The following is a 72,089-nucleotide window of genomic DNA, read 5'->3' as shown; positions in this document are numbered from 1 at the left end:
GCCTGATGCGGGACTCGATCCCAGGACTCCAGGATCATGACCTGAGCCGAAGGCAGTTGCTTAACCAACTGAGCCACCCAGGCACCCCTCTCTCAGGATCTTATTTTAGTGTTGTTTTTTTTTTTTTAATTTCCCTTCATAATTCTAAGCATCTTGCCTAGGAACACCTGCACCCAGCTCTGATATTTGTGATCTATGTGAATAATATCAGCTGCTAAGTGGAAACTTCTGGTTTCAAGTGATAGTCCAGCTCGTCTGACACTTTCAAATGATGAAGTGTGTGAGCTCTTCTGCTGTGGCTGGCTAGATGCAGGGCCTGCCTGAAAGCAGGAGTTGGGGGTCTGATAGAAATTAATTCCTCTGTAGCATCATGCTAAGGCAAGATGACTTTATCAGTTTTCCAAATGACAGCTAAAGGAGAATAAAGCATTTAAATAATTATATTCCAAGAAATATGCAGGAGGGTCTGAAGATAGAAGAATAGAAAGGCAAAATGTTGAAAGAAGTTGGGAGATGAATTAGTCTACCTATCTCACTTAGAACCATCCTTTTCATATACCACCTTGTTAATTACAGTGTACTCAATCAGAGATAGCAGAAAAACAGAGAGGAGCTAAGGATCATTTCATCAGAGTTGCATCTAAACTGATGTTTTGATAGTGACGACTTTAAAGTTAATGGGATATCATGAAAAAACTCCGGTTTTGTACTGATTTGTTAGTACATGAATCATAAAGACTTATAATCCAACACATGATATGAAAAGCAATCTGAACATCTGTCCTATGTAGGGGCCAAGGGCAGGCCACCCCAAAAGGCACCACTTTGGCATACTGATTATTTAAAATAAAAGTTACTTAACATATAACCTGTGGAAGGATCCCCCTAAAACTCGGAAATAAATAGAAAGGTACCCTTTGTGTACCAGGAGGTAAAGGGGTATTCTATCACCAGGGAAAGGAAATTGAGAGCCAAGAAGGCTATATATAAACAACTCTTGTAACTTTTTATTACTTTACTTCCACAGTCCAAACTCTGTTTAAAACTCCTTACTAACTGAAGCTCCCAAAGTTAAGTTTTCTTTGTCCTGTCAATTCCTCACAGAATTACTGTCTCTTTGTTTAAAAAGTATAAAAACCGCACACCTTTGTCATTTCTTTAGGTCTCAATTTCATGATTGGGCCTCCGAATGCACGTAATAAAACTTCGTTTTTTTCCTCCTCTTAATCTGTCTCATGTAAATTTACTACTTCGTACAGGTGGAAGACCTTGAGAGTAGAGAAGAATTTTTCCTCCCCTTCACCTATGTATGTAAAAATACATTTGTGGAGATAATCTTACCAAAAATGGAGGAAAATGTGAGTCCAAGAACTGTTCTCCCAATTCCAGCTCAAATGGAAAAATCTAGTTCTCCAGCCAATCTTGATAATTGCTTATCTGTCTTGCATTTAACTTTCTCCCAAATTGGCTCCTGTAAATATTCCTGACCTAAAACATAAATACTAATTGGAAAGAACCATTCAAGTTATCTACAATGCATGGCTAATATCTGAAATATTAGCTTGGTCCGGGAGAGCAAAGCATGTTCTTCTCCTCAGCAAATCTTCATGAGACTTATTATAAAAGGCTAGCCCCTAATCATGAAACATCTAATGTGGTTGGAGATTTTATATATATATATATATATATATATATATATATATATATATATATATACACACACATATACACACACACATACATATATATGTGTATATATGTATATATACACACACATACATATACATTATTAAAATTATCACATACATATATCACTATAATAATTATTATATTGATTATATGTTAATATACATAATTCCTTGAAATTCTTGCCCTAACCTGATCAGATAGGTACTATGATTCCTCATCACGGGGAGGAAACCTAGACCAAGTTAATTGCCCAACATCATTCATTGGAGTGGGAGAACTGGTATTTGAAGCTCACACTCTTTCCTCCATTCAAGCCCCTTGGAATCTTGTAATTTCAAATATGACAAAAATGTTCATCTGAGTAATAAACAGCACCTAGAGCACCCCAGGTTTTCTCATCTGAGTCCCTTTTCATAACAGAAAACCCCAGGCACCTGGGAAAGGAAAACATTCCAAAATAACCTCAAGGGCTTGATGCTTATTTAAATAGCAAGATGTTGCAAGAAAAGAAGCTAATGCTGCCAAGAAGAGTCAGATTTTCTCCAAAGCTACAAGGTGAAGACAAATAAAGCTCTCAGCGGCATTACAGATAATGAAAATCATCAACAATTTCCTGCCTTTGCTGTTTCTTGTTAATACTTTTGTTATACAGATTGTCCTAATTTGATTGCAGGATTATTTTTTTCCCTGTTGTTGCCAAGAACTATAAACACAATGGGGTGTAATAAAGTGGTGTTCTGGGTTTTTATTGTCATTATTATTCTCATTTGGTTTTGGAAATTAGATTTGACTACTGTCTAAGAGTGGGGCTCTCCATCTTCTTACAGAACGTATGCCAGTCAGAAATCTCCTACCATGTCACCTCCTATCCATCAGTTTTGCCAAATCGCCCTGGAGGAAGAGCCTCTGAAAGCAGAAAAACACTGGTAAAATGCATTAAAATCTCTGAGAACGACATTTCTCTGGGACCAAGCCACATTTATTAGGTGACAAACGCACCCTTCTGGCCATACTTTACTGGTAATGTATGCTCACTAGTCTCCCACAACCCTCAATAACTGCCACCCTCCCTTTTTATTTTATTTTTTTAAAATCTTTTTATTTTAAACAACATCAGAATTAGCTGAGTGGTCCCTGTGCTAAGGAAAGGGCCAATGTTGGGTACCTGAAAAGCAGTAAGGCATCCTCAAGAGATACAGAGCCTACTTTCAAGCCAGGGAACCTAAATTAAATTAGAGCTCTGTCTTGACTATTAGTTAAATATTTCATATAAATTATTAAGGCTGCTTAATTCCCTCCTATCAAATGGAGCTTATAATACCTCATAGGGTGATTTTAAGTATAAAATGAGATAATGTCTCTAAAGTACTTAGTATAATAATTGTTACTTAGTACAAATGTAGAATGTGGTTGGTTGGTAAGTATATGTTTGTATCTGTATTTAAAATCCAGCAACATTGGCAAAATGAAAAAGGCTGCCTTTGCCACCAAAACGAATAATTTTATGGCTAAGTTTGAGAAATAAAGGTTTAAACAAAGTTAAACAGATTTTTTACTGACGATTTCTCAAAACTTGTATTATGCTAATATGTATTAGGAACCTACTAGAGAAAGCTGTAATAAAAATTAAAAAATATGGAGCTTCACAGATGCCAATCAGTCAGCAGAAAAGAGACACTCAAATGTTAAAACAACACTCAGAAAAACTGTCACACAGAGGGCTTCAAGGAAGATCAGGCCAATTTTCACCTTAATCTGAAAGAAAAACACACCCAAAGTAAGCAGAACAAACTCTTGAGAAAGAGGACTCTAAAACGTGTTCTAGAGCTAATTACCTCAATTGAAGTTGACACCTAGCCCCGCACACGCCCTCAATCCTTTTGGAAAACATCTGGTACAGATTTATGTGACAGAAAAATCAAGATTGAGGATTGTCTGGGGTATGCCACTGTGCACTGGGGCTCACTTCTCTCAGCATGGAAACCAACTTTTCAGATCTACTGGTGATGATGCAGTGAGGATTAAGTAAGATAGTCTTTTTTAAGATACCAAATTATTGGACAACGTTATAGTAAACAAAAGCTGTGACCACTTAGGTAAGAAACAGGTGAAGACTCAGTCAAAATTTACTAAAAAAACCCTACTGAAATAATAAAATGAGACCTTCTACTCAACATGTGGTTAACGGACCAGAGGTATCAGCATATTAGCATTATCTGAGAATCTGTTAGAGAGTTATCTAGACCTATTGAAAAATGATCTGCATTTTAACAAGATATCTAGGTGATCTGGATACAAGTTATAAAACTCTGGAAAGTACTGGCATAGTAACTTTATAGAAGGAAGCATTGGGGGGGCACCTGGGTGGCTCAGTCAGTTAAGCTTCTGCCTTCAGCTCGGGTCATGATCCCCAGGTCAGGTTCTCTGCTCAGCAGGGAGTCTGCTTCTCCCTTTCCCTCTGCCTGCTGCCCCCCTGCTTGGGCTCTCACTTTCTCTCTCTCAAATAAATAAATAAAAACCGTTAAAAAAAAAAAAGGAAGCCCTGAAAACCTGGCATAAGCTAAGCATAAGGAAATAAAGTTAAAAGTAAAGTAAAACATGGAAACTAAAAAACCCATCCACAGAATTTTAAAAACTGTCTCTCTTAAATTCCTCTCTCAATAAAAGAGGAAATACAAATACAAATTACAGAATATTTAGAAAATGATTAGCACCATCTGAAATACAGGAAAAGTGCTCAAAAAAAAAAAAAGCCAACATGCTTAAAGCCAATAAAGATAAATATGAATCTCAAGTCTGTAAAAAAATTCTAGGTGGTCTTCAGATTCTGTTTGGTTAAAGAACTATAACCTTAGGGATGGAAGATAACTCCACAGATCTATTCAAGTTAAGATTAAAAGGGTGTCACCCAGATGACTCTGGGACCAGAGATATATCCTTTGTAAAATGTTAAATGAAAAATAAACTCTATCCTCAGAAAAGAACAAGGAAAATTTCTTCTATCAGTCTTGATATTGGATGAAACAACAACAAAATAAATAAAAATGTAAAATAAATACAAAGTAGAAAGAACTCAAAATATATCAGTAATCATTTTGAATATAAATGGACTACCTGCTCATCTAAAATGCAAAGAATGTTGGACTGGTTTGTTTATAAAATATCAAAATACATGAGTGTGATTTAAAAATTACATGGCTAAAACTAAGACCACAAAATAAGTATCTTAACAACAGGTACCCTCTCACAGAGACTGAGATGGGGTGCTGTCTCTCCTGATGATTATGTTTTAAAGGGATTGTTCCCAGGTCCTTGAAAAAGACATTTTTGGGTTGTAAAACTGGCAAGAAGCTTAAAAAAATTTATGTCTCAAAGGGGCAGAGAAAGAAATTACAATGACAATATTTCTAAACTAAATGTTCTAGGCAAAGAGATGTCAGGGTCCCAGAGTTAGGAAGAATCCTGTCTAAGGTTTAGGCATGCATTAAGGCCTTCTTAGTCAATGGTAAGAAAGTGAGAGCTAGAGTAATAAAAAAGTCATTAAAAACATAGAATACTTAAATGATAGGATTTACAAGTTTAATTTAATGATTATATATAAAATATTGCATGGGCCGATTAGAGAATAAACCTTTTCAAGCATTCTTAACACACTACTAAAGTTAGATTTTTTTTTTTCTAGGCCATAATGCAAGTCTCAAAACATATCAAAGGAATGGTACAGATACAGCAGATTCTCTGGCCACACATAATTAACTTAGATTTCAACAACAAAATGACAACTAGAAGAACCCAAACACTAAAAATTTTTAAAACACATTTCTAACTCATGAATTAGAAAGAAGTCGTAATAGGAAGTAAAAAGTGTTTAGAATGAGATCATAATGATTTTATATTGTGGGAAAGAGCTAAACAATATTTAGAGGGAAACATATGTTTGAATGTTTACGTGATTAAGGAATAAAGGCTTAACATGAATAAAAGCATTATTTAACTTAAGAAATTAGAAATAAATAAAAAATAAAGCAAATAAAGCAGAAGAAAAAAGGTAATAGAGTAAAACACAGATTTAATAAAATAGAAAACCAACAAGACACAGAAGATAAACAAAGGATAAATGTTGCTTTTTAAAAAAGGCAAATAAAATATATAAAAATCTAGCCAGATTAATAAAAGAAGAGAGAGAGAGAAATCACAAAGAAACAATGAAAAAGAGACATGACCACAGATGCTGCAGAGGGCAGACAGATGTAAAGAAATATTATGACCAACTTTATTCCATTTCAGACATATCATATTGTCAAAAATTAAAATTCTGTATAATAGTGTGTTCAAACATATGAAGCAGCAGAAACTCTTAATACCTGTGGAAATGTAAACTTATTCAGCCATGTTGTCAAATGGTTTTTGTATTAAGCATATCAAAACTGAACATGTATTCCATGCAAAAATTCCCTCACTGAATATAAAATAAAAATAAAAAATGAAGACATTTGAACTTGTATAAAGATACATGTAAAAGAATGATTATGGGAACATTGTTCCAAATAGCAAAAAAAAAAAAAAAAAAGGGATTTAATCCATATGTTCATTTAGGGTAGAATGGACACATTTTGGTATATTTGTCAAAAAATATTTCTTTTTGTCCATTAGGAATGGTATTCCTAGTAGCTAAAAGTGGGAAAGAATGTCACTTCATCCACAGTTAAACGTGTCAGGGTGGAAAAATTTTTTTTATACCCTCCTAGGTTCTTCTGCTGGCATAATAATTAAATTGATTTAAGACAGATTTAATTAAGAGAAAAATTAATTTAATTTCATAAGCACAGAAGTCCCATAAAAATATGGGACCCAAAGGCAATCAGGCAACTGAGGCTTGTAAGCCATGCTGAGTTAAGAAATGACACAGGGGCCTGGGGCTCAAAGGGGAAGAGGGCAAACCACAGGAACATAAGTGGAGCAGACATTTGGTAATCAGATGTTTGGCCTGCCATGCAAGTTATGTCTTTCAGATGAAAAAAACTATCTCTGGTAACAAAGTTCTTTCTGGTCTAGGCCCCCTACCTAAAATATTTCAGGTAGTTAAGAGATGGGTGGAAGTTTTTCAGTCTGCTGGGTTTTGACTGCCTTCAGCTCAAAATAATCCACATGTAAAAGTAGCATATTTTGGGGTGGCTTATTCTGCTCTTATTCAAATGAATACATTCTGGTATACTCATTCTTTGGAAAATATACAGTTGTAAAAACAATGAACCTCAAAAATATAATACTAAACAAGAGAGGCAAGTCTTAGAAAAATACAGCATGATTTCATCCCTATTATGTATAAATGCAGGCAAAATTTACCAGTATATTGCTTAAGGATAAATATATAGGTAGTAAAACTATCAAGCAGAGGAGCCTGGGTGGCTCAGTGGGTTCAAGTGACTGACTACTGATTTTGGCTCAGGTCATGATCTCCGGGTCACGAGATCGAACCTCAAGTTGGGCTCTGCACTGAATGTGGAGTCTGCTTGTGATTCTCTCTCCCTTTCTCTCTGCCCCTCCCCCCAGCACGTGCATTCTCTCTGAAAAAATAAAATAAAATAAAATAAAATAAAATAAAATAAAATAAAAAACAAAAAACAACTGTCAAGCAAATCTAGGAAATGAGTAACATAAACTTTAGGACTGTGGATTTTGTTGGGGGAAACGAAGGAGAAAAGCACCAGAGAGGTTTATTCAGTGCCTTTCTACAATACTAGTAAAATTCTATTTCTTAACCTGTGTGGTAAGTACATGTGTGTTTATTATTATTACTTAAATTTTACATGTACATTAATACTATATATATATATATATATGTTTAGCATACAAAAAGAAAAAGTTTTACATACAAAGAAGAAAAATAAAGATGTATGAATACTCTTTAGAGAAAAAAGATTTATGAATCTAAGAAAAGCAGAAAAGATAAAAGATAGAAGTTGAAAATATTTAGAAAGAATAAAATAATATAACCTTATATCTTATAAATAAATATGTTACAACCTAATCCAGATGAAAAAGGGGGAAAGATCAAGTACACAAATTTTTAAAAAGAGAGCAGGAAAATTACTAAAGAGAAGGAAAATTACTAAATAGTTAAGGGTTTTCCTGGATGTCACCAAAACTCAAGCACAGTTAAAATCCCCACCCTCATCCTTATATATGAGATTCAAAGTATAGACATATTGGAAGGTAATGGAGCTAGTCAAAAAGTAGTGAGCAGGATGGGTAGAAGACTTCATCTGGATATTCCTCTTAATTCTCATTTGTATCTGCTCACTTGACATAAACAAGACAGCTTTTATCTTCAGCACAGAAAGAGAAGAAAAGCATTCCTTACATGTCAATGGCCCCCAATTCAACAGAAACAATATATAGTGCTGGATATGATGGAGGTAACTTGACAATGGATTGCTCTTTCTCACCTCAACAAGGACAATATTTTTTTTTCTTGTTTAAAGTTTTATAGTATCTACAGAACCAGAAAACTGACACTCAAAGTAGTACCTGTATTTTTTTTTTGTAATAATGGTGGACACATGTCATTATGTATTTGTCAAGACACATGTAATGCACAACACAAAAGTGAACACTGATGTAAACTATGGACTTTAGTAATAATAATGTCTCAGCATTGTCTCATCAATGTAACAAACTTGCTGCACTAATGCAGATGGCAATAAAAGGGAAAACTGAGGAGAGTGGTGAGACAGTATATAGGAACCCTCTCTCCTTTTGCTCATGATTTTGTAAATTTCAAACTGCTCCAAAAAGTCCATTTATTATTTTTTAAATTGTATGGAATAAATTAACCAGGGTGGGAGGTGGGGAGAAAAAATGGGAAAGGATTCTCAGAAAAAGATGCTGATATAATGATAGAGTTGGAGACTTAAATGACAGGCTGATTTAGAAGGTCATCATTGGGTTTGTTCCCTTTATTTGATATTTATGAAGAAAGAAGTATTTCATTAATATTGCCACAGAAAGACAATTATTTGAACCCAATGTAAATATGTATACTTTGTAGTTATAGTCCAAAGAGTAAAGATTGAAATTTACTTCATAATTTGTTCTGATTCAAGCAGTCACAGCAGTGATGGCAAGCAGATAACTAAACAAAGTCCTTTCCAACACTGTTAGCTCATGGAACTAGCCAAAGATGCCAACAGAAGAAAAGCTTACTTAAAAATATATGTTAAAAAAACCAAGGCACTTCCTCCTGGGACTCAAGATACACGGTGCTGGAGGCAATCTGAGAATCCTAACCCAGCTAGGACCTGGGATGTTCTATATATCTTTACAATCCTGGGAGGCAGAAAAAGGGGACATCAAAATCATGGTGGTGGTTCTTTACTTGCTAAGCAAATTCTGAAATGCAGTATTTTTATGAGCCTTGTCTTCCCAAGTTGACTGACATCATGCTGTCTCTAATGTGATCTCTAAGCATAACAAATGTTAGCATTTAGGTACTTAGATTCATTAGTCTAATTTTATTTTTTATTCATATTATAATACTATTGCTTTCCAGATGGTTTGAGGTGCTATGTACATGAACTCCTCCTGGATGAAGGAGTACAGGGAAACCACAGGGACAGGTTGGCAAAGAACTTTACCTGCTCCAAATTGCATTACATTTAGTCCAGAGTAACCGACCTGTTTACTCCATAGGTTACTACGGAGGCACAGTTCTTTGTCTCTGCTAATGCGCCGCAAACTGGGAAAGAAACAGAGTGAGTTGTTAAAAGCTCTCCAATAACAAAAGGGGACTTGTTTCTAAAGATTTTGTTCTGCTCCATTAGCTCTCTTTGGTGCAGCTTAATATCTGACTACAAATATAATGTATTATCAGACGCCCTGCTTTGGGAAGAGCTGTATCTTTTTCCCTTCACAAAGAAGGGCTGTGTCAAAGGATCACTTGGGTTGCTGTTTTTCTAATGAGAGGATTACAATGTACTCAGGCCAGCAACTTTTTTCAAGATTCTAACAATGAATGGATGTGAAACATGCGTCCTAAAATGTCCTCACGTGTTTTAACACAGATAACTACAGATTGAAAAATCCTTGCAATATTAGAAACAAACAGCCTACTGCTTTGCCATTAATTGATTCCCTCAAATTCTTGTGCTGACAATGTGGAATCATTCCTAATCATTTTTTCCCCTTACCTTTCAAAGACTTTTCTGAGCAGTTGCTGTCATACTGCACTGCACTTTGGGGCACTAGATTTTGGAAGATTTTTGCCACTTCTTGGCAAGAAAAGGAATTGGAAAGAAAGAAGAACAGACATTCACATATAAACTATATATGCCTGGCCATGCCATTTGCTAGCTTTTCTCATGAGCAATCTCATAACAGATGGAGAAGATTCTTTTCAACTCCATGTTGTTATTGTAAATTTCTAAAATAAAACATTATATTCATTCTGACTAATCTAAATATACCATTTCTACCAATTAATTACAGAGATTTGTTTAATTTTGTATCTTCAGAAAATCACAGCCCTAAAGGAGATATAAAGGTCAGAGGAAATTGGATTCCTTTGAACTCCTTAATTCCTTAATGGAAAAATTGTTTTCCTTTAATACACAAAATGAATTAAAAATCAAAATAAGTGAATATTTCTTTTTGTAAAATATATAATTAACTGCTAATCTTCCAATGGATTCTGAGTAGAAGAGCACAGATTAAATGGGACCTACTTAGAAAAACTAAACAAAACAAAACAAAACCAACACTTACTGTAAAAGTGAGAGGATGTGGTACCAAATGTTTTGAATGTTTCTTCTGAAGCACATAATTCTTTTTTCTTTATCAGTGCTAAGAATATGTGTCCATATCCAACCTTTCCAACATCCATCTTAGATTTGCCTCAAGTGCTAATTAGAAAATTATTAAGACATTTATTTTGTTCCCTTCAATAACAATGACTTATTGTGAGTGAAAAAAGCCAGGTGAGACCACTGGAAATATAATTAGAGGAATGACGATGTCAATCTCTGATAAAAGAAGAACCAGTTGCATAAAGTTACTAGTTTCATATTTAATAAATAGAAAATATTGCTATAGTATTTGAAAATCTTCTAGTCAATAGCCATAGGCAAAACACTGTAAAACTAAGCAATAAGGAAATGGTCTTAAAAAACTAGGTCAAGAATAGCTCTTCTCATTTCTTTAGAATAACGGACTAGACAGGGGCACACAGGATAATAACATAGGTCAGATATTTTCCCAAATGATCCAAATTGATATGGTTTGAAGTGGTGGGGTGCAGAGCTGATGGCCAAGAAAAAATTCTTGAGATGTCTTCGGGGCAAAAAGGTGGTTTTATTATAGCACGGAGACAGGACCTGTGGGCAGAAGAGCTGCACTGCAGTTTTGAGGAGTGACTGATTGTATAAGATTTTCTATCCCATGGAGGGGACAGAGTGTTATCAGGGTCCCAGGAAACTGAGTCTATAGGTTTCTGGGTGGGGGGCAGTTTGCAGGGTGTTAGCTTGTGCTTTGCCCTCAGCTTGTCTTTTTGCTACCTCATCACCAGTTATTGTGATAGTTTTCTTTAGAAACCTGGCTAGATATTTTGATGGCCTAAGGAAAGGTTTTGAAAGAGGTCATCCTTAGCTTTTGATTGCTGTGGAACAAATTACTGCAAAGAAAGTGCTTTAAAACAATACAAATTTACTATCTCAGTTTCCTTGAGTCAGGAGTCTGGGCATGGCCTAACTGGGTCTCCTAATTAGGGTATCTCAAGCCTACAATCAAGGTGTTGGCTAGGATGCATTCTCATCTGGAGCTCAGAGTCCTCAAGTTTATTCAGATTGTTGGTAGAATTCAGTTCTTTGTGACTATAGGACTGAAGCCCTCTGTTCTTAGAGACTTCCCACTTCCTTAGGTGGTTCATGACATGGCTGTTACTTCTTTAAGGTCAACAGGAAAGCTTCTTGCTTTTAAAGAGATAACCAATAAAGCCAGCATCATTTGCAAAATCCCTCCACCTTTTCCATACACTAGATAGAACATAACATATTACAGGAGTGATATCCCATCATATACACAGGCTCCATCCATAGTCAAAGGGAGGGGGTCCCTACTTACAGGATATGGTCATTTGGGGTTATCTTACTTAGGTCTACGACAGGCCCCTTCCAATGAACTTGCTACTGATTTCTATGCCCTTCCTTAAACACAAGACTTCAACATACTGTAGCCCTACTTTTTTCTAAGGCCCCCATCCAACTTTTCAGCCAGGTAAATCTGTCACAGAGTGACTTCAAATCTTTCTCCTACCCTCCTACTTTCTCTGGTTCCCTACTCAGGTCCTTTAAAAGTTACTGACTCTGGACTTTATCATACAATTCTCTGTTGTTCCATTCACCTCCTGAAATAATAACCCATCTCTCTTTAACCGCTATCCATTCCAGATAACCAACACCTGCCACTTTCCTACATTAGTATTGCTATGTCTAGGCCTGAAGGGTTCATGCAGAGTGGAATTTGCTAGGTTTGGATGGAGAGAGATGCACATTCATACTCCATAGTGTTTTATCAGGGCACAGTAACTCCAGGAAACCAGAATCAACATTCCTTGAACCACTTCATAATCTAGATGTGATTACCAATTAGTGACAGTAGGATTTCATGTCATTTCAGATATTTTTACAGAACAATGAGGTGATTTTTTTTCCCTAAGTTACAAATGATAAACCTTAAGGCTACTTTCTGTGAATATTCTTGTGTTTATTGGTGTTTTTTCAAGGAAGAGCTAAATTCCTTTTATTTATGAAACATGCTCACTGTCTTAGTATTTATCTTATTGCATACCTGAAGGAATCATGTTTCCTGTTTCATAATACATACATATGTGATAAATTATAAAAATATGATAGAGATGTAGAACTCTAAATTCAAGATAATGGTTACTTATGGAGAAAGAGTGGAAAACGGGATAGAAGAATACAGGACATAGAATACAGAGGGCTATGATTCCCTCTATAATGTTTTATTTCTTAGGTTTTTCACCAAATACATAGGATTTAATATATAATTGAAGTCATTTTTTAAAACCATTTATGGTCTCTGGAAATGATCCTAGAGATATACAGCAAATGAAAAGACACTTCTTTAAGAAAATCTACTAAAATTAAGAACAGCAATAATCTGTGCCATTTGAACCACAACCCATTCCCTTCTCCCTGCTTCCTTGGTTAATGTGACAGAAAGTGCAATCCAGGCAAAGAACACAGGGCTCCCTTTTGCTCAAGCTCCTGATCAAAGGCTACACTGTCTTCTGAAGAGAGATAGAACATCAGTATTTCTCATTGCACCCCATACTACTTGTTGCATAGCTAAATTCCTAGTAAGTGCCACCAAGAGTTTGTGGGGTCCCTTTTTCTGCCCAGCCCCCATGTGTGGAAAGAAACTTTATATTTATGTGTGTATGACTCTAAGAATACTGGGGCACTAGTTCTAGCTCATTCATAGGTCTGAGGTTCCAGACTAGGAGAGGTAAGCAAAGAAGACTAAAGGGTACCACTTGCATCCATTGCCCAGTAATTAAAGCAGGAGTCACTCAGAGAAAAGCATACCACTATTCCCAGCCCCAGCTCTAGACCCTTGCCTCAGAGATTTTGCCCAGAGGAAGAGGCAGCCATAAATGAGAACGCTGAGAGAGAAGAGAATTGACTTTATTTGAAACAAAATGTAAGCAAGTTCAGGACTAAGGATACTCAAAAACAATGGAGGTTTTGGTGGAAACCAATTAAGAGTAGGATAGTAGCTTCATTACAGACATAAATTAATCCAGAGACCAGCTAGTTTATCAGAAGGAACCAAGAAAAAGGAAAGCTAGGAAGAGCCATTGTGGGGTCAGACCAAACCTCAGAAACTGGCCTCAAACACTATCTCTGCAAGGGAACCTGAATTTAACTAGATCAGTCTATGGCACAGTTTATACCACAGAACGTTACTGAAAACAATGGAGCACCACCCAGCAATTATTGGAGCTTAACAGATGGATGCAGTCAGGGAAAGAAACAGTGAAAGAAAGAGCACTGCCAAAACTACTTACTGTAAGCATGCCCAATGCTATACAGTCTGAGGAGCAATACCTGAGACTTGGTATTGTTGGGAGGGGGTGGGTAGCAGGGAGGAATAGATGAAAATAATCTAACCAGTCACTAAACAAATAAACTAACAAACAAACAAGAGTAACAATATCCAAAGGAGGATGAGAGGGACAAATACCCAGAGTCCCTAAAGTATCCCATTTTTAACCAAAATTATGAGACTTACAAAGTACAAGAAAATGTAATCTATACATGGGTGGGGCCGGGGGGAAGCAAGCAATGCAAACTGCCTGCAAGAGCAATCCAAAGTCAGATTTAAATGACAAGCATGTCAAATTAGTCATTATAAATATGTTCAGAGAACTAAAGTAAACCATGATTAAAGAAGAGTATGAAGACAGTGTCTCATCAAATAGGGAATATCAATACAGGGCTAGGAATTATAAGAAAGAACTGAATGGAAAATTTGGAGTTGAAAAGAACAATAACAATAGTGAAATGAAAAGTTCACTAGAGGTGCTCAACAGTAGATCTGAACTGGCAGAAGAATGAATTAGCGAATTTTAAGATGAATTGACAGAGATTATGCAATACAAAGAACGGAGAGAAAAGAGAATGAAGAGAAAGAAGAGTCTCAGAGAAATGTGGGACATCATTAAACTCAACAACATATACAAAATCCAGTATTAGAAATAGAGAAGAAAGAAAAAAGAAGAAAAATATTTGAAGAAATAATGACTATAAATGTCCCAAATTTAACGAAAATCTACAAATCTGAGAAGCTCGATGAAATTCAAGTAGAATAAACATAGAGCATAAACAGAGACAATTCCTAATAAAAATGCAGAAAGCCGAAGACACAAAAAAAATCTTGAAATCAGTAAGGGAAAAATGTCTTATCTCTTACAAAGGAACTTCAGTGATATTAATTGTTGATTTCTCATCAGAAACAATGGAGGCCAAAATAAGAGTAATATAGCCAAAGTGAGATAATATAGCCAAAGTGCTCAAAGAAAAACTGTCAACCAAGAATCATAAATCCAGAAAAATCTTATTTCAAAAATAAGAGAAAATGAAAGCATTTCAGATAACTAAAAACTGAATCTGTGGGCAGACCCGTGTTACAAGAAATACTAAAGAAGTTTTTCAGCCTGAAAGCAAATAACCCTATAGAGTAATTCAAACATACAAGAAAAACAAAAACTCACTGGTGAAGGTAATTACATAATTATAAAAGACAGTTTAGATGCATATTTCTTCTCCTTTCTTCCCTTAATTGACTTACAGAGTGGTTGTATAAAACAGTATGTATAGGGGGGTGGAGCAAGATGGCGGAGGAGTAGGAGACCTGGATTTTGTCTGGTCTCAGGAATTCAGCTGGATAGGGATCAGACCATTCTGAACACCTACGAACTCAACAGGAGATCGAAGAAAAGAATAGCAACAACTCTCTGAACAGAAAAGCGACCACTTTCTGGAAGGTAGGACGTGTGGAGAAGTGAATCCGAGGTGATAGTCGGGAGGATAGACGGCGGGGGAGGGGGCCTCCATCGGCCGCTTCTGGCAAGTAATAGAGCCGCGGAGCACAAAAATCGGAACTTTTAGAAGTCGGCTCTGCGGAGGGACGTTGCTCCAGTGGCTAAGCGGGGGGTGGAACCCTCACGGGACAGTGTGGTCTCAGGACCCTCGGGGTCACAGAAAGACCAGGGGTGCCTGAGTGTGGCAGAGCTCCCAGGTATCAGAGCAGGGAAGCCGGCTGCAGAGACGGAAACAAAGTGCGGGCTCTCAGCTCGGGGTTGCCATAAACTGTGATCTGTGGGACAGTCGGGCCACTGCTCCTCCAGCAGGGACCCAACAAGCGGCAGAGCTGGGGAGACTCCCCATCCTCCCCTCGGAGGAGTGGCACGGGAGCGCACCGCAGGGATCTGCTGGGTTTGGAGACTCCACACGGGGTCGGGTGCCAGAGATAGAAATGCTCGGACACAGGCCGGGTGAGCACGGAGTGCAGCCGGAGACCGGGGAGATGGGAGTGACTGACTGCTTTTCTCTGGGGGCGCACTGAGGAGCGGGGCCCCGAGTTCTCGGCTCCTCCGGGTGGAGATTGGGAGGCCGCCATTTTCACTCTCATTCTCCAAAGCTGTACCAAAAGCTTGCAGGGAACAAAAGCTCCCGAGAGCAAACCCGAGCAGATTGCTTAGCCCGGATGGACAAGGGCGGGGCAATTCCGCCTCCGACAAAGACATTTGGGAACCACGGCAACAGGCCACTCCCCCAGAAGATCAGCACGAACAGCCAGCCAAGACCAAGTTTACTGATCAATGAGAATGGCAGAACTCCAGCGCTAGGGGAATACTGCACACAGAATTCATGGCTTTTTTACCATGATTCTTTAGTCTTTCAAAGTTAATTTTTTTAACTGTATTTTTTTTGAAATTTTCTTTTTCCCTTTTTCAACTAACATCTTATCAATCCCTTTTTTAAAAAAACATTTTTATTTTTCATTTTTAGAGCCATATTTTATCCCTTCATAGTAGTTACCCTTATTTTTGGCATATATATATATAAGTTGTTCTCTCTTTAAAATTTTGAGATACAGTTTCTTCTAACAGATCAAAATATACCCTAAATCGCTAGTGTATGGCTTTGTTCTAGTCTCCTGCCTGATCACATTCTATCCCCGCCCCCCTTTTTTTAAATCATCTTCTTTCTTTTTTCAAACAACTTCTTATCAATTCCTTTTATAAAATTTTTTATAATTTTCATCTTTAAGTCATATTCCATCCCTTCATCGTATCAAACCTTATTTTGTACATATATAAGTCTTTCTTTCTTTAAAATTTTGGGAGGCGCTTTTTTCTAACAGACCAAAATACACCCAAAATCTAGTGTGTGGTACTGATCTATGCACCAGCCTGATCATATTTAATCATATTCTGCTTTTTTTTGTTTTCTTCTGTTTTTGTTTGTTTTTATCTTTTCTTTTTTTTTTCTCTTTCTTTTTTCTTTCTTTCCCTTTCTTTTCCCCTGGTTTCAGGTCTTTTCTGAGTTGTTTAGAGTATATTTTCTGGGGACAGAGTATATTTTCTGGGGATGTTATTAACCTGTTAGCATTTTGTTCTCTCATTCATCTATTCTCCTCTGGACAAAATGACAAGACAGAAAAAATCACCTCAACAAAAAGAACAAGAGGTAGTACCGTCTGCCAGGCACCTACTCAATACGGACATTACTACGATGTTGGACCTAGAGTTCAGAAGCATGATTTTAAAGATACGAGCTGGGCTTGAAAAAGCATGGAAGTTATTAGAGAAACCCTTTCTGGAGAAATAAAAGAACTAAAATCTAACCAAGTTGAAATCAAAAAGGCTATTAATGAGGTGCAATAAAAAATGGGGGCACTAACTGCTAGGATAAATGAGGCAGAAGAGAGAATCAGCGATATAGAAGACCAAATGATGGAAAATAAAGAAGCTGAGAAAAAAAGAGAAAAACAACTACAGGATCACGAGGGCAGAATTCGAGAGATAAGCGATACCATAAGACAAAACAACATTAGAATAATTGGGATCCCAGAAGAAGAAGAGAGGGGCAGAAGGTATATTGGAGCAAATTATAGCAGAGAACTTCCCTAATGTGGGGAAGGAAACAGGCATCAAAATCCAGGAGGCACAGAGAACCCCTCTCAAAATCAATAAAAATAGGTCAACACCCCGACATCTAATAGTAAAACTTACGAGGCTCAGAGACAAAGAGAAAATCCTGAAAGCAGCTCAGGAGAAGAGATATGTAACCTATAATGGTAGAAACATTAGATTGGCAACAGACTTATCCACAGAGACCTGGCAGGCCAGAAAGGACTGGCATGGTATATTCAGAGCACTAAATGAGAAAAATATGCAGCCAAGGAAACTATATCCAGCTATCTCTCATTGAAAATAGAAGGAGAGAAAAAAAGCTTCCAGGACAAACAAAAACTAAAGGAATTTGCAAACATGAAACCAGCCCTCCAAGAAATCTTGAAAGGGGTCCTCTAAGCAAAGAGAGAGCCTAAAAGCAGCATAGACCAGAAAGGAACACAGACAATAAACAGTAACAGTCACCTTACAGGCAATACAATGGCACTAAATTCATACCTTTCAATAGTTACCCTGAATGTAAATGGGCTAAATGCCCCAATCAAAAGACACAGGCTATCAGATTGGATTAACAAACAAGATCCATCAATATGCTGTCTGCAAGAGACTCATTTTAGACCCAAAGACACCCCGAGATTGAAAGTGAGGGGGTGGAAAACCATTTACCATGCCAATGGACACCAAAAGAAAGCTGGGGTGGCAAGCCTTATATCAGACAAATTAGATTTTAAACCAAAGATTGTAATAAGAGATGAGGAAGGACACTATATCCTACTTAAAGGGTCTATCCAACAAGATCTAACAATTGTAAATATCTATGCCCCTAACATGGGAGCAGCCAATTATATAAGCCAATTAATAACAAAAGCAAAGAAACACATTGACAACAATACAACAATAGTGGGGGACTTTAACACCCCCCTCACTGAAATGGACAGATCATCTAAGCAAAAGATCAACAAGGAAATAAAGACTTTAAATGACACACTGGACCAAATGGACTTCACAGACATATGCAGAACATTCCATCCCAAAGCAATGGAATACACATTCTTCTCTAGTGCCCATGGACATTCTCCAGAATAGATCACATCCTAGGTCGCAAATCAGGTCTCAACCGGTACCAAAAGATTGGGATTATTCCCTGCATATTTTCAGACCACAATGCTTTGAAACTAGAACTCAATCACAAGAGGAAAGTCAGAAAGAACTCAAATACATGGAAGCTAAAGAGCATCCTACTAAAGAATGAATGGGTCAACCAGGAAATTAAAGAAGAATTAAAAAAATTCATGGAAAAAAAATGAAAATGAAAACACAACTGTTCAAAATCTTTGGGATGCAGCAAATGCAGTCCTCAGAGGAAAGTATTTAGCCATACAAGCCTTTTTCAAGAAACAAGAAAGGTCTCAAATACACAACCTAATCCTACACCTAAAGGAGCTAGAGAAAAAAAAAAAAAAACAGCAAATAAAGCCTAAACCCAGCAGGAGAAGAGAAATAATCAAGATCAGAGCAGAAATCAATGAAATAGAAACCAAAAGAACAGTAGAGCAGATCAATGAAACTAGGAGCTGGTTCTTTGAAAGAATTAACAAGATTGATAAACCCCTGGCCAGACTTATCAAAAAGAAAAGAGAAATGACCTAAATCAACAAAATCATGAATGAAAGAGGAGAGATCACAACCAACACCAAAGAAATACAAACAATTATAAGAACATATTATTAGCAACTCTAAGCCAGCAAATTAGATAACCTGGGAGAAATGGGTGCAATCCTAGAGATGTATCAACTACCAGAATTGAACCAGGAAGAAATAGAAAACCTGAACAGACCTACAACCACTAAGGAAATTGAAGCAGTCATCAAAAATCTCCCAACAAACAAGAGCCCAGGGCCAGATGGCTTCCCAGGGGAATTCTACCAAACATTTAAAGAAGAATTAATACCTATTCTCCTGAAACTGTTCCAAAAATAGAAATGGAAGGAAAACTTCCAAACTCGTTTTATGAGGCCACCATTACCTTGATCCCCAAACCAGACAAAGACCCCATCAAAAAGGAGAATTACAGACCAATATCTTTGATGAACACGGATGCAAAAATTCTCATCAAAATACTAATCAATAGGATCCAACAGTACATGAAAAGGATTATTCACCACGACCAAGTGGGATTTATCCCTGGGCTTCAAGGTTGGTTCAACATCCGCAAATCAATCAACGTGATACAATACATTAACAAAAGGAAGAACAAGAACCATATGATCCTCTCAATAGATGCAGAAAAAGCATTTCACAAAGTACAGCATCCTTTCTTGATCAAAACTCTTCAGAGTATAGGGATAGAGGGTACATACCTCAATATCATAAAAGCCATCTATGAAAAACCCATGGCAAATATCATTCTCAATGGGGAAAAACTGAGAGCTTTCCCCCTGAGGTCAGGAATGTGGCAGGGATGTCCACTATCACCACTGCTATTCAACACAGTATTAGAAGTCCTAGCCACAGCAATCAGAGAACAAAAAGAAATAAAAGGCATCTAAATCAGCAAAGAGGAAGTCAAACTCTCACTCTTTGCAGATGATATGATACTATATGTGGAAAACCCAAAAGACTCCACCCCAAAACTGCTAGAACTCATACAGGAATTCAGTAAAGTGGGAGGATATAAAATCAATGCACAGAAATCAGTGGCATTCCTATACACCAACAACAAGACAGAAGAGAGACAAATTAAGGAGTCGATCCCATTTACAATAGCACCCAGAACCATAAGATACCTAGGAATAAATCTAACCAAAGAGGCAAGGGATCTGTACTCAGAAAACTATAAAATACTCATGGAAGAAATTGAGGAAGACACAAAGAAATGGAAAAACGTTCCATGCTCATGGATTGGAAGAACAAACATTGTGAAGATGTCAATGCTACCTAGAGCAATGTACAAATTCAATGCAATACCCATCAAAATACCATCCACTTTTTTCAAAGAAATGGAACAAATAATCCTAAAATTTGTATGGAACCAGAGGAGACCCCGGATAGCTGGAGGAATGTTGAAAAAGAAAAGCAAAGCTGGCGGCATCATAATTCCGGACTTCCAGCTCTATTACAAAGCTGTCATCCTCAAGACAGTATGGTACTGGCACAAAAACAGACACATAGATCAATGGAACAGAATAGAGAGCCCAGAAATGGACCCTCAACTCTATGGTCAACTCATCTTTGACAAAGCAGGAAAGAATGTCCACTGGAAAAAAGACAGTCTCTTCAACAAATGGTGCTGGGAAGATTGGACAGCCACATGCAGAAGAATGAACCTGGACCATTTCCTTACACCACATACAAAAATAGACTCCAAATGGTTGAAAGACCTAAAGGTGAGACAGGAGTCCACCAAAATCTTAATGGAGAACACAGGCAGCAACCTCTTCGACGTCAGCTGCAGCAACTTTTTCCTAGAAACATCGCCGAAGGCCAGGGAAAGAAAGGCAAAAATGAACTATTGAGATTTCATCAAGATAAAAAGCTTTTGCACAGCAAAAGAAACAGTCCACAAAACCAAAAGACTACCGACAGAATGGGAGAAGATATTTGCAAATGACATATCAGATAAAGGGCTAGTATCCAAAATCTATAAAGAACTTCTCAAACTCAACATCCAAAGAACGAATGATCCAATCAAGAAATGGGCAGAAGACATGAACAGACATTTTTCCAAAGAAGACATCCAATGGCCAACAGACACATGGAAAATTGCTCCACATTGCTTGGCATCAGTGAAATCCAAATCAAAACGTCAATGAGATACCACCTCACACCAGTCAGAATGGCTAAAATTAATAAGTCGGGAAACGAGAGACGTTGGCGGGGATGGGGAGAAAGGGGAACCCTCCTCCCCTGTTGGTGGGAATGCAAGCTGGTGCAGCCACTCTGGAAAACAGTATAGAGGTTTCTCAAAAAGTTGAAAATAGAGCTACTGTATGATCCAGCTATTGCACTACTGGGTATTTACCCTGAAGATACAAATGTAGGGATTCGAAGGGGTATGTGCACCCCGATGTTTGTAGCAGCAATGTCCACAATAGCCAAACTGTGGAAGGAGACAAGATATCCATCGACAGATGAATGGATAAAGAATATGTGGTATATATATACAATGGAATATTATGTAGCCATCAAAAGGAATGAGATCTTGCCATTTGCAATGACGTGGATAGAACTGGAGGGTGTTATGCTCAGTGAAATAAGTCAATCAGAGAAAGACACGTACCATATGACCTCACTGATATGAGGAATTCCTAATCTCAGGAAACAAACTGAGCGTTGCTGGAGTGGGGTGGGAGGGATGGGGTGGCTGGATGATAGACATTGGGGAGGGTATGTGCTATGGTGAGTGCTGTGAATTGTGCAAGACTGTTGAATCACAGATCTGTACCTCTGAACCAAATAATGCAATATATGTTAAGAAAAAAGAAAAAGAAGATAGTAGGAGGGGAAGAATGAAGAGGGGGAAATCAGAGGGGGAGACGAACAATGCAAGATGAAGGACTCTGAAAAACAAACTGAGGGTTCTAGAGGGGAGGGAGGTAGGGGGATGGGTTAGCCTGGTGATGGGTATTAAACAGGGCACGTTCTGCATGGAGCATTGGGTGTTATGCACAAACAATGAATCATGGAACACTATATGAAAAACCAATGATGTATGGTGATTAACATAACAATAAAAAATTTAAAGGAAAAAAACCAATATGTATATAATAAGATAAATAAGTTATAGAGATGAAAAGTATGGCACAGGGAATATTGTAAATAATACTGTAATGATGTTGTGTGGTGATGAATGGTGACTATACTTATGGTGGGCATGAGTAATGTATAAAATTATGGATTCACTATGTTGTACACCTGAAACTAATGTATCACTGCATGTTAACCATACTTCAGTGAAGAAGTTTTTAAAAAAAGGACACAAAAATGAAAAAAAAATAAAGTTGTTGTAAGGTAAATATTTCTTAATGAAAAGAAATTTTCAAGTATAAACACCACTTAATTTACATGATTTTAACTGATTAATCAAATCATAAAGTTATAGGATTAAAAAATTAAGAGTTAAAAAACAACCCCCCCCCCAGAATGTATATAATCATATTGCTGGGCCTATCATATATAGAAATGTAATATATTTGCCAAAAGCAGCAAAAGGGAGAAGATGAAAATAAAACTGTATTGGACTAAGGAAATGACACTAGATGGTAACTTGAATCCACAGGAGCAAATACAAAGAACCAGAAATGATAAATAAGATAGTTATTGATAAATAAGATATAATGAATACTATAAATATACACTTGCATTCCTTTCTCTCTTAGCTTCCTGAAAAGATACAAAATTGTATACAATAATCATTATAACAACACACTGTTGAGTTTGTGACACATAGATGTAGTTATACATACTGCATACAATAGGACAAAAACAGAGGAAAATGGAGTAGAGCTACATAGGATGAACATTTCTATCTCACACTGGAATTAAGTTAATATAAATCTGATGTAGATTCTGATAAGTTAAGATGTCTATGATAAGCCCTACAGCAAAAAGTAAGAAAAAGACTCAACAAAAATTTTTGAAAAATCATTAAAGGAATTAAAATGTTACATTAGAAAATGATTAAGTAGAAGAAAGCATTAAAGGAAGAATATAGAGATAAAAATTACACAAGACACATATAAGACAAAAAGTAACACAACAAATGTAAATCCAACTATATCAATAATAATATTAAATGTGTGTGGATTAAACGAACCAAGCAAAAAACCAAGATTGTCAATTGGATAAAAATAAGTTCCAGGCACCTGGATTAGAGAGAGATTAGAGAGAGAACCTCAAGCAGACTCTGCGCTGAGCATGGAGCCTGATGTGGGGCTCGATCCCACAACCCTGAGATCATGACCTGAGTTGAAATGAAGAGTCAGTCACAGCCAACTGAGCCACCCAGGCACCCCATCAGTATCTCACTTTATTTTTTTAATTTTTTTTAAAGATTTTATTTATTTATTTGACAAAGAGAGACACAGAGAGGGAACACAAGCAGGGGGAGTGGGAGAGGGAGAAGCAGGCCCCCCACGGAGCAGGGAGCCCTATGTGGGGCTCAATCCCAGGACCCTGGCATCATGACCTGAGCCCAAGGCAAATGCTTAACGACTGAGCTACCCAGGCGCCCCATCAGTATTTCACTTTAAATAATGAATAGAACAACTGGCAGAAGAACAAGGAAGTGAAGACTTCAACAACACTATAAACCACCTAGACTTTAATGGACATCTACAGAACACTCTACCCAACAAGAGCAGCAGAGTATATATTCTTTTCCAGTGCACATGGCATATTCTCTGGGATAGGCCATGTGCTAAACCATAAAACAAAGCTGATAATATTCTCCAAACATAACGAAATAATATTAGAAATATCACCAATATATGGAAATTAAACAAAACACTTCTAAATAATCAGTGGGTCAGAGAAGAAATTAGAAGTGAATTAGAAAATACTGTGAGATGAATGAAAACGAAGACACAGAACACCAAGGCTTATAAAATGCAGCTATAAAAGCAGGGCTTAGAGGGAAATTTAGAGCTATAAATGCCTACAATAAAAAATAAGAAAAATCCCAAATCGATAGAATAATAACTTTCCACCTTAACACACTGAAGGGAAAGGACACACTAAACCCAAAGCAAACAGGAAGAAGGGAATAATAAATATTGGAGCAGTTATAAAAAATAAGAATAGAAAAACAATAGAGAATATTAATGAAACTAAAAATTGGTTCTTTGAAAAGATCAACAAAACTGAAAAACCTTTAAAAGAGTACAAACTTCTGGCTCTAAGATGAGTAAGTTCTAGAGATCTAATGTACAGCATGGTGATTATACTTATAATACTATTTTATATACTTGAAAGTTGCTAGAACAGATCTTAAATGTTCTTACCACAAAAAAGAAAATGATAATTATGTGATGTGATGTAGGTGTAGCTAATGCTATCCTGGTGATCATTTTGCAATATATAAGTGCATCAAATCAACACGTTGAACACCCTAAACTTATACAATGCTATATGTCAGTTATATCTCAATAAAGCTGGAAAAAAGGGGAACAAACCTTTACCTACACTTACCAATGAAAGAGACAAAACTCAAATTATTAAAATCAGGAATGAAAGAGAAGGACATTACTACCAACCTTACAGAAATAAAAATGATTATTAAGGAATACTATGAATAATGTATGCCAATAAATTAGATAATATATTGAAATGAACAAATTATTGAAAAGACAAAAACTACCCAAACTGATTCAAGAAGAAATAAAGTGAATAGATCTTTACCAAGTAAAAAGGCTGAATTAGTAATAAAAAAACTACCCACAAAAGAAAGCCCAAGCCCAGATATCTTCACTGCTGAATTCTGCCTAATATTTAAAGGGAAATTAATACCAGTTCTTCGCAAAATAGAAAAAAGGAAAGAACACTTCCTAATGCCATTCTACGAGGCTTTAATAACCCAAACCTGATAAAGACATCAGAAGAAACTACACACCAACATCTCTTAAGGTGCAAAACTCCTCAACAAAATACCAGCAAACCAAATCTGTCAATATAAAAAAAGGATTATACACCTTGACCAAGCTTGAATGCTTTCTCCCTAATATCAGGAACAAGACAAGGATGTCCACTTTTACCACTTCTATTCAACATTGTACTGATGGTTCTAGCATGATCAATTAGGCAAGAAAATGAAATCAATGACATTTAGATTAGAAAAGAAGAAATAAAATGATGTTACCAGATGACATGATTTTGTGTCTAAAAAATACCATGGAAAATCCTAAGAATTATTGCAACTAATAAATAAATTCAACAAGGATGCAGAAAAGAATCCCAACATACAAAAAGTTTATTGTAATTCTATATATTTATATTTTATAATCCAAAGCGAAAATTAAGGAAATGATTCCAATTATTATAGTATCAAAGAGAATAATATATGTAGGAATAAATTTAACAAAAGAAATACAAAACGTATACTCTGAAAACTATACACCATTGTTGAAGGAAATTAAAGAAGCTCTAAATAAATGGAAAGGCATTCTATGTTCATGGATCAGAAGACAATATTGTTAAGATGGCTACGTTCCCAATTTGATCTACAGATTCAATGCAATCTGATGAGAATTTCCCAATGGTATCTATGGCAAACATGTGTGTCACAACATACTGTTAGATATTCAGTGGAAACAAACAAACAAAAAATCTTCTCTTGTCAAGGATATTTTGAAAAATAACCAAAATTAAACAAGTTTATTTAATACAGAATTTTTTAGTAACTTTAATACACTCATGAGTACTCTGACTTGGCATTTTCCTAATGTATTTAACTACAGACACCTTTTCTGGGGGGCGGGGGCATGCATTAACGTATCAAAGCCCATTAATAGTCTTCACCACACATTTTGAGAAACAGTGTCCTAAGGGATATTAATTCACTGTGTTGGCCTACCTCCCCTTGTCTCCCTAGCTAACACAGTGAAGTAATGAGAAAGATAAAGAGTCAGAAACTCAAGTCCATGTGCATAAGCACACAGATCTTAGCCTTTCATTAAACCAAACTTGAGTGTATTCACTTATGATTATCTCTCAACAGAATTACAGAAATCTTCACACAAACTGCCCATCTGAAACACACACATACACTCCTTTTCAGGAAGAGTGCAAAAGCCTTTCATCACCTTGGAAATCACATGTGCAGATACTAGTGAATGATGAATGGTTTCTCTTATTAGCCCAAGGTTCACAAGATTTCCAAAAACACTGCACTAACCATTCCCAATACACTAAAACAAGGATACATCAGTAATCAGCAAAATTCAGAGTGTAGGATTTCTACAGATCAAACGACCTGGGTTATTCAACAAATGAAGAGCAAGGACATAAAAAGAGATGTGAGGGAACATTTAAATTAAGACAGACTTTAAAAATACCTTTTAAAAAATGGGCAAGATTAATTACGATGTTTAGAAATATAGTAGTGATACACACTTGGGTGAAAATGTTTAAAGAAATGCAGGGCGGGGTGCCTGGGTGGCTCAAGTGGTTAAGTGTCAGACTCTTGATTTCAGCTCAGGTCATGATCTCAGGGTCCTGGGATGGAGCCCTGTGTCAGACTCCACACTCAGTGCGGAGTTCACTTGAGATTCTCTCTTCCTCTACCCCCACCCTGATCCATCCCACCCCACTTGTGGGCATACATTTTCTCTCTTTCAAATAAATAAATAAATCTTTTAAAAAATAAAGAAATGCAAAGAAATCATTACTATGAAAATCAGAAGAGCAGTTACCTTTACAAAGGAAAGAAGGGGTTGTGATTGAGATAGGGAATGTGGTGAGCTTCTGGAGTGGCTGGTAAAATTCTTTTTCTTTTTTTTTTAAGATTTTATTTATTTATTTGACAGAGAGAGACAGAGAGAGAGGGAACACAAGCAGGGGGAGTGGGAGAGGGAGAAGAAGGCTTCCCACTGAGCAGGGAGCCTGATGAGGGGCTCCATCCCAGGACCCTGGGATCATGACCTGAGCTTAAGGCAGATGCTTAACGACTGAGCCACCCAGGTGCCCCAAAACTCTATTTTCTTGAGCTTTGTGATTGTTCACCTTTTAAAAATTCATGATGGTATAATCATTCTTTATGCTGCATATAATAATCCATGTGTTATATTCATTACGCTACAGGTAGTTTTCTTTCTTTTTTCCCACAGGTAGTTTTCTTAATTTGTGCTTTATTTTATAAATAAAAATGTTTTTATTAAAAAGTATGCATCAAGGAGTATATATTCCTATTCCGTTTCTGCAGAAAACTAACTATCAGAAAAGGGGTAGATCTCAGCATGCTTTCTCCTGATATTCAATACCTAAGGTTATTATATTAAAGCAATACATTTCCAAATTCACCAAAGTATGTGCATATACTGCTTTCTTGCTTTTGTTCTTCACATAGAGAACTAAAGTATTAATATATTGTGTTTTTTAAAAAAAACTCTTCTAAGTAGTTCTTTATGGAAGTCATCAAAATTTATTACAAGGTTATTCATTTTTTTCAGTGCAATTATATTATGCTCCTCATGAGGTATGCTATTCAATTTTACCTTGTAAAATAATTAAATTGAATTTCTGACACTGTGAATAATTAAGTACTAGGATACGGAAGGACAAGTGATTCAACAGTTGACTGGAATGATTTAAAATATCACCAACATTGAAAAATGTGTTGCAAAGTATTAAAAAGACATTTTTATTATACACACTATAATAAAATGTGACTGGATCTAAATACTATCATACACACTCAAAAATTCTTAAGTTTAAGTTCTGTTAGGTCCAACTGAACACAAGGCTTAGACGTGTACAGGAACTGAAGAGAAATAAATAACATATGCTAAACTATGAAACACATAATTAGCCATCTTCTTGCTAGTTCTTAGATATATATGATGTGACTGGTTGACAGTATGATTAAGTATTCACCACCTAAATTCAGCCTGGAGTCTCTATTATCCCCACCAGCATGCAGGCTAAAATCAGACAATGTGAAAGTCATTCCTTTCTACTGGAAATTTTTCAATGACCACTGGAACTCTTGAACAATGAAAACTATATTGAGAAGAGTAACACTATAACCTGTTAAGATTACACTATATATTAGCTATAGAATTTAACCTTCTAGTCATTGGCAAACAAGACGCAAAGGACAGAGAGGAGCAGGGGGAGGGGAAGGGAAGAGTTAATATAAAGGAACATCATCTGGAGCATGGAACACTGTGCTGGGATGACCTAAGCAAGGTACTCTGAAGAAAGCCCTGACGTTGGACCACACTGTATGACTGTGAGAGTCCCCATTCATAATGCAATCTATGTAACTGGTATCTGTTGGAAAAACTCCCTCTATATTAAAATGTTAACATGTCTTTTGAGATGCAACACTGGAGTCATGCCCTGGAAGGTAAATTGGAAAGGATGACATTATGCTAGTTTGGTAAAGAGAAGCAGAGAAGTAAGGATAGGAAGTTGCAAAGACAAACTTCCTCTCTTTGCCTACGTCACAAGGCAACAGTGGACCCCTTTCTGTCCCTTCCTATTTCCCTAAGTGCATTCTCAAGTAGTATCTGCAATTACGGGCTTAGTTTCATAAAAAAATTATTGTCTCTTACTCTTAGAAAATCATTTAAGAATCCTGAGGTCTGAAGCATTTAAGCAACAATAAAATCTTCAGTACTCAGTGGTTTACCGAAGCGTGTATCCATAAGAAAAGGTAATCACACATATATCTATTTTGGCTTGGAGATATGGCTTGAAGAAGGCTAATACTCCCACTGAATTAGAAAAACTGGACATAATACAAAAATGAACTATTTGAAAGAATAGGACTGATAATGAACCAGCCAGGACATGAGGGTCTACACTGCAGGAAGATAAGAAGCAAGTTGATATAACCACAATTTCCTTCATGCCACTTTTCTCTTGGGGGATTTGGCAGTACTCAGAAATACGCACAGGCTTACAAAACAAAGGGTGACCAGAGAGGTCATCAGCGTTTTAGGAAACTCAGGGATAGAGAGACAGAACTTGAGGTTTGAGGCTGCTAATGGATGCAGGATGTGAGCCAGGATGTAAGGCAGACAATATTCCTGGGATGTAAAGATACAGAAAAGTGTAGCCAATATCAAATACCAGTTGCCCTCTCAAGGCATTTGCTGACTAAGCTACATAGGACAAAAGGCTAACAAGGAGGGCTAAAGGCAGCTAAAAGATACAGTGACAGTCTCAGGGTATTGGAGATATAAAAATTAGAGTTCATGGCTTATAGAAGACAAAGGCCTTGGGAGCACCTTAGGCACTTAGTTGGAACCTTGAAGGGCTTCACCCTGGGAGTCAGGGGAGAAACAGGAAGACCCAAACAAAGACTGGTAAAGAACTTCAAGTTGGCTCAGGTTCTCAAGAGCTGAGATAACATGCCCTTCTGCTACTAGCAAGAGGATAGAGGTCGTTTCCCAGGAGGAAAAAAACATCATCCAGAGCCCACATTTATTCAAACTACCAAGAAGCAGGTCCTGTAAGAAGCAGGACCAAGTGAAAATATAAATAACAGAAAAAAGATACACAGTTGACCCAACTATTGGAGTTATGAGTTACTGACTTTAAGATCATTGTGATTATTAAATTAAAAAAAAGTTAAGATTTTATTTATTTATTTTTAAAAGATTTTATTTATTTGACAGAGAGAGACACAGAGAGAGAGAGGGAACACAAGCAGGGGGAGTGGGAGAGGGAGAAGCAGGCTTTCTGTGGAGCAGGGAGCCCGATGCGGGGCTCGATCTCAGGACCTGGGATCATGACCTGAGCCGAAGGCAGACACTTAATGACTGAGCCCCCCAGGCGCCCCAAGATTTTATTTATTTATTTGAGGGAGAGGGAGAGAGAGAGCATGAGCAGGGGGAGAGGGAAAGGGAGGAGCAGACTCCCTGCTGAGCAGGGAGCCTGACACAGGACTGGATCCTAGGACCCTACAATCATGACCTGAGCTGAAGGCAGATGCTTAATGGACTGAGCCACCCAGGAGCCCCAAGATCATTTTGATTATTAATGTATTCAATAAAATATATTACAAGAAAAGAGTTTCAAACAGAAACTGCAGAACAGAAAAACATGCCTAAATGACTAAAATTTAAAACTCAATTTAATTTAAGGAACTCAAGAGGACATTTTATGAATTGGGAGATAGGTCAATAGAAAATAACAAAATTCATGCATAAGATAAAAGAAAAGCAAAAATGGAGCATTAAAGACATATAGAATATAATACAAGCTTTTTAAAAAGATTTATTTATTTATTCGAGAGAGAGAGAGAGAGAGAGAGAGAGTGTGTGTGTGTGTGTGTGTGTGTGTGTGTGTGTGTGTGTGAAAGCAGGGGGAAGGGCAAAGGGAGAGGAAGAGAATCTCAAGCAGGCTACCTACTGAGTGAGCGTGGAGCCTGGCAGGGCTTGATCCCATGACTCTCAGATTATGACCTGAGCCAAAATTAAGAGTTGGATGCTTAACTGGGCCACCCAGGTGCTCCAGGATACAAACTTTTATAATATAAAATTGGAGTCCAGCTAGGGAGGAGTGAAAGAATGCAGCAAAAGCAGTAAGTGAAGAGACTCTGGCTGAGATTTTCCCAAAATTGCAAACAGACATCAAGTTAGAGACTTAAGGAACCGCATGACCTCATGGAGTAGCTTATATAACAACAAAGGAAACCCACCTAGTACCTCATAAGAAACTGCTGAACACTAAAAATAAAAGAGTCAGTCTTAAAACCAGCCACAGAATAAAAGACATATTTCCTTCAATAGGAGTGATGGAAGCCACAGGATGTGGCAGCATTTCTCTAAAGTTCTGAAAGAGAATAAACTGCCAACTTAGATTTCTATACAAGGCAGAAATATCTTTTAAAAAGTGAAGGTGAAATGAAGGCATTTCTAGACAGAAAAAGAAAACAGAGAATTTGTCAAGAGCAGAAACATACTAAAAGAGCTGATAAAGAGAACTTTTCAGAATGAAAAGAACTGGTCCTGATCCAAGAGAAATATAAAATTGTAGGAAGAAATGAAGACCAAAAGAATGGGCAACAATATGCATAAATCTAAATGAATACTGATCACACAAAACAATAATAATATTTGGTAGGATTTAAAAAAATATAGAACTGAAATTCCATACAATAATTATTTTAAAAGGCAGGAGCATAAATGGTGATAGAGAGATCTGAGGTTCTAGTACAGTCTAGGAAGTGGTAAAAATATTAGATTCTAAGTTAAAGATTAACTATTTATTTCATATTCTAAAGTTAAGGATTTATGTTGTAACCTCGAGTATAAAAAAAAGAAATAAAAAAGAATACAAGTAAAACAAAAGAATCTTTTAAAGGAATGTATAACAAGAGTAGGAAATTAAGAAAAATGTAATAAAAGTAAGGTCAAAGGGCATCAGAAAAGGAACATGTAAAGGTGGGACAGCAGAAATCAAATTATTAGGCAACAGACATACAGCACCATATACCAGGAATTACATCAATTGTAAGTGGTCCGAAAGCTCTGATTAAAAAGATTTTTTCAGATCAGCCTGAAGAAAGCTGTCATAGCACTGTAAAAACAAGGAAGCAAAAGGCATTTCTATAAATAAAAAGAACCATTTCATAATGATAACAGGGCCAAACCACCAAGAAGATGCAATAATTGTAAATTTCAAAACACATAAGGTAAATTGTACAATAGTAAAATCTGATAGAACTAAAATCAGAAATAGACAAACACACAGACTTGAAAAGGAAATTTTAACACATCTCTCTCACAAAGTGATAGAATAAGACAAACACTGGTAAAGACAAAATCGGTTTGAATAATAGGACTAACAAATTTGACCTTCATAACTGACATATATGAAACACTATAGTTGATAATAAAGGAATAGACGACATTCTTTCCAGGTGCATTTGGAAAGCTTGCCAATACTGATAATATGCTAGGTCATAGGAAAAATGTCACAGCCTCAAAGAGTTGAAATAATTTGGAGTGTTTTCTGACCATTCTGGTATTAAGCCAAAATTAATACCATAAAAAATAAAATCTTCTATATCCTTCTATATTTTTAAAAAAATACGTCATTGTTTTAAGTCAAAATTAAGTCAAAAAGTCAAAAAGGAAATCAAAATAAAAAAACAATACTTTGAATAATGATGAAAATATTTCATGTTACTTTTTGTGGGGTGCAGCTAATACTATGGTTAGAAAAAAATTTATGACACCAAATGTATGGAGGAGAAAAAGCCTAAAAATCAATGATTTAAGAATCCTATATGAAGAAGTTGGAAAGGAAATGAAATTTTATCCAAAGAAATTAAAAGGAAGGAGATAATAATGAGAAGAGCAGAGATGAATAAAATAGAAAAAAATGCACAAAAGAAAAAAATCAACAAAGTCAAAAGCTGTTTTTTTTGGAAAAGACTAATGAAATTGATATTACTAGTAACACATCAAAAGAGAATGAAAGAACACAAATATTGCCAAAATCAGGAAAGAAAAGAGGGCATCATTACAGATCCTATAAACATGAAAAGGATCATAAGAAGACATTCATCTTCAACTTTATCTACAAAATTTAAAAAATCACATGAAAAGGACAAATTGCTTAAAAGTATAACTTATCAAACCCTATACAAGAAGACATAGAAAATCTAAATTGTCCAATATTTGCTTTAAAAGTTGAACCTGTAATAAAAAATGAAACCTCTACTGATGTTGTTTAATGATTTCACTGGTAAAATATTCCAAATATTTAAAAACAATAGTGTTCTTCAGGGAACAGAAAAGACAGAAATGCTTCCTAACTCACTGTATGAAGTAAGGATAATCTTGTTATAAAAACTTGTCCAAGGACATCATAAGAAAAGAAAACTAAAGGTCACCTGTCTTAAGAAAATAAATACAAACATTAGAAAAAAGATACCAAACCCAGGAACAAATTATTTTAAAAAGTATATTATAATCAGGCAAGGTTCATTCTAGAAGTGCAAAGTTGGTTTAACATTAAAAAGAAAAAAAAAGCCAGGGTGCCTGGGTGGTGCAGTTAGTTAAGTGTCCAACTCTTGGTTTTGGCTCAGGGGCTCAGGTTGTGATCACAGGGTTGTGAAATCAAGCATCAGGCTCCTCCTGCTTGAGACTTTCTCTCTCTCCCCCACTGCCCCTCCCCCCCAAATAAATAAATAAATTAAAAAAAAAAAAGCCAATGCAATTTATCACCTAACAGAATAGAGAAAAATCATGTGATTAATTCAACAGATATGGAAAAAAGCATTTATAAAATTGAATACCTATTCATGACTAAACAAATGTAAAAATTTCTTATCAAACTACAAGTAAAATGGTAATTTTCTTAAACTAATAAGTCGTACCAACATAAAATCTACAGAGAACAACAATGGTGAAATATTAAAAGCTTTCTCTCTGAAAGAGGAAATGAGATCACGATGCTTTATGATATCACCACTTCCATTAAAAATTGTGCTGGAGGTCTTAAGAAATGATATGAGCTAGAAAAAGTAAAAATTATAAGGGTTTGAAAAGAAGTATGCATACTTCATAAATTACATATTTTCTATGTGGAAAAACCAAAATATTTATGATCTGTAATTAATAGGTGAACTCAGCAAGTACACTGGATGCAAGGCTAATATAAAATACTGATATTTTAAACAATTAGAAAATAAAAATTTAAAAGATACACCATTTTTTTTAAAGATACACTATTTATAATAGTATTAAAATTCTTAAATATCTAGGAATAAATTTAACAAAAGATTTACAAAACCTCTGCTGAGAGAATTCAATGAAGACCTAAATAAATAGAACATTATGTATTCTATGTATATATGGCCATGTATTAGAGATCTTACTATTGTAAATATGCCGTTTCTGTATAAACTGATCTATAAATTCAATGCAATTTCAATCAAAAATCCCAGGAGGTAATTTTATATACATTGATAAGAAAATTCTAAGATTTAAATAGAAATGCATAAAACAAAAATAGCCAATAGTTATTTATTTACAAATTTTAAATTTGAGTACAGTTGATACACAATGGTACCAAGTGTATAAATAGTGATTCACCATACCTACCATCTGTCACCATACAACGCTATTATAATATCAGTGACTATTCCGTATTCTGTGCTTCTATTCCCATGACTTACTCATTTCATAACTGGAAGCCTGTACCTCCCACTTCCCTTCACCCATTTTGCCCATCCCCCCACTCCCCTCCCGTCTGGCAACCATCAGTTTGTTCTCTGTTTTTATACTTTTGATTCTGCTTTTGTTTCTTTGTTTATTCTTTGTTTTGTTTTTTAGATTATACACATGAGTGAAGTCATATGCTATTTGTCTTGCTCAGTCTGGCTTATTTCACTTAGCATTATACTCTCTAGGTCCATCCAACTTGTTCCAAATGGCAAGCTCTCATTCTTTTTTATGGCTGTGTAAGAATAAAAATAGCCAATATTTAAAAGAAAATATTCTATATTGAGCATTATTTTAATTTTACATGGCATATGTTTATATAGTTTTTTTGTTTTTTGTTTTTACAACAATGGTAGGTTTAATTCCTTGCCTAGTGCAGGAACATAGGCATAACTAAAATCTCAAGGAAATGGTTGAAAGAATCCAGAAGTCCTAATCTATGAGTTTACTTATTCAGATTCTGTTAACTCATTTTAGGAATCATACATAGTATAAGCAAAGGAACAAATAAAATCTTTAAGGTTTCATAAAACAACCAAGGTCCTTGTGGGCAGTCGTAAGTTTGTTTGGATTTTGGCTTTGCCACTTAAGGGCTGCATGACTTGAGCAAGTAATTCAATCCTACATGGTCTCATTTTCTTAACAGTAAACATGAAATTTATTATTCCTCCCTAGGACTGTTGTGACGTAAAAAGGTAAGATTTTTAAAAATATAGAAGATATCCATGTTGACAAATAGAAGATATTCAATGTTACTTACATTTCTTCCCACTTCAGATCAACATACTGACCTTGCTATAGTTGTTAAAATGAACACTACATCAAAAACTAATGATGTAATGTATGGTGATTAACATAATAATAAAAAAATACAGATATGACAATAGGAAATCTGCTGTCATACTTTACATAAAATATTTTCTATTGGTCAATGATATAGATAAATAGACAGATATACACACTCACATTTACACATATATATTCTGAAAGAATCCACTTTGGCATAAATTACACTTACTTTTTAAATTGCAAAAAAAAAAAAAAATCAACTAAATACCAATGCATTCTCCAGGCTGAATGGCAATTAAATCTGTTTCAAGTGGGATGGAAAAAAGTGGAAAAAAAAAAGAAAAGGAGAGGAAAACAAATAAAAAAATTGGTTTCCTTTATTGCAAATTCTGCCAAGGAATTTTTGAATTTTTAGGGAAAGGGAAATCTGTGTGCTTTAAAATTTTGTCAATTTTGCTTGGGAGTCTGGGTTTGTACATACATCTTTGGATCTTAGATGCTGAGTTTCATCCTTGAGAGAAAATGAAACCTTGAACCAAAGCGCAAAAGGCTTTTATTTTAGTGCCACCACCCATCAATTGATGGTGACTACCTGGAGCAGGTATGGAGAAGATGTATGAGACCGGGTCTGAACGCACCAAAAAAAGAGGGTACATCTGCTATGAGTGTGGGAGGTAGGAATATTGCTGAGAATCTACCCTACCCCCATGGTATAAAGCATTTCAGAGTATAAGAAATCTCTCTCTCTTTTTTTAAGATTTTCTTTATTTAGGGGCGCCTGGGTGGCTCAGTCGTTAAGCGTCTGCCTTCGGGTCAGGTCATGATCCCAGGGTCCTGGGATCGAGCCCCGCATCGGGCGCCCTGCTCGGTGGGGAGCTTGCCTCTCCCTCTCTCGCTCCCCCTGCTTGTGTTCCTTCTCTCGCTGTGTCTCTCTCTGTCAAATAAATAAATAAAATCTTTTAAAAAAAATTATTTATTTATTTATTTGAGAGAGAGAGAGTGAGCAGGAGCGGAGGGAGAGGCAGAGGGAGAGGGAGAAGCAGGCTCCCCGCTCAGCAGGGCGCCTGATGCAGGACTCCATCCCAGGACCCTGAGATTATGATATGAGCTGAAGGCAGACACTTAACGACTGAACCACCCAGGCACCGCGAGAAATCTTTCTACTATAAAAAATGTTTTCAAGCTTCCCCATGATAGGAAGTACTTTGCACATTCATTAAACACCTAAAGAAATGATGATCAGAAGTCTGAGTTTCTATAACCTATATGCTGTAAAATGTCCTCTATGAAATATTTTTCAAAACTAAGAAAACCTGTGGATTTTTTTTTAAAGATTTTATTTATTTATTTGATAGAATGAGAGAGCGAGAGAGTATGGGGGGGGAGGGTCAGAGGGAGAAGCAGACTCTCCGCTGAGCAGGGAGCCCGATGTAGGACTCGATCCCGGGACTCCAGGATCATGACCTGAGCCGAAGGCAGTCGCTTAACCAACTGAGCCACCCAGGTGCCCTGTGGATTTTTAATGGATCAAGAATAAAGTAAGGAGGTTTAAAAAAAAGTAGACAGCACCATTATGTATAAGGGTTTTTTAGATACAATATATGCATGCACTTATTCACTGAACAATATTATGATTTAGGTTTATTTCACAATGAAAGAGTTGGTCTCCTGTGATAGAAAATGGACAGAATGAGGGTTCTGGAGGGGAGAGGTGTGGGGGAATGGGTTGGCCTGGTGATGGGTATTAAAGAGGGCACATACTGAATGGAGCACTAGGTGTTATATGCAAACAATGAATCATGGAACACTACGTCAAAAACTAATGATGTAATGTATGGTGATTAACATAATAAGATTAAAAAAAAGAAAATGGACAGAATGGATATCACTAGGGGTGTATAACTGATTGCAAAGTATAAGTATCTAAAATTCCTATTTTCCTTCTTTGCACCAAACAAATAAATGGCTCCTTCCCATGTAGTCCAAGGCATTCACACCCTGAATGCATTGATACGGCAACACCAGACTTTCAGGAAGTTGATGGGGCACATTGTAACAAACCACACAAAATCAGAGCACAGATCAAAAAGGTCCCAAATGCCAACCTACAGAATCATGCTATGTTAACACAGTCATCTGCATCTCGACTTGTAAGTTCCAGAAAATAAAGCAAATTAAGTCAGTATGGATAGTTGATCCTTCTTTCAGTACTATGACTTATAAATACCTTGGCTCCATGGTAAAATGACGAATATAACACATTTCTTCATATATTGCAGGAGTTTTCGTGTTAACACGTCAGCACACTTTAGTTATTCAGATGTATCCATGAAATATCCTTTTTCCCTGTTAGTTGGCAATTTGAGGTAGAATTTTTTTTAAACATTCCTCAATATCGTCACTACTTGCACACCAGCCTGATCTGAACTTAAACAGAAAAGAACACTGCCAAAGCTAATAAACCACGACTATGGAGACGTTAGCCAATGTACATTTCAGTAGTTTATGTTAAACAACCACAAATCCTCTGGTTTTGGAGGGTAGGTAGAAATAAGTCCATGTCTTCACTCTTATTATTATTTTTTTTAATCATTCTACCCTTTGCCTGCACAATGAGGCCTAGGCAAAGACCTGATAAAATTCCTGACACCCTTAAGCAGCTATAATTTCATCTTAACACATCTTATTTTAGTATCAGCTTAGGCTGTAATCTCCCTATTTCATTTCCTTGTTGCTGTTTTAAATGCAGCACTGTGCAGTTTCCAGACCTCAGTGCAAGACTTTAGATTCTAAGATTATTAGGCAAGAATTTCTTTTTCTTAGAGTTGTAAATCATTTGTAGAGCTAAAACACTTTGGAGTTGAATAAGTTAATGCACCTGAGAACTTCCAGGTATACCAGCTTCCTAACTATATGTAAGGCATTGTTCATGATGCAAAGGATGTACACAGATATGATAGAGTTCCTGCCCTTGGAAGCCTTCTGTATGCCTGTCAAATTATATCATTAAATTCAACAATGACTCATTGGGCATTTATTATGAATAGGACATTTTACAAGACTGCATGAGATACTCTGTCCTTGCTCTCAAGATGAATAGGATCTTTTTTCCCCCAACAGTTTGAAATTTCTAGCGAAAAAAATATACATAAACTATTACAATTGTTTGTGGGGTTTTTCCCCCCCACTCCATTTTTTCTTCCAGTTTTATTGAGAAATAACTGACATTCATTACAGTATAAGCTTAGGCATACAGCATCATGGTTTGATTTACATATATTGTGACCATTTATTTTTTAAGTTATCAAATTTTCTCATTTAAGCCACCTTTTTGTGTGTGTCTATTTAGAGAGCCTTTTGGAAATGAATTAAAGGTCTTTGACTTCTTCAATCTGTTGACAAACTCTTGAGAATGCTGAGGAATCTCCAGATAACCAGTATGCTTTCTCCTAGGACAAACTTCAGAGCTTCTTCCCAACTACCAGTGTTTTTCAGACATAAAAAAATACACATCATTTGATCTAAGGTAAGATTTTTGGTACCAGTGTCCCACTGTAAATATCTACCTAATGGAAGGCATTCTATTGCCAGCTTCAGCCGTTTTGCCTTGGCTAGGGATGTGCCTGTCTGCATAGCCTTATCAATGAAAGATCCCACTATATAAATTTTATCATGCTTGAAAGTAGTCATAACATTGGGAGAATCTGCAGTTAAATATATAATACTATCCTTTGGGAGTAAATCTACATGAGACTTTTCTGTTGCTGTTTTAAAATCAATTTGTCCCATTTTTCTCCGTAACGTTTAACTAACTCTTTATGATAAGCACCATCTATTTTAAGGTTGCAGAAATAAAGATGGAAAGGATCAACATCTCTTCTGTTCCATCCTTCACTTTATAAAAGTTGGGAAACAGTATTCTGGAGTTCTTTTGGTTTCATGTAATTATCATAATCCATGTCAAAAACCAAAGGTTGTCCAAACTGCATGGCCTGAGCACCTTTCCAGCCCATGGCAATGTTTACTAATGTACATTCTTGTCTCGTCTTCTCAAATGGAAAGTTTTTTAAGGCAATGACTCTATGATGCTCGTTTTTTTATATTTCTAATACCAAGTGTAATCCATAGGGACATATATTTAAGGGGAATATATGACTACTGAGGAAAATAGACATGAAATTTTTTTTCAATAAAGTGTGATTAGTGGTATAATAGAGGTATCATCAGGTACCAAAGAGGGATAAAGGACTAATAACTCACCTAGAAAGAGTAATAAATGCCAGTTGAATAAATGAATAAAAATACTAAAGTGAAGTTGCTTGAAATTTGGGAGGTTAAATTATTACTTTTCATTACACCTTATAAAATAGCTTGAATATTCAAGTGCCATTGCTTTTTGGAGCTAAGATTATTATTTTTATCTGTACTCACTACAATGTCTTAATAGTTGTATTTTGTTTTTCTTCAACCACAACAATGATCATTTGTCCTCAAATTGAAGAAAGCATAAAGTGATCCCATGGAACCAAAGACAAGATCTCTTTGAGTCATTCTTTTGAACTGAAACTTGAGGAATTTTGTGTTGGTGGAATTGTCTTAGATAGACATGTTTTGAGAATTTGGATCAGGCATCAGTGGAGATATCAGAGGGGGCCAATGGAGGGTGGGTTACCCAGTAAATATGTACCGTCTATTATGTGCCAGGCACTCTACGAGACCCTGGTGAAGAACAGAGAGTAATACATTGGTTCTGGCCAGAAGAAGCTCACAATAAATAGACATATGAATGAACAGGGCAAGAACAAACTTCAAATCTGGGCTACCTTTTGGTTTGTTGTCATGCAATCATGCACTCTTTACTGTAAGGAGTGGTTCTTAAACTGTGGACCCTAAGCCAGAACCATTAGTATCATCAGCAAACTTGTCAAAATGCAAATTTTCAGGCCCCAGGTCAGATTTACTGGTCCTAAATCTGGGGGTGGGCCCCTCAATCTGTGTTTAAACAAGTCGTGTAAATGTTACTGATAATGCACACTCAAGTTTGAGAATCACTCACCTTGCCCAGCTCCTTGCCCTTTTACCCCAGACACCAGTACTATACCACTAAAATCATGTCTTCCTACTCATCATGTAAATTAAGAAACTGGTGACATGGTTATGTACATTAAACATGAGTCCCATAATTTAACATTTATTAGTCACTTAAACACCAATATTTCTTCCCACCAATTTACGGTGTTGGTACAGTTTCTGTGGCAGCCTTTTCCCCCCCCTCACTTTCTGTAATGCCAGTCACAGTACTTCATAACAGGTGAAAATATAAAAGAAAGTGCTTTTAAAATCCTCAGAGATCTCCTGTATATTCTTTGCTTATAAACTTAGCTTATGTCCAAAGGAATTATGACCATAGTACAAAATTGTGGCTTCCTATAGACTGGTAAATGTCAACATGAAGAGGAGGCAGACATAAAGAGTACAGAGTCAACTAAATCTAAGACTATTTTCTCCTCCAAAGTAAGGACTATTTAGAGATGCCATTCTATTTCATAATCAGTAGTGGTGGCAGCACCTGTGATTATTCAAACCACTTTAAAGAAGAAAAGTGGCACTCCGTTACAACTAATCAGACTTCAGTTTAGTTTTTGAAGTCTGTTAGGGTGTTTTAAGAAATGGGTATGCCCAAAAATAGACTCAAAATGGATGAAAGACCTAAAGGTGAGACAGGAGTCCATCAAAATCCTAGAGAAGAACACAGGCAGCAACCTCTTTGACCTCAGCCGTAGCAACTGCTTCCTAGAAACATCCCAAAAGGCAAGGGAAGCAAGGGCAAAAATGAACTATTGGGACTTCATCAAGATAAAAAGCTTTTGCACAGCAAAGGAAACAGTCAACAAAACCAGAAGACAACTGACAGAATGGGAGAAGATATTTACAAATGACATATCAGATAAAGGGCTAGTATCCAAAATCTATAAAGAACTTCTCAAACTCAACACCCAAAGAACAAATAATCCAATCAAGAAATGGGCAGAAGACATGAACAGACATTTTTCCAAAGAAGACATCCAAATGGGCAACAGACACATGAAAAAGTGCTCAATGTCCCTCGGCATCAGGGAGATCCAAATCAAAAACCTCCATGAGATACCACCTCACACCGGTCAGAATGGCTAAAATTAGTAAGTCAGGAAACAACAGATGTTGGCGAGGATGCGGAGAAAGGGGAACCCTCCTCCACTGTTGGTGGGAATGCAAGCTGGTGCAGCCACTCTGGAAAACAGTATGGAGGTTCCTCAAAAAGTTGAAAATAGAGCTACCCTACGACCCAGCAATTGCACTACTGGGTATTTACCCCAAAGATACAAATGTAGGGATCTGAAGGGGTACATGCACCCCAATGTTTATAGCAGCAATGTCCATAATAGCCAAACTATGCAAAGAGCCAAGATGTCCATCAACAGATGAATGGGTAAAGAAGATGTGGTGTATATATATATACAATGGAATATTATGCAGCCATCAAAAGGAATTAAATCTTGCCATTTGCAATGAATGTGGATGGAACTAGAGGGTATGATGCTAAGCGAAATAAGTCAATCAGAGAAAGACATGTATCCTATGATCTCACTGATATGAGGAATTCTTAATCTCAGGAAACAAACTGAAGGTTGCTGGAGTGGTTGGGGGTTGGAGGGATGGGGTGGCTGGGTGATAGACATATGTGATATGGTGAGTGCTGTGAATTGTGTAAGACTGTTGAATCACAGACCTGTACCTCTGAAACAAATAATACATTATATGTTAAAAAAAAAAAGAAGATAGCAGGAAGGGAAAAATGAAGGGGGGGAAATTGGAGGGGGAGATGAATCATGAGAGACTATGGACTCTGAGAAAAAACTGAGGGTTCTAGAAGGGAGTGGGGTGGGGGGGATGGGTTAGCCTGGTGATGGGTATTAAGGAGGGCACGTACTGAATGTTATACGCAAACAATGAATCATGGAACACTACATCAAAAATAAAAAATAATAAAAAAAAGAAAGAAATGGGTGTGCCTATTGTCATTAGATCCACCCCACATGTCTGTCTAGCATAAATACCTGTCTTAGAGGAGAAGCAAGAGGCACGATAGGAAACTCTGTGATTTCTCAGCTATGGTCTTGTTGGTGAAACTAATAAGATAACATCCTCTCTGAATTCCTTTGAGGAAGAAGTGAAAAAAAAAATGCTGTAGATACATTAAACAGGAGATGCCCCCATGGAACTTCATCAATTCTACCCAGGATTTCAGAGGTGAATAGAAAGGTAAAGAACTTGGGATTGGAGATTTTGCCTTTTGTCTAGTCTCCTTCCTTGATATTAATTCATCAGCCATATGGAACTCTCAGCCAGGAAGGCATGAACACAATAAACTAGCCTAAATAGGAATTTTACTCTACAAATACATGTAAGTCAGCAAAATTTAAACACAAAGTTTATTACAACATCCCTACGTAGGAATTCTTTATATTTTGGGTTATTTTGTTGCCTTTCCTAACTTCCTATCTTGTGTGACTTAACTTATTATCCCTCTATATCCAGTCCAAGAATTAAACATTTTGTAGGATACACCTGTGGCAGAGTTTGTTGGCTCCTCAATGGACCACTCTTCTTCCCTATAAACAGACCTCTAGCTAAAAAGTAGTCTGAGCAGAAGGAGTCCCCACCCACAGTTCATGAGGATAAATCATAACTGGTCTACGTAAGTCATGGAGGTTTCATTTGATTTGCTAGTAATTGCTTTGGACTCAGCACAAGAAATGGATTCAGTCCATTTCTGACTAATGACATTCAAGAGAGAGTTTGAGGAAGAGCTTCCTTTCTGAGAAGAAAAAGAGCTGTCTTCTTTGTTAGGATACTGATGTGAGGGTATTTCCATGAGATGACAAGGGTAAGAACTAAAGGAAACAGCTGAGGATTGAAGAATGGAAGGATAACAAGACCCTGGGGGTTTTGGTCATATCTTTAAGCTGTTGAACCAATATCTTTGACTATCCACACTTGACTTCTTGCTTGGGGAACAAAACAAACCCCTGTTTGTTGAAGACATCATTGGTTAGGTTTCCAGTTATATGCAGCTTAACATGCTTCTGATAGTATGAAGTATATATTTCAAAAATATTTCAAGGCTGACTTTATTTGAAGTCCAAAAGCAATAGCCACATTGCCAGGGTATATGCCCTATGGAACTGGGCAACATCTTTCCACTAATCAGAGAAAGTGAAGTGTGAGCCTTCTCTTAGAATCCAAAAATAGGGTTCTAGGTAGTTTTTGCCATAAGTATCTTTGCCACAAGGATTTTTGCCACATATATTTTCGCTGTATAACTAAACGGTCATAAGGTGGTTTTTCTGTAGAAGAGAAAATCATGAAAAGTAAAAGAAGGATATAATGAAATAAGAAACTTGATAACAAAATTAAAAAGACTTTATTGCTATATATAAAATATTCAAATACATTTAAAAGGTGTGTAGGTTGGTCAACACTGCTCAAATAACTGATTTTATCTTGCAGCTTTTATCCAAGTACTTGTCTTCAGTGAAGCCTTTCATTAATAGTATTATATAGTTTTTTGCTTGTTGATTTGTCTCATTTGGCATCATACTTTTCCTTTTTTCACCAAAATTTTTTCCTTTATTAAGAGAGGTATTTCCAAATACTAGGATGCATATTTGTGAGCTTTATATTGCTTTCTGAAAGCCTTTAACACGGTTGTTTGTTTTTGGCATGTTGTCACATGTCTCTTTGATAGAGGTTCCAAAGCTGTATGGGAAATATGGAATCAAAACTGTGTGCCACTATATGAACCATTATGAGGGCTAAGATTTATATAATATAAAGAATGGGAGTACCATATCAATGTAGAAATGAAAATGAACAGTCAACCGGTTATTTTTTATGAAAAAATTGCCTTATGGCCCATTAGTCATGTGGTGAAAATGCTTGTGGCAAAGGTGCTTGATTTGAAAAGTATGGCAAAAATGGTTCCATTTTAAAAGAATGTGGATATTTATTAATCATGAGGTAAAAACTAATTTCCATTTCACTCAGTCCCCCATGAGGATTTTCAAACTTTTCAACATGGTAAACTCACATATCACTGTAGAGGTTTGTATTCATTTCATTCTACAACTTTAGAAATTGTCTTAACTTTGTCTCCCAGCTCTTATTTCAGTAATTTTAATTTCTAAGATCTTCTTTCTTGGGGCGCCTGGGTGGCTTAGTCATTAGGCGTCTGCCTTCGGCTCGGGTCGTGATCCCAGGGTCTTGGGATCGAGCCCCACGTTGGGCTCCCTGCTCGGCGTGAGGACTGCTTCTCCCTCTCCCACTCCCTCTGCTTGTGTTCCCTCTCTCGCTGTGTCTCGCTCTGTCAAATAAATAAATAAAATCTTTAAAAAAAAAAATCTTCTTTCTCTTTGTTTTTATCTCTTCCTTTCTTTTTCTTTTTTTTTTTTCACCTTGGTTCTTCCCAGATCTAGAGTGTTTTAAAAAGTTATTTTCTCTCTGTTCACTAAAGCATTCTTGTTTCTCCCATGGTGAGGTTTAAAACCTCTTTTGTTAATGACCTTGGGTGTATATTTTTATTTAAGAACGAGTGACTACAAGCCCAAGAATAGCTAGAAAAGGTTTCTTCTGCTGCTTACTAAGGTATTTTTTATTCTCCATTGCTCTTTCCCTATGAGAATTATAACAAGTTCAAAGCATGTAAGTGTCCACTAGAAGGTTGGATTTAGAGTTTTAGCTGTCAGAGGGCAGGTCCTTCAAAAGCCTGAAGGAAGAGGTCTTTATTCTGGTCCTAGAAGCCTAAGCTCTCTACAGACAGTTCCTTCCACTTCTTTAGAGCACAATTCTCTCCTTTTTTTGCTTTAGGGTAAACACTGTGTTCCAGTCACTCTGCATGTGGAGACTGGGGAGGAACCGGGCAAAGACATTCGAATTTATCCCACACAAACACACATCGTGTTAACCCCGCGCCTCACCTTTGCCTCTTGCGCTTCCACTGCTTCTCACCCCAGAAGCTGCTCAGGTTCCAGCTTGTACATTGACTCCTGTTCCTTCCAGCTCTTCAGAGTGTACTCCGGGCTATGATTCCACCACTAATTTTTATCAGTCCACAGCAATCTCTGTTCACTTTCCATCTCCCAGAACTTTGTTGAAATCCCTCAGTGTCTGGAACATTTCCTTCCATTTCTCTTCACTGTACTATTGAGTTTACTCTTTCTTTTACTTCTAACTTCTCTTTTAGTGGAGCCTCAGGCAAGATAGAAGGCATGCCTATTATCAGCCCACAATTTCTCCCATAATTCTCTTATTTTAAGTGTCATTCATTTCTATCTACTTTCTTACTGGCAGTTCCCTCCAGATGCCCTGCTTCAACCCTGATCTCTAGGGTTTCTCTATCTTCTTCCTTGTGCTCTATTCTCTGGCTTCTTTATTACAGAAGCTCAAAATAATCACTTTTGCAATATTACAGGTTTTTTCTGAGGGTGGGAGGAAATATTCAGAGGAAGAAACTGAGAATGAAGCATTAAAGCCAGAGTACTCTTTAGCCATCAGGGAAAAGACAAAGGCTGGTAACATTCATATATTATTAATTTTTACCCTATTACACCTATGTTCTTTTCTGCCTGCCTTCATTAGTTTATACGGTCCTTGAAATACTTGTATACAGTTGCAAACCCGGAACACTGAAGATAAACAATATACACATAAAGAGAAAATGAATTATAGTGTTTACCTGATACAACTATAAAATTACATCTGAAGCGTAAAGCAATTGGTGTGATGGAACATAGGTTTCAGATGGCAGAGCCAGGGCAATGATTAGCTGAGAGGGATACCAAAGGCTCTCAAGACACGTGCTTATTTATTTTGTTTGTTTGTTTTAGCTTTTAGTACATAGATCAGACTGCCACTGGCTTGAAGTTATAAAGTAGGTTGAAGATTTCAAAGTATGAAGGAACCTCCTATAGTTTTAAGCTTTTCAAGGAAGAGAATAAAAGGACCAGACATACTATGCACAGGACTAGAAAGCAGAGGGTTCGGGTGACTGAGAAGATCTGTAGCCTTCATTCTGAAGGCCTAAAACAACATCCAGGAAAGCCACACTACCGCCAGCCAGTCTGAGGCTGTACAGCGAACATGCAAGAACTCTGGAACCTTCAGCTTATAATCAAACAGAAGCAATCATTTTTCTCCTCTGTGTTAGACAACCCCCTTGTTTCTGCCTACCCTGAACACTCAAGAAGTTGTACAATGGAAGTGAGCGAGTGAGACTTTCTGGGGTGAACCTCTTCGGTGTTGCCCAGAGGCAATCACTGTTGTATTGTGCTACTTGTGGGCAGAGCGAAGAGGGAAGGAGTGAAATCATTATCATAAAGTTCATAGTAGCAGGTATATCAGGCAGTCACCCCCTTGCTTAAGTTCCATGAGAAGATCTGTACTCTCTCAAACACTAACATAAGTCTGATGTCTTTGTTGTGCAGCAAAGTCACAACTCTGTCTAGCAAATTTAACAAAGATCAGATAAAGTCACTGACTTATGATTAACAATATAGATAAGAAATACCTACTAGATGTGTCTACTTTAGAAAACTTTGGCTTTTCCTTTTAGAAATAGTTTTTTAAAAATAAGTTAATTTCTTTTTCAAAACAATCACTAGTTCACCAAATTTATATATAACCACAGCATAAGGAAAAACACTTATTGCTATAACATTTACTGAAGATCTAATTTGTACCATTCATAGTAGATATAAATACAGGGACTTTCTGACTGAGGAGTACTGAGCTTATTTTCTATAGCCAATAGGATTACTACAGGTCATTCAGGTCAAACTGTCCTGGAGAGTTAGGTTTAAGAATGACTAAAATCTCTCCCTAAATAGAATTTTGTATATTATCATATTACTTTAAGTTTCACCAAATTTTCTTTTCACTTTTTACCAATTCACCAAAGTCCTTTAATTTTCATTAGAGAGAAAAATCTAGTGATTTATACTTAATCTGTTTTTTACTAAATTATTTCCAACAGTGCCACATAGCAAGAGTTACACATCAGAGAGTCAACAATTAAAGAAATGTGCATATTCAAAAACAATCCATCTAAAGTATACAAAGAAATTTTAAAACTCAACAATAAAGCAAATGAACAATCTGATTAAAAAAAAGGCCAAAGACCTTAACAGAAACCTGACCAAAAAAGACATACAGGTAGCAAAAAAGCATATGAAAGATGCTCAATGTCATATGTCATATGTCATCAGAGAAATGCAAATTAAAACAACAATGAGATATCACTACACCCCTATTATAATGGCTGAAATCCAGAACATTAAAACACCATATTCTGGCAAGGATGTGAAGCAACAGGAACTCTCATTCATTGCTGGTGAGAATACAAAATCATACAGCCATTGTGGAAGACAGTTTGGTGGTCTCTTGCGAAACTAATCATAACCAGGGGTGCCTGGGTGGTTTAGTTGGTTAAGCATCTGACTTCGGCTCAGGTCATGATCTCAGGGTCCTGAGACCGAGCCCTACATTGGGCTTTCCTGCCTCTCCCCCTGCTTGTGCTCTTTCTCTCTGACAAATCAATAAATAAAATCTTAAAAAAAAAGACATGGTGGAAACTTAAATGAATATTACTAAGTGAAAGAGGCCAATCTGAAGAGGCTACACACTACATACTGTATGTTTCCAACTATATGACATTCTGGAAAAGGTAAAATTATGGAAATGGTAAAAAGATCAGTGAATTCCAGGGGTTAGTGGGATAGGAAGGATGAATAGGTGAAGCAAAGGGTTTTTAAGGCAGTGAACGTACTATTTATGATAACATTATGGTGGATATATGTCATTATAAGTTTTGTCCAAACCCACAGAACGTACACCACCAACAGTGAACTCTAATGTAAATGATGGGCTAACGTAAATGATGGACTCTGGGTGATAATAATGATGTGTAATGTAGGTTCATCAACTGTAACATATGTACCACTCTGAGGGGGAATGTTGATAATGAGGAAGGCTGAGCGTGTGTGGGAATAGGGGGCATATGGTAAATCTCTGTACCTTCCACTCAATCTTGCTGTGAACCTAAAAAGGCTATAGAGAATAAAATCTACTAGAAAAAATCGAATAACTTGTTCACCATGACAACTGAGTAGCTTCCAAATGTGAAAAATGAAGCTACTCCTGAAATTACGATAGAATGATTCAAACTCTCCTACAAATACATCATTTTTAATATTCTGAAGATTAGTGGATTATCACATCAAGCCTCTGGAAGCAGAAACCTGCCAATGGCCAAGAAAAAGACACCTTGTTCTATTCCAATTGTAGGCAATAACTGGTCCTTGAGGGTAGTAAGGAAAGGATAGGAAACTAAACAGCAAACAGCAAGGGTTGTTCCAATTCTGGGCAAACCTACCTGGGGCCCTAGAATGGTAAGCTTCAACCATTCTCCAGTCTAAAGCTCTTCTAGGAAGATGGCACTGAATGGAAAAGAAAAAAGAAAGGCAATTACATGGTATATTACTTACACAGACTTTGAAACAATGCTAGAGCCCTCAGAAGTTTCTCTTGATTGGCTTTTAGGTAATAACACTCTTTTTTATGAGATTCAAATTCTTTCCCTTTTGGGTTCACCACTTTGTTGTTGTTGTTGTTGGTGGTGGTTTTTTTTTTTTACAACACCTGTCAAACTCCTCCCCATATACTTAAAAATTTGTGAAGAAGGTAGATCTTATGCCAAGTATTTTATCATAATTAAATACATTAATACATAGGGTGGGAGGAAACTTTTGGAGGTGATAGACATGTTTATGGCATTGATTGCGGTGACTGTTTCGTGATGTACACTTATGTCTAAACTCATCAAGTTACATATATTAAACACATAGAGCTTTGTGTAGACCAATCAAGATTTTTTAAAAATCTCAAAACAAAACAAAAACTTCCCAAACCACATTTAATTCTGCCTCTCATTACCATTTATATTGTTTGCAAATAGTTTCTCATTTTTTTTTAAAGATTTATTTATTTATTTGAGAGAGAGAGAGAGAGCACACGTGTGTGCATGTGAGCATGAGTGAGGGCAGAGGCAGAGGGAGAGAATCTCAAGCAGAGTCCCTGCTGAGCATGGAGCCCAATATGGGGCTTGATCTCAGGACCCTGAGATCATGACCTAAGCTGAAATCAAGAGTCGGATGCCCAAGTGACTAAGCCACCCAGGTGCCCCTAGTTTCTCATTTTCATCTCATTATTATAATATATATCTCGTCAGGAGTGGTACATTCTAAATTTTAGTCTTTTTTTTAAAGATTTTATTTATTTATTTGACAGAGAGTGACACAGTGAGAGAGGGAACACAAGCAGGGGGAGTGGGAGAGGGAGAAGCAGGTTTCCCACCAAGCAGGGAGCCCAATGCAGGGCTTGATCCCAGGACCCTAGGATCATGACCTGAGACGAAGGCAGATGCTTAATAACTGAGCCACCCAGGAGCTCCCTAAATTTTAGTCTTTATTGAGAGGCCTGAATACTACTTGACTAAACTCCTATTGTGTTTTAAATGACCTCAATTTTGTGACTGCATCAAAGCAAAGCATTCCACTGTCCTGACTATATTCACTCATACCTTATTTTCTCTCTCTCTTACTCCCTCCCTCCCGGGCCCTAACACTGCTCCTTCCTTCTTCAAAATATATCCCCCCCAACTTTTTAAAGTAGATTCTCTTTTTTGATCAGTACAATCTAACTCAACTATCTTTTTGTCAGCTTCATAGAGGTATAATTTACATGCAAAATTCAATAATATTAAGTGTACACTGAAATAAGTTTTGATAAGTGTATACAATGGTAACTGCCATTATAATCATGATACAGAATATTTCCATCATTCTAACAAGTTCCTTTGTGTCCCTTTGTGGTCAATCCATTCCCCTCACCCAAACCAGTAACAAGTACCAACCATTTTTTCACTAGATTTTAGTCTTTTTTCTAAAAGTTTATATAAATGGAATCATATAGTATGTAGTTTTTACATATGCGTTCCTTCACTTAGCATAATATTTTCAAGATTCACCCATGTTGCTGCATGCATCAATTTTTAGTCCCTTTTAAGTTGCTGAGAATTGTATGAATATATCAAAGGATGTTTATTCATTCACCAGTTGATGGCGTTTGGATTATATCCAGTTTGGGGCTGTTATTAATAAAGCTGCTAAAACATTTTGAGTACCAGTCTTTGTGTGGAAATGTTTTGATTTTTCTTAGGTAAACAACAAGGGTAGAACTGCTGAGTCATATGGTAAGTTTACATATAACATTTGAACAAACTGTCAAACTTCTCAAAGTAGCTCCAATGATCCTTCTTCAAGTATAATTTTGCACTTTGGCTAGCAATGTATGAGAGTTTCAGTTGTCCCATATCTTTGCCAACACTTGGGATTGTCAGTCCTTTTAATGTTAACCATTCAAGTGGGTATGCATTGGCAACTCAAGTGGATTTAAATCTACTATCTTGCTCTTTGCTTTTTATTTGCCTTTTTTAATTTGTTTCCTTTCCCTTATGTTTCTGCCTTCTTTTGGATTTACTATTATTTTATGGTATACCTCAACATACCTCAAATGACTTGTGATCAAGGCCAAAGGCTTATGACTCTATAGAGACTTTATTCACTCAGTGGGAACTCATTTTATCTCATCATCTACCATCCTAAAATGGATCCACAGAACTTGATCACACATTGTTAACTTAAAGAAGAGATGGAGTTTGCATTAAGGAAAGAGTAAGAATTAGTGGGGAAGGGATAAGGGAAGCACAGATGTGAAAACCAAGCTGCAAATTCAACTGTTTGTTTTTAAAGCTATAACACAGTCTTGAAGCTGTTTCCTTTTAAGAAAACTATGTAGGAAGAAAAGGAAAAAAAGTAATTTATTATTATATTTTCAAGTATATTCTCTATTGATGTGATGAATTTTATTAAGGGTAGGTGAAAAGGAAATAATCTTTAAATAAAATACAAAGAATGGTGTTCTGATTCTTGGTAAGTATAGTGTAAATTCAGAGATTAAATTTAGAGGATAACTGAACATGAAGAACCTATGAGTTGTACCTGGAGGGATAACAGCAGAAACACATAGAAATTCAATACGAAAAAGAGGGTGGTGGACGGACACATGGTCCCTCCTCCTGCTGAGATAGAGGGAAACATCACTTAAGGGCTTGGAGTGAAGCTGATGAAGCATAGGAAATGAAAAGAGAAAAAAAGGAGACAGTGAGTCTGCTGAAGGAGAAGGATGGGGATTTGTACTTTCTGCAAAGCAGGAGACGGTTCTCTGACACTGATCACTGATCAAAACACATCTATGACTACCTTTCTAAATAGTTCAGTTGGAGGCACATTTACGAATAAAATCCATTATTTAGAGAACGACATGGAGAAGTTAAATGGCCATATTTATATTCTTACAGGGTGGGAAAATGTGTTATTTTATCTGAGTGTTTATAGTGAATAGATCAAAGAAAATCAGGTCACTGGGATTGGAAAATTTCCTGGCAGGAAAGAACTCAGCATTAGTGAATTTCTTTTATTCTCTTAAGTTTTTCTTTGGGATTTTTCTTGTTTAAGCAATCTCTACACCCAGTGTGGGGCTTGAACTCATGAACCCAAGATTAAGAGTTATACATTCCATCAACTGAGCCATCCAGGTGCCCCCTTTTTTCTTTTCTTTCCTCCCCTTACTCTGACCCCCATTACTCCATCTCCCTTTCTTCTTTCAAGAAACAGTGCACTGGTCCTCAGTAGTATGTAACTGAGGCAAATATAGACTCAGTTAAATTCAATGAAAGTATGTGTGTCTTATATATGTTAAAATAAGGCAATTTCTGTAAAATAGCCAATCATTTCCTCTGCTTTTACTTCTTGAGAGACTCCTCTGGAGATATGTAAATTATTGATTCCATCTGGTTTATTGCCATCAGGGCTGCTTGAGTGTTTATTTTCTGAAGGCAGGTGTAAATAAAGCTAAGTTACTTTCCAGGAAAGCTGGATAAACCTGAAGTATAATTCTCCTCTTCCAGATGCCATCCCAGACGTAGAAATTTACAGAGAAACATATTACCTTTTAAGGTCAGCTAAAGTGAGGGGCTCAGGGGAAAATTACCAAGTTGCAGCTGTAATCAACTACTCTAAAACACTCTTTCTGAATGGCAAAGAAAAGTTGAGGGCCTTGTAATTTTTTTGGGTTTTTCTATCCTTTTTTTTTTTTCCTTTCTTGGAATAGGGTAAGTGGAGGTATGTCTGTCTGATAATGTTGCTTCCATATAAAGTGGTTTTCCTTAGTGTGAGGTAGGATTGATTTTGAAGTGTATTTCTACTCATACTACTCTCCTCATTTTCTTTCTCTATTTTTTGCTCCCATCATCTTCTGACATGAAGCTTATCTGATTAAATACATCATTTCTAAACTAAATGGAAAATGATGAGGAGGCAAAATCTTTTTTGAAGTCCTCTTAAGTTTACATTTCCAAATTAGCCCTAAATACACTCTAAATCAACTCTAAATAAAAGAATTATGGACAAGACTCAAATCCTACTTACTTTCCTAGGCATGTGGCATTTCTCTGCTCTAAAAAGATAATGTACCATTTATGAATTAATGATTCACTCACTGCTTATTGAATTAGTGGATTATAAATCATATTTAGACACTGAAATTGAAAATAATATTGAGATGTGGAAATAATCATCTCTGTTAGTACATTTAAGGCATATCTATAGTTTCTACATTGCCAATCCATACAAAAAAACTTCCAAGTTTGTGCTGGGCAATGGTCCAGGCATTATAAGCTCTGAGTATGGCTAATTAGTGAGCAAAAAATAGATAATGTGCTATGTGAAATATCAAAGATTGTCAGACGTGCCATAATAATCTAGAGAAGAAAAGTAAATCCTTGCACTTGTTTTAAGCCTTTAAGATTTCCCAGTTAGTTATTAGCTGCAATTCTCTAAGACTTTATTCTGGGATATTAAGTTGCTATTCTCAGGTAGTCTCTACATGTTCTGTCAACAAACCATCTTAGTTCTTCTTTGAACTATAGAATCATCCTGATTCACTGACCTGTTAGGAAAAAAATCCCAACAAAGCCAAAATGAGAAAAGGCAAATTCATGTTTACATTTATTTTGGTGTAGTATAAAAGGCCAGAGATTTAGAACGAAATGGATCTGGATTCCAGTCCCAGTCTACCAGGTACCACCACTGTGGTCCTGAGAAAGTCTATTAACTCTTATGGGTCCAGTTTGCTCATCTGAAAAATGAGATTGTTGTGGGATTGCTTTGAGGATTAAATAATAGAAGTTATGCACAGCACCTGGAGAGTAGATTCTCAAGTAATAAATGATAGCTCTCTCCTTCCATTCCATTTACATTTTGAGCCTCCAGGATAAAAGGATAGTTGGTCTTTAAGGATATGCAAAATCTTTCTCTCTCTTCTCTGAAAGCATTTAGCAGATAGGAGGTGCTCAGAAAATGTGAGTTCCTTGTCAAATGTTTATTTGCCTCACCAGACTACAGGCATCCACTGGGCCATAACCCTTCTCATACATTACCTGACTCCATCCACAAAGCAACTGTGAAGCAGACCAATTCTGACTTCCTCATTTCTCATTCCAGAAGCAGTGAGTCAGGCTGAAATAAATAGTGGAGTGCATAAATATTTGCAAATCTGGAATAAACAACACCCATTTCTGGGGTAGATGAACATGAAAGTACTGATGCAGATATACGTATTACTGAGGATGGAAATTTTAGAATTTGTGCCCTCTTATGTATTGACTAAGCCTCTTGTTTGACCGAAACTAGAGAGTCACCGTTATAATTGTGGGTGAAGGTAGGGCTCATAAAAAATGATGTTCTTTTAATTTTTCAAGGTTGAACTTGAATGCATTTGTATATTACACTTTCAGCAGTAATAAAACTAAGATAAGCAGAAAGGAATATAATTTTGCATCTCTTATTCAGAAAATTTATATTCTGTATAACCCTATAAAGTTAAGTATCATCAGCCTTACATAGTCTGATTTGGGTTATTCATCAATGGATATGTAAATAAAAGTCTATTTTAAGGCACACTGTTCAAAGTAACATTTAAAAGGGTAATACTTTTGAAAATATTAAACCAATGTATTTTATATTTACCACAAATCCACTTCTCTATGACTCCCCACCCATTAGATGAGTAATATTCATTACTTGAGATATTTCCTAGAACAAATAAGTCATTATTCAACTTTGAGCTTCAGAATTAAATTATTCCTGAGTTCACAGCTAGATGATAGTCCTGTGAACCAAGCTTTGCTGGGAGTAGTAGTATGTTTTCTAAATTTTGAAATCTTCCTTTTACACTGAAAAAGCAAAACAAGAGAGTCAGAGGCCTGGGTTTTTACTATTGGCCTCAGTGCACAGAGAAGGAAGGCTGTCAGGAAGGCTCAGACGTACAGAAAGAAGAAGCCATCCTACTCTAGAGAGGACTTCGAGAGCTCTGGAGGAGATGTAATTAGGGTAACTCTGCCTGGATCCTCGAGATGAAGTCAGATACTCCTACCACCCTGGACCAAAGATAGAGGGAGAAAGAATAAGATAGTAGTAAGTGCAAAGCAGTGGGAGCATATACTTCTTTTCCATTTGGGCTATAGCCAGAGAATGCTTCTGAGGTATCTTGCAGCCACTGGAAAGGAGAGTAGAGCAGACCCTGTCTGTGTGACATGTTTATACAGAGGTGGCCCCCACACCCCGGCCTCCATGTGGCATGGAAGGATTTAGACCTAAAAGTCTCTTTTGGTGGACTGGAAGTGGGGCAAGATAGGGGATTTGGCAGGTAGTTAAAAATTAAGAAGCAACTTGCCTTTTAGGGGTTTGAGGTGAGGAGAAAACTGGAGGGCAGATGGAAAATGCCCTGAGTATTGGAGGTATTCAAACACACAGTAAACTGCTACACCCCAATCCAAAGTTGGTGAGAGCCACCATGAGGTCTAGATACTTCCCCGCCTACCGTCACAACGTTACCTGAACTTGACCTTGGGAGAAGGGGAAAAATGAAGAAAAAGATGCCTCGAAAGACTACTACCCTTCTCCTACTATTTTACATTAGGGCTGCCTGGGTGGCTCAGTCACTTAAGTTGCTGACTCTTGATTTCAGGTCAGGTCAGGATCTCAGGGTCCTGGACTGAGCCATGCATGGGGCTCTGCCCTCAGTGTGGAGTCAACTTGATGATTCTCTCCCTCTCCCTCTGCCTCTCCCCTCCTCGTGTGTGTGAGTGCATGTGCATGTGGGTGTGTGTGTGTGCGCACTCACCCGCTCTCTCTCTCAAATAAATAAATCTTAAAAAAAAAAGGGGTTTCACTTAAAAAAAACTGAGTAATCTTGAATGGGCTATTTTGTGGTGGCAGCTGTTAAGTGTTTGCTACTGAACAGAAATGGGGGCTACTAAGCAAGATAAGGTGGAATATATAAATTAATTTCCTGCATATCTGAATTGTACCCTTTGCTACTTTTTGGAGGTCCAATTAAGAATTTTTGGTTTGTCCAAAGCTCAGTGCTTGAACTATTTGAATTAGTAACTAGAAACACCACTTGCTTACTCACATTACAAGATTATATAGAGTATCAGAGTTTGCAGAAGTAAAAATAGTATTTAATTAACCATAAAATGCTACTGAGTATTGTTCTATGCATTTATTTTATTTATTTATTTTATTATTATTTTTAAAAGATTTTATTTTCAGGTAATCTCTACACCCAACGTGGGGCTTAAACTCAACCCTGAGATCAAGAGTCACATGCTCCACCAACTGAGCTAGCCAGGTGCCCCTCTATGAATTCATTTTAAATGTGTCTCTGTGTGGGGGTGCCTGGGTGGCTCAGTCGGTTGAGCGTTTGACTCTTGATTTCAGTTCAGGTTATGATCTCAGGGTCTTGGGACTGTGCTGGTGTCAGGCCCTGCACTCAGTGGGGAGTCTGCTTGTCCTTCTCCATCTGCTCTTCCACTGCCCCACCCCCCTCACTCTCTTAAAAAAAAATGTGCCTACATGTGTGTTATGACTCCTGAATTTTGGGGCTTCAATTAGCAGAGAGGTCAAATCAAATTCCTATTTGTCTTGTCCAAAAGAACCTAGAGGCATGAATATGAAGAAATCTTAAACATAATCATTCTAACACCTAGAGCCCCAAATTAGCAGGCTACACTAAGGTTAATTTATATTCTACATTATGAGAGCTCCAGCAAGAGTCCTTAAAAGAAATCAGTTTGGCAAAAGCAAAACATATATCTCTTTCAAATCCAACATTATTAACCTAAAATGAGCATTTGTTTTTTTTTTAATTTTTATTGTTATGTTAATCACCATATATTACATCATTAGTTTTTGATGTAGTGTTCCATTATTCATTGTTTGTGCATAACACCCAGTGCTCCAAGCAGAATGTGCCCTCTTTAATACCCATCACCAGGCTAACATATCCGCCCACCCTCCTCCCCTCTAGAACCGTCAGTTTGTTTTTCAGAGTCCATGTCTCTCATGGTTCGATTCCCCCTCTGACTTACTCCCCTTTATTCTTCCCTTCTTGCTATCTTCTTCTTTTTCTTTTTTCTTAACATATGTTGCATTATTTCTTACAGAAGTACACATCTATGATTCAACAGTCTTGCACAATTCACAGCACACACCATAGCACATACCCTACCCACTGTCTATCACCCAGCCACCCCATCCCTCCCACCCCCCACCACTCCAGCAACACTCAGATTGTTTCCTGAGATTAAGAATGCCTCATATCAGTGAGGTCATATGATACATGTCTTTCTCTGATTGACTTATTTCACTCAGCATAACACCCTCCAGTTCCAACCACGTCATTGCAAATGGCAAGATCTCATTCCTTTTGATGGCTGCATAATATTCCATTGTGTATAGATACCACCTCTTCTTTATCCATTCATCTGTCGATGGACATCTTGGCTCTTCCCACAGTTTGGCTATTGTGGACATTGCTGCTATAAACACTGGGGTGCACGTACCCCTTCGGATCCCTACATTTGTATTTTTGTGGTAAATACCCAGTAGTGCAATTGCTGGATCGTATGGTAGCTCTATTTTCAACTGTTTGAGGAACCTCCATACTGTTTTCCAGAGTGGTTGCACCAGGTGCATTCCCACCAACAGTGTAGGAGGGTTCCCCTTTCTCTGCATCCCCGCCAACACCTGTCGTGTCCTGACTTGTTAATTTTAGCCATTCTGACTGGTGTGAGGTGGTATCTCACCGAGGTTTTGATTTGGATTTCCCTGATGCCGAGTGATGTGGAGCACTTTTTCATGTGTCCGTTGGCCATTTGGATGTCTTCTTTGGAAAAATGTCTGTTCATGTCTTCTGCACATTTCTTGATTGGATTATTTGTTCTTTGGGTGTTGAGTTTGAGAAGTTCTTTATAGATTTTGGATACTAGCCCTTTATCTGATAGGTCATTTGCAAATATTTTCTCCCATTCTGTCGGTTGTCTTTTGGTTTTGTGGACTGTTGCTTTTGCTGTGCAAAAGCTTTTTATCTTGATGAAATTCCAATAGTTCATTTTTGCCCTTGCTTCCCTTGCCTTTGGCGATGTTTCTAGGAAGAAGTTGCTGCGGCTGAGGTCGAAGAGTTGCTGCCTGTGTTCTCCTTTAGGATTTTGATGGACTCCTGTCTCACATTTAGGTCTTTCAACCATTTGGAGTCTATTTCTGTGTGTGGTGTAAGGAAATGGTCCAGTTTCATTCTTCTGCATGTGGCTGTCCAATTTTCCCAACACCATTTGTTGAAGAGACTGTCTTTTTTCCATTGGACATTCTTTCCTGCTTTGTCGAAGATGAGTTGACCATAGAGTTGAGGGTCCATTTCTGGGCTCTCTATTCTGTTCCATTGATCTATGTGTCTGTTTTTGTGCCAGTAGCATAATGTCTTGAGGATGACAGCTTTGTATTAGAGCTGGAAGTCCGGAATTGTGATGCCGCCAGCTTTGCTTTTCTTTATCAACTTTCCTCTGGCTATTCGGGGTCTCTTCTGGTTCCATACAAATTTTAGGATTATTTGTTCCATTTCTTTGAAAAAAGTGGGTGGTATTTTGATGGGGACTGCACTGAATGTGTAGATTGCTCTAGGTAGCATTGACATCTTCACAATGTTTTTTCTTCCAATCCATGAGCATGGAACGTTTTTCCATTTCTTTGTGTCTTCTTCAATTTCTTCCATGAGTATTTTACAGTTTTCTGAGTACAGATCCTTTGCCTCTTTGGTTAGATTTATTCCTAGGTACCTTATGGTTTTGGGTGCAATTGTAAATGGGATCGACTCCTTGATGTGTCTCTCTTCTGTCTTGTTGTTGGTGTATAATAATGCCACTGATTTCTGGGCATTGATTTTATATCCTGCTACTTTATTGAATTCCTGTATGAGTTCTAGCAGTTTTGGGGTGGAGTCTTTCGGGTTTTCCATATACAGTATAATATCATCTGCAAAGAGTGAGAGTTTGACTTCCTCTTTGCCGATTTGGATGCCTTTGAGTTCTTTTTGTTGTCTGATTGCTGTGGCTAGGACTTCTAATACTATGTTGAATAGCGGTGATAGTGGACATCCCTGCCATGTTCCTGACCTTAGGGGAAAAGCTCTCAGCTTTTCCCCATTGAGAATGATATTCGCTGTAGGTTTTTCATAGATGGCTTTTATGATATTGAGGTATGTACCCTCTATCCCTATACTCTGAAGAGTTTTGATCAAGAAAGGATGCTGTACTTTATCAAATGCTTTTTCTGCATCTATTGAGAAGATCATATGATTCTTGTTCTTCTTTTGTTAATGTATTGTATCACGTTGATTGATTTGCGGATGTTGAACCAACCTTGCAGCTCAGGGATAAATCCCACTTGGTCATGGTGAATAATCCTTTTCATGTACTGTTGGATCCTATTGGCTAGTATTTTGATGAGAATTTTTGCATCCATGTTCATCAAGGATATTGGTCGGTAATTCTCCTTTTTGATGGGGTCTTTGTCTGGTTTGGGGATCAAGGTAATGCTGGCCTCATAAAACGAGTTTGGAAGTTTTCCTTCCATTTCTATTTTTGGAACAGTTTCAGGAGAATAGGTATTAATTCTTCTTTAAATGTTTGGTAGAATTCCCCTGGGAAGCCATCTGGCCCTGGGCTTTTGTTTGTTGGGAGATTTTTGATGATGGCTTCAATTTCCTTAGTGGTTATAGGTCTGTTCAGGTTTTCTATTTCTTCCTGGTTCAATTTCTGTAGTTGATACATCTCTAGGAATGCACCCATTTCTTCCAGGTTATCTAATTTGCTGGCATAGAGTTGCTCATAGTATGTTCTTATACTTGTTTGTATTTCTTTGGTGTTGGTTGTGATCTCTCCTCTTTCATTCATGGTTTTGTTGATTTGGGTCATTTCTCTTCTCTTTTTAATAAGTCTGGCCAGGGGTTTATCAATCTTGTTAATTCTTTCAAAGAACCAGCTCCCAGTTTCGTTGATCTGTTCTACTGTTCTTTTGGTTTCTATTTCATTGATTTCTGCTCTGACCTTGATTATTTCTCTTCTCCTGCTGGGTTTAGGCTTTATTTGCTGTTTTTTCTCCAGCTCCTTTAAGTGTAGGGTTAGGTTGTGTATTTGAGACCTTTCTTGTTTCTTGAGAAAGGCTTGTATTGCTATATGCTTTCCTCTCAGGACTGCCTTTGCTGTATCCCAAAGATTTTGAACAGTTGTGTTTTCATTTTCATTGGTTTCCATGAATTTTTTAAATTCTTCTTTAATTTCCTGGTTGACCCATTCATTCTTTAGTAGGATGCTCTGTAGCCTCCATGTATTTGAGTTCTTTCTGATTTTCCTCTTGTGATTGAGTTTTAGTTTCAGAGCATTGTGGTCTGAAAATATGCAGGGAATGATCCCAATCTTTTGGTACCAGTTGAGACCTGATTTGTGACTAGGATGTGATCAATTCTGGAGAATGTTCCATGGGCACTAGAGAAGAATGTGTATTCCATTGCTTTGGGATGGAATGTTCTGCATATGTCTGTGAAGTACATTTGGTCCAGTGTGTCATTTAAAATCTTTATTTCCTTGTTGATCTTTTGCTTAGATGATCTGTCCATTTCAGTGAGGGAGGTGTTAAAGTCTCCCACTATTATTGTATTTTGTCAATGTGTTTCTTCGCTTTGGTTATTAATTGCCTTATAAAATTGGCTGCTCCCATGTTAGGGGCATAGATATTTAGATCTTCTTGTTGGATAGACTCTTTAAGTAGGATATAGTGTCCTTCTCATCGCTTATTACAGTCTTTGTTTTAAAATCTAATTTTTCTGATATAAGGATTGCCACCCTAGCTTTCTTTTGTTGTCCATTAGCATGGTAAATGGTTTTCCACCCCCTCACTTTCAATGTGGGGGTGTCTTTGGGTCAAAAATGAGTCTCTTGCAGACAGCATATCAATGGGTCTTGTTTTTTAATCCAATCTGAGAGCCTGTGTCTTTTGATTGGGGCATTGAGCCCATTTACATTCAGGGTAACTATTGAAAGGTATGAATTTAGTGCCATTGTATTGCCTGTAAGGTGAGTGTTACTGTATATTGTCTGTGTTCCTTTCTGGTCTATGCTGCTTTTAGGCTCTCTCTTTGCTTAGAGGACCCCTTTCAAGATTTCTTGGAGGGCTGGTTTCATGTTTGCAAATTCCTTTAGTTTTTGTTTGTCCTGGAAGCTTTTTATCTCGCCTTCAATTTTCAATGAGAGCCTAGCTGGATATAGTATTCTTGGCTGCATATTTTCTCGTTTAGTGCTCTGAAGAGCTCATGCCAGTCCTTTCTGGCCTGCCACGTCTCTGTGGATAGGTCTGTTGCCAATCTAATATTTCTACCATTGTAGGTTACATATCTCTTCTCCCGAGCTGCTTTCAAGATTTTCTCTTTGTCTCTGAGACTCGTAAGTTTTACTATTAGATGTCGGGGTGTTGACCTATTTTTATTGATTTTGAGAGGGGTTCTCTGTGCCTCCTGGATTTTGATGCCTGTTTCCTTCCTCACATTAGGGGAGTTCTCTGCTATTATTTCCTCCAATATACCTTCTGCCCCCCTCTCTCTTTCTTCTTCTTCTGGGATCCCAATTATTCTAATGTTGTTTTGTCTTATCGTATCGCTTATCTCTCAAATTTTGCCCTCGTGATCCTGTAGTTGTTTCTCTCTCTTTTTCTCAGCCTCTTTATTTTCCATCATTTGGTCTTCTATATCGCTGTTTCTCTCTTCTGCCTCATTTGTCCTAGCAGTTAGTGCCCCCATTTTTGATTGCACCTCATTAATAACCTTTTTGATTTTGACTTGGTTAGATTTTAGTTCTTTTATTTCTCCAGAAAGGGTTTCTCTAATAACTTCCATGCTTTTTTCAAGCCCAGCTAGTATCTTTAAAGTCATGATTCTGAACTCTAGGTCCTACATCATACTAATGTCCGTATTGAGTATGTCTCTGGCTGAGGGCACTACCTCCTGTTCTATTTGCTGAGGTGATTTTTTTCGTCTTGTCATTTTGTCCAGAGGAGAATAGATGAATAAGAGAACAAAATGCTAACAGGTTAAGAACGTCCCCAGCAAATATACTCTAAGCAAATCAGAAAAGACCTGAAACCAGGGGAAAAGAAAGGGAAAGAAAGAAAAAAGAAAGAGGAAAAAAAAAACACAAAAAGAAAAAGATAAAAACAAAAACAGAACAATACAAACAAACAGAATATGATCAAATATGATCAGGCTAGTGCATAGATCAGTGCCACACACTAGATTTGGGTGTATTTTGGTCTGTTAGAAAAAAGTGCCTCCTAAAATTTTAAAGGAAAAAAGACATATATGTACAAAATAAGGGTTGATACAATGGAGGGATGGAAATGAGTGTAAAGATAAAAAGTATAAAAGATTTTATAAAAGGAATTGATAATATAAGAAGTTCTTTGAAAAAAGAAAGAAAAGATTAAAAAAAAAAGAAAAAAAAAGGATGAGAATGTGATCAGGCAGGAGACTAGAACCAAGCCATACACTAGTGATTTGGGGTATATTTCGATCTGTTAGAAGAAACTGTATCTTAAAATTTTAAAGAATGAACAACTTATATATATATGCCAAAAATAAGGGTAACTACTATGAACGGATAAAATATGACTCTAAAAATGAAAAATAAAAATGTTTTTTTAAAAAAGGGATTGATAAGATGTTGGTTGAAAAAAGGAAAAATAAAAATAAAAAAACCAAACAGTTAAAAAAAATTAACTTTGAAAAACTAATGAATCATAGTAAAAAACGCCATGAATTCTATGTGCAGTATTCCCCTAGCACTGGAGTTCTCCTGTTCTCCTTGAACGGTAAACTTGGTCTTGGCTTGCTGGTTGTTCGTGCTGATCTTCTGGGGGAGGGGCCTGTTGCCGTGGTTCCCAAATGTCTTTGCCAGAGGCAGAATTGCCCCACCCTTGTCGGTCCGGGCTAAGCAAGCTGCTCGGGTTTGCTCTCAGGAGCTTTTGTTCCCCGCAAGCTCTCGGTACAGCTTTGGAGGATCAGGGTGAAAATGGTGGCCTCTCAATCTCCACCTGGAGGAGCCAAGAACTCGGGGCCCCGCTCCTCAGTGCACCCCCAGAGAAAAGCAGTCACTCCTGTCTCCCTGGTCTCTGGCCCCACTCCGTGCTCACCTGGCCTGTGACCGAGCGTTTCTATCTCTGGCACCCGACCCCGTGTGGAGTCTCCAAACCCAGCAGATCCCTGCGGTGTGCTCCCGTGCCGCTCCTCCCCGGGGAGGAAGGGGAGTCTCCCCAGCTCTTCCGCTTGTTGGGTCCCTGCTGGAGGCGCAGTGGCCCGACTGAGCCGCGGATCACAGTTTATGGCAATCCCGAGCTGAGAGCGCGCGCCTCGGCTCTGTCTCTGCAGCTGGCTTCCCTGCTCCAATACCTGGGAGCTCTGTCACGCTCAGGCACCCCCGGTCTTTCTGTGACCCCGAGGGTCCTGAGTCCACACTGTCCCGCGAAGGTTCCACCCCCCGCTTAGCCACTGGAGCGACGTCCCTCAGCGGAGCCAACTTCTAAAAGGTCCGATTTTGTGCTCTGCGGCTCTAACACTTGCCAGAAGCGGCCGACAGAGGCCCCCTCCCCTGCCGTGTATCCTCCCGAATATTGCCTCGGATTCACTTCTCCGCACGTCCTACCTTCCAGAAAGTGGTCGCTTTTCTGTTCAGAGAGTCGTTGCTACTCTCTTCTTCGATGTGCTGTTAAGTTCGTAGGTGTTCAGAATGGTTTGATCCCTATCCAGCTGAATTCCTGAGACCAGACGAAATCCAGGTCTCCTACTCCTCTGCCATCTTGCTCCGCCCGAGCATTTGTTTTTAATCGGCAGATCTTGAATGAAATGTACTAAGCATTCTCAAAAGTAACTCATTAACTGCAATGTACAACATGATGAATGTAGCTAACACTGCTGTATGATATATAGGAGTTGTTAAGAGAGTAAATCAAAAGAGTTCTTATCAGAAGAAAAAAACTTTTTCCCTTTTTTCTTTTTTTTTTATTGTATCTATATGAGAAAATGGATGTTGGCAGAACCTATCGTGGTAATCATTTTACGATATTTGTAAATCAAACCATCATGCTGCATAACTTATACAGTGATGTATGTCAACTATTTCTCAGTAAAACTGTGAAAAAGTAATCCACAAAAACCAGTAATTTAAAATGAGTTCACCCCCAAAACAGACCCTGCGATAAGGATTTGACTGCAAGTGGTTTATTAGGGAGCTGATCCCAGCGGGACCGCAGAGGAGTGGTAAAAGGAGACAGAGGATGGAAGGAAATTAACACAGAGTAAGATAATGTGCAGGAGATCACTGTGGGAACTGAGTCTCAGTCCACTGGGAACCTCTGAGTGAAGAGATCATTCCACAGAGTTATAACATGTGAAGGATAAGGCAGTCAGTATTTATTATCCAACTGCCTCTCTCATTAGCTGAAGGCTACTCTTGGGGCATCAACTTCCAGCATTCTGACTTGCCCCATGCAGGAGCCAAGCATGCCAAAGAAAGTCCTTGAAAAGAAAGTAAAACAAACAAAAAACACCAAAGACAAAACAAAAACAAAAACAACCATGCAGTAGGAAGCTATCAGTGTGTGCATAGGAAAAGGAGAGCTAACGCTGTTAATTATGCATCTGGCAACTTAAGAAAAGAGTGAATCAGGCACTTCTGGAAGCAGCAAAACCTGTCTGTGTTATTAAATGAAGATGAACACTAGAAGGCACTAGGGTTCTGGTAGTGTCTATACAAAATGTAACTTTGCAATATATAACCTTATCAGGAATTTGCTCAGCTTGTAGATTTAAGCTACCATTTTGTCTTATTATTCTTTGACATTTTACTCAAATGAGTAGATACATGAGAAAGCTGCAAAAGACAAAAAAGATTTTTAAAAAATTGAATACCGGAATCCAAAGTAAACTATGAAAGCTATAATCCTTTTCTGTATATTCCTACTAAAATGAGGGTCAGGGAAACCACTTATATTATAAGAAACCACTTTCTTATAAGAAATAAGAAGAAAATCTTTGGTTTCTTAGGTGCTTAAAATTATGGCACTGGGAAACTATGGGTTGTACAGCTTTAGAATTAGAACTCAAACTGTGGTAATTAATGATTTAAGAAACATACCTCTCCCCTCAGATAATTTAAATATATAACTATGCTTGAACACCAGTTAAAGAAGGCTGCTTAATTAATCACCATAGAGGGGTAATCAATTTGGAACAATGAGTTCTTGAGAATGTCTTGAGGGGAAAGGGGTATGTGTGTGTGAGATTCCTTTTCTTCTTTTTTTAACTAAAAAAAAATTAGTTTTGGCACTGACCTCTGGTCGCAACATTATCTGTGGAGACAGAATAGGTGTGCTTAATTTATTTCAAAGCTTTATTTCAATTACTTCAAAGAGAAAAAGTAAGGCCTGGAATTTAAAAATGTAGTATTTTAGATGGTGCCCAATCAAAAGAAGGATGAGACATATTCTGAATGCCCACATGCCCTTCCCAGTAGACTGACCCAGACATTTAGGAGACAGTGATGACCAAAACAGAGAGACTAAGCATGATTAAGCCCTTAGAAACCAAAAGAGTTCTAGACACTGTGCTAAAACCATATGCACATTTTCTTTATGGAAAAGTAGCACTTAGCTACTAGAAGGTGACAAACACAGAAAAATCTGAGTCAGTTAAGGGCCTTGATAACATCTGCTAATACTAACATGCACTTAGAATAATCAGGTTAAATACTTTGGCTAGTAAACATCTACAAATTTCAAATAATTTTTTTTAATGCACATACTTTAAAAATGAGTATTTTTTACAAACCTACATTATTTAGAAAAATGTCATAAAATAAAACAGTAAGTACATCTCTAAAACTGCCTTAAATATTGTTATATCTCTTCAATACAGGGTATTTAGCATATACTAAGCAGTATATAAAACAATTAATGGGGTCCAAGGAAATTAGTAAGCAGGAATGAGGGAAGAAGGGCTGAAGTTCAAAGAGATTTTCTTATTGACAGAAGTATACAGATGAATTTTATGGTACAGAGTGCATGATGTGACTCCTGCTACTGTCCTCAAGTCATAGCAACAAGCAGATCCAAATGTTATTCTCTACTCAAAATAAGAACATTTAAAATTAATAGGAGTTACTAATTGTTACAAAAAATTCAAACAATTGTTTATTTTTTAAAAAATTCTAGTATAATTACTATATGGTGTTGTACTGGTTTCAGTTACTGGATCACATAGTATTTCTACTCTTAATTTTTTGAGGAACTTCCATGTTGTTTTCCACAGTGGACTGCACTAGTTTGCTTTCCCACCAACAATGAACAGCGTTCCTTTTTCTTCACATCCTTGCCAACACTCGTTTCTTGTGTTGTTAATTTTAACCATTCTGACAGGTGTGAGATGATATCTTGATGTGGTTTTGCTTTGCATTTCCTTGATGATTAGTGATGTTGAGTATCTTTTCATGTGTCTGTTGGCCATCTGGATGTCTTCTTGGGAGAAATGTCTGTTAAGGCTCCTGTCCATTTTTTAATTGGATTATTTGTAGTTTTTTGGTGTGGAGTTGTACAAATTCTTTATATATTTTGGATATTAACCCTTTATTGGATATATCATTTGCAAATATCTTCTTAATAAAGGAGTTATTTTTTTTTAAAGATGTATTTATTTGAGAGAGAGAGAGTGAGCATACAGTGGGGAGGAGCAGAAGGAGAGGGAGAGAGAGAGAATCTCAAGCAGACTGCCCACTGAGAAAGAAGCCCAACTTGGGACTCAATCTCATGACCCTGAGATCATGACCTGAGCTGAAATCAAGAGTCAGACACTTAACTGACTGAGCCACCCAGGTGCCCCTAGCCAAACCCATTATATTTTTAAATAGAAAATTATTTATCACAGCATTTGATAGAAAGCAGATATCCAAAAATGTTACTTTTACTTAAGCTCGTCTATTCACATTTCTATGAAAAGAGAGTGGAGTATGGAAAGATATAAATATCTGATATTAGATTCCATTTTTCATGAAATGAAGAGAGTTGCTGCTAGGTTTTATCAACTTTGGGTAGGTAAGGGAAGTCTACCAGGCTTTAGGGTTTTGATTTATTGGACCTTGTGAGGAAAACTGTTGTATACAGAACTGCCATATCAAACCTTACATTAGCTAGGACTCCACAAAAATATGTTATTATGTGTTCCTGACAGAATGTTTTGACCATGAATGAAACTTTTGCACTGTTTGCAAAGTATCTAGCTTTGAAAATAGGGAAATAACAATCTCAAGTTTTGTGGATTATTTGATATGCCTCAAATTTATAACAATGATTTGGATGTATTATAACTCTTTTTTTTTCCTATTTTTATTTTGGTATTATGACTCTTATCCATCAAAATGAGCCTTAATATAAAAGAGATTTCCTGAGAAATTACCCATTCAGTCATTGCCTAGTATGTGTTAATCTAAATTAAGCTTCTAGGATAAAGTGCTAAATGTGAAAGACAGGAAGTTTCTGTTTGCAATAATCTTTAATTATATTGAGCAGATATATAATGAACAGATAAAACAAGAACACAAGGAATCTTGAGATAGCAGTGAATATTATGAAGGATGATGTGACAGATACTATTGGAGGTTAGAGTTATGTATATAACTCAAGAAATTTCTCAGATTAAAATCATGACCAATTGTATCATTATGAACTTAAAGAACTTAATGAAATAATCAGGAATTCTGAGAAATTATTGGAAAGGAAGAGATAAGAGCTGGCAGAACTGAAGAAAGAAGCAGAGAGTAAAATAAATTGAAGTCCTCACTGGAATAAATAATTCTGAAAATACAGTGAGATTCATAATGGACAGAATGAGAAAAGTGAATAAAAAATTCAAATTAGGAGTTCAAAATTATTAGATCACTTATGGATATGGATGATCCAATACAGGTATAACTGGAGACTCAAGAGGTTAAGTAAATTAATAGAACAAAAAATGTAGAAATTAAAATATACATCAATAAAAGTTTCTATAAATAAAAGAATAATTTATGGATTAAAAGGATTTATTACACTAGGAAAATCATCACAGAACCATCAATACTGAAACATATATGAATAAAATCATTAGACTTCAAAAATGAAAGAACTTTGTGGATGTCTAGGAAAAAAAATTAGGTTATTAGTTAGGCCAAAAAAAAAAAAATCAACGAGTTGTTTCAGACTGATGCAAAGCTAGATGACTTGGAGAAACACCTATAAATCCTTGGGGAACAAAAAGGAAATGGACAACCCAAGATTTTTATATACAGCCAACTGTCTTTTATGTGTAAGTACAACATTCAAGAAATCAAGAAATATACTTCCATGAAGCTTTCTTGAAAAAACTAGTATGGTATTCTTTCCCATGAAGATCACTAGGTGAATACTGCCACATTCTGTCTCTATGGCTTCCCAATTTTTAATGTTTTATTCTTACCACTTACTATTGTTGTGTCAACACTACGTAAATAAGAAATGAAGTCGTTCTTACTGCTCCTTGACTGAGGATCATTCCATGTCTCTACTAACTAAAAGATAAATGTAGAAACTATAGCAAAATGAATTCACTTAGTTTTAAGGCTAAAAGTAAAACAGTTGTGAAGATTATAGCTCAGAAGAGAATAAACCCCGATATTATTGTTACTTATAAATAATACAGCTAACAAACGTGTGGAAAAAAGAAAGAAGTGAAAATTGATAGACTTGCAAATGGGTTGATTTCTTTTAAAGAAATGTCAACAGATTTTACGCTGATAAAGTAATAGAGCGTTATCAATCAAGATACACTAAACTGGGTTGATACAGGAATAACCAGTCTCCAAATCTCAATGGTTTAACGTAATAAAGGTTTATTTCACAATCATGGGAAATGCCCATCATGGGCATTCCTCTATTCTATATTATCTTTACTCCCATACACACTGACAGAGAACCGCATTCTGAAACATTACTAGACTTATGGCAGAGGAAATGGTCTCACATCAGTAATGCCATTTCTACACCCAACTCATTGGCCAGATTCCATCACTGGAACTCTCCCAAACACAAGATTATTAGGAAAGGCAATCCTCCCACATGCTCATAATGAGAGAACTGCATTATATGGCAAATAGCACTGACTGCAACCAGAAGGAGAGAGAGAAAAATAAGGTAGGTGGGAAGAATGGAAAGGTACTCATAGAGGGGAGTGAGTGAATACTGTTTAATGAAATAGAGAACTGAGTATACCATGGATCTCTGCTGTCCAATAAGGTAGCCACTAGCCACATGTGAATACTTAAATTTAAATTAATTAAAATAATATTAAAAATTCAGTTTCTCAGCTAAACTAGCCATAGTTCAACTGCTTGATATCCAACATGTAGTTAGTAGCTACTGCACTGAGCAGCACAGACATGGGACATTTCAATAGTTTTAGAAACTTAAATTTGTATTTTATACTGCTGCTATTGATGTTTGTTGTTATAAATTAAGAAAAATAAAGAAAACCTATTATTTCTCTTTTAAATTATGAGAATGGAAATGCACATACACAAAGCAAAGCACAGCCAGAAAGTAAAAGATAAAATAACAATTTAAAAAACAGAAATGACAATGTAATATGTGATACCAAAATTAAGAACAAAGATAAATGTTACACAAAGAAATGTGACTACAAAAATAAAAAACTCAAATAAGATCATGTGTATAAACTCAAATATATGCAAACCTAAATAGAAATTGCTTATATTTTTGGATGCTTATTAAGAGCCAGGCAACTAACATAACTGTGTGGTAATAGAATCTCATGTAATTATTGTAACAAGTTATGAGTTTGGTAGCTTTTATGGGCTGAATTGTGCCCCCGACCCTGCCTCAAATTCACAGGCTGAAGCCCTAACACTCACAACCTCAGAACGTGATTGAATTGCAGTCTTTCAAGGGGTGATTAAGTTAAAATGAGGGCATTATGGTGAGGAACTAATCCAGTATGACTAGTGTCCTTATAAGAAGAGGAAGAGACAACACAGGCACATGTGTGTAGAGATGACTATGTGAAGAGGCAGCAAGAGGGTAGGCATCTATAAGCCAAGGAGAGAGGCCTCAGTGGAATCCAACCCTGCTGGCATCTTGATCTTGGACTTCCAGCCTCCAGAACCATGAGAAAATAAATTTCTGTTGTTTAATACACTTAGTCTGTTATTTTGTTATAGTAGCCCTAGCGCACTAATACAGTAGTATTAATATATTTGTTTTATTGTGACAAAATCAAAAGACTGAAATGTTATATAATTTAACAAAGATTACGAAGCTTGAAAACAGCAGAGGCTAACTGTGAAGCCAGTCAGTCTGGTTCCAGATCCCGTCCTCTTAACCCATTTACTAAAATTGGTCACGAATTTGAACATAAAGCAAGTTTTAACAAATTTCATGATTAAAATAATTCAGAATATGTTCTCTGACCCCAGTAGAATTAAGCAAGAAATCAGAAAAGATGTCTAGAAAAACCCCAACTGCCTAGGAACTTAAAAATGCACTCTAAATAATTCATTGGTAAGAAAAGGATTTCAAATCCAAAATTTAAAGTACTTTGAATGAATTATTAAGAAGACACTACAAATAAAAACCTGTGGGATGCAACTAAAGCAACATATAGAGAGGAATGGGAATCCTTAGACACATGTATTAAGAAACAAGAGAGGCTAAAAACCATTATCGAAGTTTCCATTTCAATAAGTTAGAAAAAAAACCCAGTATATCAAACCTAAAAAAGGAGAAGAGAAGGAATAAATAAGAAGAGTTTAAATCAAAAATAGAGAAAATCAAACTTATGAAAGAGAAAAAACCAACAAAACTAGAAGCTGGTTCTTTAAAATTGATAATAAAATTGAGAAACCAATATCAGGATCAATCAAGAAAAAGAGACAATTTTATTCAAGATCATAAAAGGATTCTATGGAATTGACAAATTCCTCAAAAAATCCTAGCCAAAGTGATTTATTAAAAAGAGAAAATCTGAAAATACCTGTGTCATTAAGGGAAATTGAATCCATTATTGAAAATCTTTCCCCAAAGAAAACTTAAGACTTAGATGTCTTCACTGGTGAAGTCTTCCAAACTTTTAAGGAAAAAATAACACCAACCATACATTAACTCTTCCAGAGAATAGGAAAAAAAGGAAACTTCTTTGAGAAAATTTTTATGAGGCAAACATAACCTTGATTTAAAAACATGATTAACTTATTACCAGAAAGGACAATTAAAGACAAGTTCCTCTCATAAACATTGATGTAAAACTCTTGAATAGCGTATTAGCAAAACCAATATAGAGATATATTAAAAAGATAACACATCTTGAATAATAGATTTTATTTCAGTAATGCAAGTATGGGTTAACATCCTAAATTCATCCTAAGTAATTTATTACAATAACATATGGAAGGAAGAAAGAAATATAATCAGCCCAATAGAGGCCAGAAAAGCATCTGACAAAATTCAATACCCATTCATGATAAAAATTTCTTTGGAAACTAAAAATAGAATGGAACAATGTTACCTAATGAAAACTAGCCATACAAAAAAATCTATAATGAACATCACACCATTAAGATGGTGAAATCATGAAAGCTTTCTTTCTGAGATCAAATACAAAACAATGATGTCTGCTATCATCAGTCAAATTGTACTGGATGTCCCAGGCAATACAGGAAGAGATGAAAAGAGAATGGCATAAACATAAATATAATGGCACAAAACTGTCATTTTTGCAGATGAAATGATTAGAAATATAGAAAATCCCAAACAATCTACAGACAGAACGTTAGAACTAGTAGGTGAATTTAATGAGGTTACTGCATACAAATATATATAAATTAATTCTATCTGTGTTTACTAGCAAAAAAAATAGAAAAATTAAAATTTAAAATATACATATGCCTTTTACAATAGATTTTTAAAAAATCAACTCCCACGGAATGAATCTAGTGAAAATAGGATGTGCTGTATTCATTGACAAGAGTCATTATTGTAACGATATCAATTCTCCCAAACTAATCTATAATTCAACACAATCCTAAACAAAATTCCAGCAGATTTTCTAAAGAAACTGAAGAATTCTAGAAGAAACAACACAAAGGAGTAAAGGGAAAAAGAGAGAGAGAGAAAGAAAGAGAAATCAAGAAACAGACTTTTAATTATAACGAGAGTGGGGGTTAAGGAAGGCACTTGTTGTGATAAGTATGAGGTGATGTATGGAATAGTTTTTTTAATTTTTATTTTATTTTTTTATTTTTTAGAGTAGGTAGAGAG

The 72,089-nt window shown here is 36.7% G+C and overlaps 1 pseudogene; it reads right to left on the bottom strand.

Annotated features, from left to right (window-relative positions):
* Positions 1-38,401: 38,401 nt before the first annotated feature.
* On the bottom strand, positions 38,402-53,746 carry LOC113928608 (annotated as a pseudogene).
* Positions 53,747-72,089: the final 18,343 nt, after the last annotated feature.

Source organism: Zalophus californianus, chromosome 5, assembly GCF_009762305.2.
Source record: "Zalophus californianus isolate mZalCal1 chromosome 5, mZalCal1.pri.v2, whole genome shotgun sequence".
Lineage (NCBI taxonomy): Eukaryota > Metazoa > Chordata > Mammalia > Carnivora > Otariidae > Zalophus > Zalophus californianus.
This window is presented reverse-complemented; position numbering and strand designations above follow the sequence as displayed.